We start from the raw sequence: 72,089 nt of genomic DNA, 5'->3' as shown, positions 1-72,089 counted from the left end.
TTGAATTCCTCAGCTGTTTTTCTTCTCTACACCCTTGAAGTTTTCAGATGCTAGGAAATGTAAAGACAATGAGAAAAATTAACCGAGATTGAAGGCACCGGGAGAGGGAACAAAACTCCTTGAATCACCAATGTATGCAGATTTGGGTGTGCCTAGAAGTTATTTGAAGCTTCAGTCTATTTAGACACTGGGGGAGTAAATGGATATTGTGTTTTTAATGGCTCATTACCTCGTTTTTTTCTTTTCCCTCCAGAGAACAAAACGCTTTTTTTCCAACACGATGGCCTATCGGGCGCTCATCAGTGTAATTAATCAGCCTGTATTGGGACGGGACCTTGAAGACACAGAAGGCTGGTAGAAATCCTGAGGGTTATTGCTGCCCAAGTAAAACTACCCGAATTCCACTCCCATACTGAGCGAGTCTTGCAAATAACCGCCAGCAAACAAACAATTGAAGACATAAATACATCACTTCATTCTCCTCAAAGAAATATTATTTTCAAAGCCAAGTTAAGACCGTTTAAATGCAAGTAACTCTCCAAGGAAGCTGCACAGGGACCAGTGGTACAGTCACACGTGAAGGCACTGCTGTATGCAAGCATCAGCCAAGATGCTGTGCATAACTCATTTTTCCACCAACAGCAATGGAAGCAGGCTTATTTTCTCATTCAGACCCCAGTGCTAAACACGGGGAAAGGTTTAGAGGAATAAATACTCCCTCTTATTTTTCTAGTCTGAAAGGCAAATCCCCAACTCAGTGTAAGGTAAAGCTGCTGCCACTGTTTTCCACGTGTTCTACACCACTTTTGATTGTAGCCAAATGCCAACCTCTCCACCCAAAGATTTTTATCTCTCTGGCAAATTCAGGGCCCCACCTGAAGTCCACAGAAGGTTCTGATTAACTTCAGTTGCAGACTATAGAGAATCAACTTTTGGCCTTATTTTATTTATGCAATCAATTTTAGCTGTTAAGCTATTTGTCATAGAATTTGCCATCAATCAAAACACAAAGTACAAATCTGGTGTATGGCTAGCCCTTGCAAGGAAATAAATGCTTTGATGTTAGACATCAATTTTGTTCAGTATTAGAAAAAAGATTTACTTGTGTACTTTGCCCAGACAGTGTGTAGATGTCAGACCATGGAAAATGTTAAGGGTGTCTCCCAGAATAATTGTTCTCTTTAGATATTCTATTGTTTGTGTGGGTTTCTTTATTGCATGCTTTTAAAATTAATTAATGAATTGATGGACCTAAAGAAAGCAGCTGAGTACAAAAAAATAAAAAAAAGAAAAAAAGTGGACCACAAAAACCCCAAAACTAAAAAATTAAGTGCTGTCCCTAGAAAGAAAGAAAAGGATTTATTTAGACCACTGAAGATCTCAGTGCAAGCAAGAAACTTGTCAAGTAACAGGCTTCCCTGTGTTCTTCAGAAATTGCTCTTGGAGAAAGTTTTACTGAACCCTCTGTACCCATACATGGTGCAACTGAAGTCACCAAGACTACACATAACTCTTTGTCAGATGCAGATAATTCAGTGAACTATTTTCCTAGTGAACTCTCTTATCTGACCCAAATTTTAGATTGATCTCTTTAGTCATCCACTCTACAAACCCAAACCAAACAACAGTACTGGAGTAAAATCCTTCAGAAGGGCTTCCAGGAGAGTTGAAGTACTGGTTCATTCCTGAAAGCAGCATAATTAATTTTCAGGCTTTGGTGAAAATACTATTACTAATAACCAGAACTGCACAATTATTTGTATAGATTTGGTACTAATAGAATTGTACTATGCCCGACTTGCTGGACAGAAAGTGGAAAGATTGGGTTTATTCTCTATTTGCCAGCAGATATATCTAATGTAAGTGTGAAAAATGGAAGAAATAACTGATGCAATGTAGACAGTTCTACAATTGCTAATCACAATTACATATCTTTGGTTGAAAGGAGAGGGTATTTCAAAAGCATTTGCCTCCCTAATTTTCATACTTGATAGGAATGTTAATTTGCCAGGCTGCAAACAGAGCCCTGCCAAGAAAAAGAGCCTGAACACAAGAGTGCCAGTCAGAGAGTGACCATTTCAAATCCACCTTTCCAAAGGATAACTTCCAGTGAGAGCTAGTGAAGGCATCTGGGTGAGTAACCCCTTGAGGGACTGTGATTTGCTGGAGGGAGTGGGAAAATGGGGTGCTGTTGTCTGTTCTTGGCAATACCTCCTGGGCCCCAAGTGCCATGGCTCCCCAGGATTCTGTGCACCACAATTCCCTCTGCTGCCAGGCACTACCTCAGGGCTTCAGTCCCAGTTGCTGCTAGCAGCAGTTGTTCCAGAAAAATGATTTTCTGGAGAAAGTGTGTGCAGTTATGGATGTGCTGCACCTGAATTGTGAGGTTTAACAGGCCATTATGAGGACAATATCCATCTTCTTGCATCTAGACTTCCTCCTTGTGGTTTGTTTCCCACACCTCTAATGCAAAGAAAAACCCATCAAAAACCCTAAATAGCCATCTCTCAACCCAGGTAACCCAAGAAGACTCCACAAGCTGAGACTTGAGAAAATCAAAAGAAAGAAAACTTCCTTCAACTATACTGATGATTTTTTCCTCCCTAAATTTGCAAAGCATGGAAGAAATATGGTTTTTATTGTTTCTTTCAGTGTGACAAAATATCCCCTCATTTTCTTCCCCATTACTGGGAGAAAATGAGTAATTAGCTCATTACAGTGTCACCAGAGACAGTATTTTGGGTCTACTGTTTTAGAACTTCGTCCTTTCTTATTTACAGATAGATATTTGCTTCTAAAAATGTCCAGCTATGGCTGTAGCTACAGCCCTTTGCATCACACATCTAGCTGGGGGAGTGTGAGACACGTGTTCACAGCTATCAGGCCTAAGACCTGAAGCAAAACTGTACCTGTTCCTATTCCCACTCACCTGTATATCCACTGGTTGAGGATGTTCTGTCAGGAGGGATTTGCCTATCTGAGGAAGACTTGTATTTTAATGCCTTTATGGAAGTCAGTGTGGATGCTGTCAGAAGAGGCAGAGGCAGTGAGTAATTTTCACTCTGACAAAAAGCCCAAAATTGAGTTGTCAACTACTCAGTCACCACCAAAGGGAGTTGCTGGGGGTTGCTGGTGAGGCAAAGAGGGAGAACGTGGGAGTTTGTTCAGTTTTGACAAAGGTGGGCTAGAATTACCCCGGAAATCGTGACTCAGATGTTTTCATGGCCCCAGCTTGCATTACTCCCAGGAAACTCTCTGATGCCAAAGTCACAGTTTAGTTACATCAATGACTCACAAGTGTGAAGGTTCATATTTTAGCACTTGACAATCATAGGCAACATTAAACAATTTAAAAATGAGTGCTGATGAAAATTAAGGACTTGGGCTCTTCTGACCATGGGTGTGCATTAGGATCCTAAATTGAGATGAATGGTTTAATTGTTCTCTGTCACTTATTTTGGTTAACAGTTCAGGGATAAAATGAGCTTATTGCTATAAGTTTAAACCTGTCAGGAGAACCTACATTAATTTTCACTTTGCCTTATGTGCAAAGTATAAAAAGTGTATAAAATCTAAAAAGAGAAATCTTATCTGCTAACACTTCTGTACACTGGACTGCCTTTCTTGAGCTAATAGAGAGCTCCTTAAATGATGCCAAAAATAACTTCTTCTACCTCTTTTAGAAGAATCTTTTAAATTGTCAGCAGCATTCTTTTATTTTTTAATAGCATCCAACAAAAATGAGGTCTGCCCTCTGGTAACCTTTCAGAATTAAAATGTAAAACTTATTTGTATTATCATTTTTGCCAAACCTTGCAATTTTTATCTCTGGTATAATCGAGGAGTTTAGAAATCTGTTAGTAGTGATTTTTCAAGTCGTGTGATTAAGTGGCAATTTTGGTCCTCTTTACATCTTCTCAGTGAAATAACTTTTCTGACTTCTACAAAGATAGCTAGAAAAGGTGAAAGGCTTTAAAAAAACAAGGGAAACACTCCTCTGAGGTTTATAAATATGCATGGAACATATCTGTTTATGCATTTGCAAAATGTTGTGATTTTTAATTTACTATCCTCCTTTCTTATGCATTTTAAGGCAGCAGCTGAAGGCATTGAACAGCCATGAAAAAAATTGTAACTCTTTCTTCAGTATCTCTTTAGTGTGAACTAAGTTAAAGGAATCATCATTAATGCAGAACTATCAGTTTACCTGGTGTCTTGAAATAGATAAAGCATGACCCATTAGACTCATCCTTGTGCCCCAAGGCATTAAGATCTATCACATTTTATTAACTGAGAGAGTGTAGCACAAAGTGGCATATGGCCTTTTGGCTGGGATGATTTGTGGTGACACACTCCAAAGGAGCTAACAGAGCTTCAGATTTCTCTGTGACTCTTGTAGCTTTTCTGAATCTAGCATAGGAAGCTGAATGGAATAAACCTGCCTCTAATTTACAGTGACAGAATTGAGATGAATACTCAATAAAGATGGTGACATTAAATGAGAGCAGCAGTCCCTGTTGTTCCACTGGTGAACACTGCTAGAGTGAACAATGAAAAAAATCCCAAAAATGCCTTTAAACTCAGAGACATTCATATTAGCCCTTCCTGATGCTGCACATCCCATTAGAGATTAAAATCAGCATTGAGAGAGATTAAACTCAGCATTGTGTTTTGCTTTAGTTTTGGCAAGATGCACTAAGATCAATGGAGAAGCAAGTTCAATGTGCAAGATCCTGCTTCACTACCTTTACTTACTGCACTCAGCTTGTTTTCTAGTTTTTACTGTGCTGCATGGTGAGTGACAAGTGATGAGACAAACCAGCAGTGTTAAAATAAGCTGCAGTCACATTGTCAAGGATGTATAGTGTCTTTTCCTTCTGGAGTTGCCTGCCTGATGCTCAGGGAGGTCTGGATGGCCCTTTCTTGGGACACAGGTCAGAGAGGGCATGCCTGCTGCCCGGTACTTGGCTACCAGGGCAGTAAAGTCACCAAGTGAGCACCCAAGGGTTGGGAGGGTGAGCAAACAAAGGACCCTTCATCAAAAGGGTTGTTGGGGGGAGCAAGGGCTGAGGCTGTATCACATGTGTTTGCTCAGTGGCACTGGTGGAACAGCCTGATCCTGATGTCTCCCTGCCCCTCTGCACTGGCTGGGGCATGTGGGATAAGTGACTGAGACTTGAACAAGACCTTTGCCCAAGAATTGTCACTCCCTCTGGTGTTGCATCACACCAGAGATACTCTCTGCCTCCTGTCCAAACCTCCCTGGAGCACAGGAAGATGATGGGTCATATGCCTCAGTGAATGGGGCACAGATTCTTGTTCTGGTCACTGCAAGAGACACGAGCCCTGGCCACAGGCTGGTCCACTCCTACAGTGCATGAGTGTTTACCTCAAATCCCATGCAGATCCTCTGTTTTCTGTGAGGCTCTGTGACCTCTGTAAGTTCAGTGCAGGCAATGCCCAAAGCTGGGCTGCAACCATTCAAGGCAGGGATAACCTGCCCTTAGCAGGAGTGCCATGGCTTCCATTGGAGGTGATGCTGTGAGCCCAACAGAAGCAGGAGCTATACTGGGAAGGGCCTGGCAGCCCATGGGTCCTTGAATTCACAGAAAGAGCATAAAAAACCAATGGATCCAAGGTCCATTTTTTCATAACAGGAAAGCCTTTGATGTCAGCTGTTATTGGCAATAATGAGTGCTCTGTGCCAGACCTGCACGTGCCACTTCAGAAATGTATGCCTAAGAAGGGAAGTTCTTAATTTGATTATTCAAGCAGGCTTGAGACTGGTTTGCAGTCTCTTGCATCAAGATTCCAAACATCTCCTGTCAGATTATATATCTTCACTTATACCCTGTAGCTACTGCCAACAGGATCAGAAATTCTGTTTTTAATTAAAAATGTTACTTCTAAATACAGTTTGCAGTGTATATTTTTGGTGAGAAGTGCTCCTCACCTTGTGAATTTTCAGATTGCTGTACTGCAATCAAAATACTGCAAGCCTTACTCTGATGTCTTATCTACACAGGCTAAGAAAATGTTTGGGTTCCTTTGAAAGGCTTTCCTGGTGTAGCTGTGCTGGCTCAGAGTTGAAAAACCCATGCTGGCAAAAAGCTAGAAAATAAAAGGGCAGAACTTCCAAACATTAGTGATAACTTTTGCTATCATAGTTTATTTAATTTAATGTGGGCATCTGCAGTCTCAAAAGAAATCTCTTGCAAACATTATTTACACTTCACTTATCTTCTGTACCAGAAAACTGTCAGTCATACTTTGCACTTCCAACCCCTAAAAAGCTTATAGGAGAAACCTACTAGCAGATTAATTAATGGCCTTGGATGATTTTACTTGATCAGGATGAGCCAGCTCTTCAGGTGCCCAAAACAAACTTATTCTTACTTTTTTTATGTGTAAAACTGAATTTTGCAAAAGTGTGTTTTGTAATGGAACTCTTTAGTTTATACAAGCTGAGTTTCCACTGAGGCTTTATTGTACACTTCTAGCAGTTAATGTTTCGAGGGGAGACAAGCTCAGAGCCTTGACAGGGGTTGTAGCTTTGGCTTAATAACAGTAAACCTGATTTTCTCTGATCCTGCATCTTGTACAGTCACTTTTACCTGTCACACCTGTGGATGTGAAATGCTACCACATAAGAGCAGTCCTGTCTTACACCCTCTTTTTTTTTTTTTTTTATTTGTCAAAGGAGTAAAAAACTGTTTTTGTTTCAGGACAATGAAGTCCTGAACATGCTCTGGACTAAAACACACAGGTGAAGGTACTTTGATATACAGCCAGGTTCAAAGTACTCAAGTCCAACCAACCAAGGTATTTCCCTATGAATTTCTCACCATTCTGCTACTAATACAGTAATTCCCCACCAGAGAAGCCACATAAATAAAGTGTAAAATATGGTCACCACCACTTTTTCACAGGTGCACATATTAGCTGCAGAATTAACTCACACTCTCTAACTTTGCATGTTCCCTTGCCAAGAAAGCTACTACCAGATTTCACCTGGGGTAATTCAGGGTAATGAACTCTCTGGCCAGCCTTAGGGGGTGAACTCCCAAGTAAAACCTTCAGGAAGGGGTCTCTTAACTCTCTCACTTTGCAATGAACACAAAACCATTCCTTGTAGTCAGCAGTCCCCAACATTTTCTGCAGCACTCTGTGATGAGATGGGAAGAGAAACCCTTTCACAACAGACCAGGAAAGGATCACAGAGCTCTTCAGTTTACCACACTCATAAATTTCAGGGGACAAATCCTCATACGCCCTCGCAGTGCTTGTAACTGGTTTTGCACTGTGACTGCTCACCCTCTACAACAGCTTAAGCTCAGATGTTCATCCACATTAATAGTGCAGTGAATCTATTCCCATATTGACAGGCAGTAAGGCAAGAGAGGCAACACTAGCTAACGATGCCTGAGAAGTCCAGCTGTCCTCTTTGGGTCAGAGAAAAGCTGGTACGACAGGGGAAGGCAGGGTTTATATACACAAGCCTTAGAGAGCAAGCAAAAGAGAAGTGCAAAAGTGTTCTTATCCATAAGAAGCCAAATCATCATAATAAAAATTGGTTCACTGTTTGTGACTTTACTGCAACACTTGTCACATTTGATCATTTTCTTAAAGGCCACACTCTCAATTTTCTTCTTGAAGAAGCTGAAGGAACAGCTTTCATCTAAAGAATACAAAAAGTATCCCTGTGGTTGCAGGGCAAACCGTGAGAACACAACCCACAGCAGTTAAAAAACCAGAAAGCATATCAAAACAGCACATAATTGCCTGAAAAAGTCATGCAATATTATAATACTCTCATGACCCTGTGAGACAGAATTTAGTGTCTTTTTGAGTGTTTGGCACTGGCATTACATTGGTTCCACTGCAATTTTGTTTATTGCTGAGAGTTTGCCTATGAGCCTTAACTCTGAGTGTGTGTCCACCAGCAACACAGAATTCCTGATATTGTTAAACACCTTTTCACTTTTCCACAATGCTGCTTTTCTTAGCTTATCCAGTCAGCTTGTAACTTCAAGCAGACAATAGGATGCTCACAACCACTGTAGATCTTTCCCAAGAGCAGGCTATCAATTTGCATGAAAGCAAAAAAAGCAGAAGGACTCATCAAATTGTCACTGCATCTGTACAGAGCTTTAAAAAAAAGTGGGTTTTTTTTTCATTTTTCTTCCCTTTCCTTTTATTTTTCATGGAAGTTTTCCCTGAAGCTCAGCTCTCATGCTCTGTTCAGCTGTTCAGCTGTTGCTGTGTTTCTGAAAAGGACCCTATGGATTCCCTTTCTAGCTGAGCCTTTCCAATACTGCTAAAGAGAGAGAAAGGTTCCAAATGTAACTGCATGCTGCATTATTTCTCTTTTTCTCATCTCTCATGTGTTTTTAGTTATATGTGCATGTTGTTGTTTTTTTTTTTTTTGAGACTGTTCTGAAAGCTTTTAACTTCTCAAGCTTTCAGTCAAGCGCAGAGCTGAACACTGTACAGACGCTCATTCTGACAGATCCTGAAGAAAAGGGACAGAGCCATTTGTAGCAAATGGGAACCCACATGCATGGGCATAGACACAGGCACACACAGGGCTATGGGAAGCCTTGCAGGAGGAAACACTGCAGGATAGACCCAAACAGGCCTAAATTTTTTTTTTTTTTTTTGCAAACACACAATGCCTTTCCTGCAACTTCAGTTTCACAGCTTGCGCCTTCTAATATTAGTAAGTGACTAGAAGCAAACAGAATGGCAACCAACATGTTTGAGAAGAGAATATTTGGATTTCTATGCACATTTCAAGAGGAACTAATCCACATGAATCCCAGCCCTTTTCCATGGGAATCGGCACTGCTGTCCATCAAATGGAATGTGGTGTGTGCTTATTGTAGTAGTATTGCACTTTTCTGCCAGCAGTCTGTCGTTTCTTTTTCTTCCTGCTTCACAAAGAGCTAGTACAGAAATCTGCAATTCAGAAACTGTCCTAGATTCTTCCACTGCTGCACTGTTAAATCACACATTTGATGGAAAAAGACAGTCTAAACATTCAGCTCAGTTATGAAGACTCAAACATGAGATCCAGCTGTTTTCATGAAGCACGTTTTGATGGATGATAAAGGCTTCAGACAAAAAAACACTCCAGCTCCCAATGCCACACTGTATTTGATCAGAAACAATTTTAAAAACATAACTTTTTAATTAATGAAGTGACCCAGAATTTTAAAATATTAAACTTGAAAGATCTAGGAAGTGTCTGCCTCTTTTCTGCAGTCCAAGGATGAACCACATGTATATGCATCTTCATTTGCTGCTAGCAGTAGTATATGGTCTCATGCAAACACCAGCTTTAATGGAGCACTCACACTCCCCACCCTCTCAGGGAGATCTGGGCCACACTGTCTATCTCTTGGGAAATAAAGAAACATAATAAAAATTAACAGTTCTTTAACTGTTAATTTTTAAATTTTCTTTAACTTTTTTCCCCAAGTCACTAATGACTGTTTATGCTTTTCTCCTATTGTAATCAGCCACTATTCCTCCTAAGTTACAGAAATATCACAGTTGTAGGGGGAAAAAGTGTCGATGCAGGCCATGCCACTACAACTCTTCTTTCACTGGAACAAAAGACAGCACAACAAATTTCCAAATCAGAGCCTTAGTTAACCAGATATGTGTTTGATGTGAATGATGAATCCAAATGATTCAGAGGGGGCATCCAATTAGTAGTTTAGAAATAGCAAAAAATCTTTAATACTAAATAGCTTTTTCCCCACTCTGAGCCAGTTTGGTAAGCCTCTGGATAGAAAAGTTGCTGAAATTCTTTTACAAGCCCAAACTGGCAAGAAAGGTCCAAATAGATGACACTGATTTGATCAATTCAGTCATTAAGAGTGTTACTGCCAGCAGGGATATTGCAACCTTGCCTGCCCTGAAAGAATTGATAGCCAAAACAGCTCAGAGGGAGACACCAATTAATCTACTTATCTTCCTGCAGAGTCAGAAACCCCAGGTCCTTACTTCTTCTTTGATTCCCAGTTTCTCCACTGAGTAGCTTTTAAGTTCCCATTTGCAGCACTGGCTGCAGGACCAGTCTGCTCAATAAACTGGCTGATGAATCAGTCTTCCAACACTGCAGCAGCAGAGGTGAGCCCAAAGGAGTCTGACCCTGCCTGACAGCAAACCCCAGGAGCACTCAGTGCCTTAATAAATAATGCAGGGCAAGTATAGAGAAGGCATGAGACGTGGGAAATGTGATATCTCAGTTCTGAAACCCAGGTGGACCAAGTCGGCAGCCTTGGATAGAAAGAGAATAAGTGTGAGAAATCACTCATCCTTAATAAATACTAGTTTCATAGGCCTTGCTGGTTGTGAGAAGCATTCAGCTTCAGCAAGTCATTGAAAACAAAATGTGCATTTTTTCACTTCAGAGGATTTAGGATTTGATTAAGTATAAAAAGAGGGAGCTCAGTGAGTAAAAGGACGAGACTCTCACTTCAGGGAATTCAGGTCAAGCCCCCTGTGAAATGAGTTCACATCTCAGCTCAGCATCTCCAGCAGATACCAACTCACATCACAAAACCATAGTAAAGGATTTGGCACAGTATGGTACATCTGAGAATTTCTGCTCAGAAAGGGTGGAGGAAGAGATGAGGCTTAGCCTGCACTAGTGCAGGACTATCACCCCTTAGCTGCAGAAAGCAAGCCTGGAGAGGACTGGACAGGAAGTTTTGGATTATCTTTAACCTGGAATCAGATATGTCAAATGGAGAAATTTGATCAGGTCTCTCAAGTGGAGACCATTGGAGTTTTATTGTAGAGCTGAAATAAAATTCTTTTTTTTTCTCTCTGGAAATGGCAGTATTGAAGAGAAGGACTGAGGTACCTTGTGCTGGGATCTCTTTGAGAGAGGAGGAGAGAAAGTCTACATGCAAAGGAAAACAACTGACCATGGGTGAATCAATAGCCACACTGATGTGCTGTGGGTTGTGTCTGACCAACCTCCAGCCAGCTTTGTGCAGGTCTTCCTGCTGCAGTGTGGCTCAGAGCCTGCTCTGCAGCTACCACATGAGCTCCCCAGGGCTCATAAAACCCAAGTGTACCATGGTGAAGCCACAGCCTCATGCAATACTTAGAAAAGCAAAGCAATCAACCAAACCCATGAAGTGAGCACACCTAAATTAAAATTTATAAATATACGTAATTCTTTAGTTCTCAGGAAGAATTAAAGCATAGCAAAAAAAGGCCATTGTATTAGATAGTGAGAACATTCTTTTGACTTCTTCCAGCATGCCTACAAGGATTAATTCCAATTAATTCAGTGTATTCATAGGGGCACTAGTCAAACTGAGTTCCTCCCTCTTTCTCTCAGAGCCTATTTGCTCTCTCTGAACCTGCAGAAAAATAAGCAAAGATCTATTTCTGTTCATTCAGGATGATCTTTGTCAAACTTTGGTTACCTGCAGAGCTTGATATACCATCTTAAACTTTGCTTATTAAGGCATTTCAGTGTATTCTTCTTTTGAGGACACAAATCACAAGGATGTGCTCATTACAAAAAAAAAAAAATATGCGGGAGGCTCTGAGCTCCAGGACCTTATACCTTTAGCTGCAAATACTGCACTGACATTCTGCAGCTGTGAACAGGATTCCATTCCAGCTGTGAGCACCGGCAGATGCCCTCTAGTGGTGCATTTACTTCAAATATCTGCTGCTGTGCTCAGAAGGTGCTTCCACATGTGCCTTTCTCTACAGTGCTCTGCAGAAGGAAGCCAAAGCACAAAGCAGCCAGAAAAGAGAGAAGATAGCATGCATAACCTCAATTCTGTGTAAAGCCAGGTTGTGGCATGACATCGAATCAGACAGTCTCTTCCAGACTTGCTGACCTTTCCAATCAGTAGGCCTCCTGATAAAAAAAAAGCACTTCCAATTTGATCAAATGTGAAATCATCTCCAGGTTTCAGAAAACAATGTATTTTTTCTGTCAATCTCTGTCTTCCTTGACAAGCATTTGCCCTCTTTGTTTACCCATTCCCTTCCAACACTGACCTCTACCCCCAGAGAGGGGAGCTCCATGAGAAGCACTCTCCAACAATTAGCTGACAATATGTGCTGACCTTGCCAAGAATTGTGAACAAGCCTTTCTGCTCTGTGAAAAAGACAGTTTTTGAGAGATCTTCAGACAATACCAATAAGCCAAAACACCTTTAATGAAAAACTTGGGAACTTGATGGAAAATTTTCAACAGGTCCTTGTTACAGATCAGCCCCTGGCGGGGGGATTGTCTGTCCCTGGAACATGGTACAGCCAAAGCAATGCATTTATCCACTCCAAGCAGTATACAGAGCAGACTGCAGTTTAAAGTATTTTCAGTTCTAGCTGCAAAGGCATATATAGACCAGCCTGACACATTCATCCAGTGTTTAACTTGCTACCACTTCATGATAGTAGACAAAATGTCAAAAATTCCACCTTTGTTCACCTACTGTAGGCACTGCCATTTACCAGGACATGTCCAGCGAGCAGCTCTTCCCTCTCTTAAAGGGAAACCACTTTAGATTCTTGGAACATCTTAATTACTAATTTTAGAAACCAACATCCTATTTACTAGTTTTAGGAGCCATGGTCAAAAGCCAAGAAAAAACAACCAGTCATTTTGTGGCTGTTTCTGATCTTGTCTATCCCAGCCATAGTGAGATGTTCTCTTACAAGTATAGATGAAGGAATTCAAGAAATTACTGAGGACAGAGGCTCTTCAAAATAACTTGGTTCTGCTGGCACTGTGAAACAGGAGTGCTGGTGCAGATGCTTGTCCAAATTCATTATTTTAATGAAGAGATTGGGTGGTGATGCTTAAACTACTTTGGGTAGTCTTGCAAGAAGACCTTTCACTGTGATGTTAGACTATAAACCTTATCAGGCCTTGGAAGAGACAGCCAGGTTGGCAGTTTAGATTACATTTTTAGCTGAGATTGTTGTTCCCAATATATTTGAAAGAGGTAGACACTGCACTTTTTTTTTTTTTTTTCCTTTCCCTAGAGCACAAACATTTCTAGAGCATTTACGGTAAATGTAAAGAGAGACAATAACATTTGAGTCCTGGAATGAGGATCAATGGTCTGTCCAGCCTAGTATATTGTTACACTATCAGTCAATCAGCCAAGCCATTTAAACTAGGAATGTAAAATATTTTTTAGATAAACCCTAAGGATTTGTGCAGCACTTTGCACAATGATTTGGGCCACTAGAGTTACCAAACTACAAATAAGAATTATGGCAGAAAGGAGCAGTCACTAGACTGTGAGTGAGGTAACATCAATGCCCAGAGTGCACCTCTGAGGAGGTTTTTGACAGGATGGGGCTGTAGGATCAAAAGAGACATTACATTGCCAATGATATTTCAATGGAAAACAGTGTATGAGTTATAGGGAGACCTGAAGAAATGTTGTGTTCCTTATACTTTCAAGTCTTAAATTCCATGTCCTTAGCAGTTTGCTTGGAGCATACCAAAAGAAGATGGACAACATGGGGAGGGAGACAGACATAAATGGATTTAAGATTTGCTCCATGCTTTTCAGGGAATGAATCATTACTGATGACCAACACATGGAGGGGGGTGGCCAAGGGTCCCTGAGGTCGTCTGACACTCAAGGAACAGCGTTATGAAAGCAGACATCTTATAAATAATTATAAAAAAAATCTGTTCCATTCTGTTGTACTGACCCCAGATGGGCAATCCTTAAATATGGTCTTTCTTCACTCAGTCAAAAATTGTATGAAAATGAAGCTTTTGACAAAGAAGCTGTGAGTTTTTGCAAAATACATTTTTTAAGCCTACCCAAGAGTAGCTGCCTGAAAAAGTCTTTTGTGGCTTCAAGCCACTTGTCAGCAATTATTATCATACAGATACCATTAGCTCTTCTTTTATATTTTGACCTTTATGACTACTTCTGAAATAACTGATTTTTTGGAAAGGAACAAAACGGAAAATCATACAGTGCTAATTAGAGCAGGGCAGGAAGCTTTGCTATTAACTTAAGACTTTTACCAAACAGGCTGTGCTGGTCTACACCTAATTGGAAGATCCAGCTTTTAGTGTTTTGAGTACAATTTCTAGAAAATGTTCAGTACATCTCTGTTGCACTGCCAAAAAGAGACATCAAGGCTAAGTATTTTGAGAAGATAGGTATTCCGTCAAGGAAAATAGGTGCCCTCTTAGTTTATGTACTTCTTCTTTAAGGTACTTACTACACTATTTTATTTTGGTACTTTGCTTATTTTCATGAAGGTGCTTTTGCCTGTAAACCTCTTTTCTCTTCTGCATCCCTAGCCTTTCTCCAGCTGCCTCTTGCACACCTTTTGTGTCCTCTGCAAGTACTAGTCTCGCTGCATGGAACTGAATCCAGGCCAAGAAATTCTTGTCTCCTCCTGAGTCCCATGCTACTACTCATGGGGCAGTGCTGCATGGCCTCTAGCAATTAAAAACACAGGATTTGCAACCACAGCATGCCCCATCTCAAAGCACAAATGCAGCACTCTTCAGCTCTAGCTCCAGGGAAGTAGTCTGCAGAAAAGTGGCCTTGGAGACTCAAGCCAGGGCTGGTTAAATACACACAGGATTTTCGCTTGCTTCAGAATAGTCTCGAGCTTTTAGATGAGACAAAACTCTAAACTTGCAGAAAGGCAGACCAGATATTGTAAGCAATTCCTATTCTTTGGTCCCCACTGGATTTAGTTACAAGCAAAATGCAGCAATATGTAGAGATAGCTGTGCTGCATTTAGACATGTTAACTCAGTAGCTGTGTAAGCACAGCAGCATGCAGCTCAGTGCAGGGCTAATTTGCCCTGCTGCTTGTTTAATGCCAGCTTGTATAATTCCACAGTGATTTGCAGTATCCATACTCAATTTCCACATCAGTTGCAGCTGGGTATAGTTTTCTCTCCTGTAATTGAGTTACATACCCTCCTTGTGCACTTGCAGCTTTAATGGCTCTGATCTAGAAAATTGGCTCAGGCTGGATTTGTAAGGGAATTAAAATTTTTGTTCTTGGACCTGTTCTTGTGTCTAGGACCTGTCTGTAAGTGAAAGACAGGTCATGACATGGATCTAATTAGCATGTAAAAGAGTTGTACATCGGTTACCAAAGGGAAGGATTGTGTTTAATTCTGTGCCAGTGTGGATGTATGTGCAGTATCCAGCCCTGAGACCAGAGGTGCTCAGTTCTACACAGTGCTGTGTACCACTCCCACACCTGACCAGGAGAAGTCATGGCACACAGTGCACACCAAGTGTTTTCTTCCTCTGGCCTTGCTAGCAATTAAAGTCTCTTCCGGAGTCAAATCCTTAAATCCTCCTTGCATTATCCCCCATCTTCATGCCTTCAACATCCATATCCTTACTCTTGTGTGTAGTTTCTCAAAATTCCTTAGAAGGAGCCATAAGTATTGTGCTTGAAGTTGCAAAGAGAAGGCAAAACAAAGTAATTCTATCAGATGTAGCACTGGGAGAGGCTGTGCCCCCCAGCAGGCTGAGGATGCTGTTTACAGCATTGCTTGCTGCACCCAGCTGTAGGAATAGAAAAGGCTGGGAGAGAAGGGCAATGCCTCCTAAAGGGAATGGTCACTACAAAAATAATTAAGAAGTGCAAACTGACTCAGATGAGAAAGTCAAAACAAGGCAGCATTCGGCAGGGCAGAGCCACCACTGAGCCCCATCAAGCGACTCACACAAGCACATGTCAGAGCCAGAGGCAAGTCCATGGCCCCCAACACAGCCGGCTGCCTCAGGACTCACACAAGGAGCCAGATGCTCTGTCTGGGAATCACTCTTCCACAGGTCGGCATCAAGATCCCAGAACTGTCATTTTGAGAAGAGGAAGAGCAAGTACAACACAGTGACATAAAACAAAGCTTGAACTGGACTGTATTTGGGGTTGTTTGGTTGGTTTTTAGTGCACTGAGTTATAAATAAAATACTTATTTCTGACTTAACTTTTGCTTTGCTGCGTGACCAGTTTCGGTTATAAAAAGAAAAGTTCTATGTTATAAATATTAAGGATGGGCCCCAATTACATTTTTCCCAGCACTACTGCCTCAGGCTTGGGAACCCAAGGACACCAGCCTCACATGCTCCTTTGCAAAACAAACCCTCAGATCACGGGCTGATTAGGCAAACAAACCCCTCCCTGTCCCGACATGGAGATAGGCCAAGGGAAGAAACATTTACCTGGCTCTCCACCCTGCTCTTCTTAGATAAGAGTCTGAGCCATTCTTAATTTCAGTAATCAAGGATGCAGCCAATGACAATTGCGAAATCTAATTCAAAGGCAACGTCCATCCTTGGAGGCACATCCAGCTGGGAAAAACAAACTTTGAACAGTTAAGTCACACATACCAACTTGTTTACCACCAAACAGAAAGGTAACAGAATGATCAAATCCAATTCCTTTGCCCTGATATTTTAACAGGATCACAATTTAAAGGAGAATGCCTAAAGCTTAGCCTTACAAATTGCTAATTTTTGAAGTGGCATGTTCCCACAACTTTTTCTGCTGATGTAAAGTGCACAACTAATGTAGTCCCAGGGATGAAGTCTGCATTAAAAATTAGGAAACTTAGACACTGTCAATTTAATCCATAGATACCTAAGTTCTGATATTGGGCAGCAGCTGTGGCATGTTAACTTCAGCTTTGCTGGGTCATTTTTGCCTTGGTAGCTTCATGCTGCTGCTGTTGCTGTTGTTCAGCATTCCAATACAATGGGAAGAAATGCAGGATATCTTGAAAGAATGTAGGAAGCATCATGTGTCTGGCATTTGGGAAAAATTTATTCATGTGTTGCACCTGGGTTAAAAAGAGTGCTTCCTCTGTAATGGAAGGAACCTTCTTTGCACAAAGTAAAGTATTGCTTTTTTGTAATTATTTTGTTGTTGTGTGAGAATACATCTGGTGTATATATCTATACCAGAGTGTAAGTAGAACTGCATAAAAGGGGATTTGGGGAGATGACACCCTCCAGCAGCTCCATCCAGCAGGTGGTACAACTGCCAGTGGTCTTTGCTCCAAATCCCAAAGAGAGATCCTTATGTCCAAAATAGAAATATGCATCCTAGAAGCAAAAAGTGTTTTTGCTTTGGTATCCCCATGAGGATCCCCTCAAGTGACTGAGTAGCAGCAGGCTGAATCACACTAGATCAGAGCTGATGTGGCAGCAGTGACAGCGCTGCCTGCTCAGGGCCAGCCACCGCGGGATGCGCACTGCCAACTGTGCGGCTGCACGCTGAAGTGGGGGCTGGCATCCTTCAGTGTTTTGCACCAGAGCAGACAGACAGAGGGGAAACATCCCTGACCAGCACCAAATTCAACTGGATCTGTGTGTGTGTGTTGGGAGCAGGGACTGGAGGCTTTTCTGCAGCATTGCAATGACTGGACTTACAGGCTGATCTGTATGGGAGAAAACTCAGCTACAGCAGAAAAGCTGGAAAACGGTGAAATAGAAGCAATTAATGGCAAGTGTTATGTGTCAATCCATCCTAACATGGAATAAATGTTATGACTATAATCACAATAAGAATGACCAGTGTAATGATTATGTCTTCTGTTTATATCCCTTGTAATGCCCTTCAAACTAATAGATCATCCATAATTCTTGCTATTGCAAAACCAAACAATTTATATTTTAATACAAAGGAAAAGCAGGATAGTTGTGAGGTTGATCTTAATGTGGACTTCCAATGAACCACCTACACAAACTCCTTTTAACATTCTGTGTCCTCATTCTTAAAAATGAAACTCCAGCACCAATTCTGGTTTAAATGTCAAATACAGCTTCAGAAACTCCAGACAGGTGCTGTGACATTTTAGGGTTTTTTTCATTGTTTCACTCAACACTTTGCTCCACTAAACCTCCATGAAAACTGCATCTTTCATTGCAATCACATCCCACTCATTTATGTGAGTGATGCCTTCAAAATATTCATATATGCTGTCAAATACATAGGAAACACCACAGGACCTAAATAGATGTTCTAGACATACTTTTCACTTAAAGACATTTTAAGAAGGTACTTCTCTCTCATCCTGAATTTACCTATCAGGCACACATAAGAATAAATGCTTGTGTATTTCAAACCCATGATACTTTCCATACTGTTTTACACAGCACCAATCAGTTTTAAAAGGAGCACGAAGACTGAGAAGAAATCACAGTAATAAAATATCAATCCTGGAGTGTGGGAAGTGTCAACACACAGACAGTGGAGGGTTGATACTAGAAAATAACTGCTTCATCTGTTCTATGTTCACTGTGTTAAATAGTCATATCTGTTGACTCAAATCAGCTTGAACTTGTCTGTGTAGGTGTCACACACAGGACAATTTGAATATACCAATCCATAGATGCAAAGAGTTTGCCTGCAATAACAGCATCTTGCCTTGTTATAGATGTGTTAAATGATCTGTGTTTGCTGAGTGTAGGAGGGGAGAGTGTGCTCCAGCTAAAAGGCAGAGACCCAAAGGGTTTTGCCTCCATCTCTGGGGAACCATCTCCAGCAGTTACTGCAGCCCACTGCCCCACATGTCAGAGGTCACAGCCCTCTTCCCATGGATGTCAGTGATTTGAACCTTACAAAGATTTGTCACACTTGTCAGTTATTACAGCACCTTAGGAACAGTTGCTGCAGTATTTATGTAATGCACCCTTAGTTTTGCTTTAGGTTAATTACTAGGCTCTGAATTTGGCTGAGGAGCAAGCCCTGTTGTACTATTCCTGCTCTAGGTCATCTCTCCAGCAGATAGGAAGGGAAAGGTAACAACATTTTCACCCATGACAACTGACTCAGGGCCTTTAGCACTATACAAAGGCCCATGTATACCACAAGAGTTTTACTGAAAATGACAGTATAATCAGGTAATTATCTCACCTGTAGGAGTAAGAGTTGATAAACTGCTTCTTCTGGCCTTGATTATCTGTTGTGTACAAAGATCAACTAACTGCTGGTGATTCCCTTGCCTCTACACAGTTCAGACAAGTGGCCAAAAAGCAATACATGGGATTTCAGGGCACCAGAATTAAGTCCTGCATGCCCATGAATGGCTCAAAGTCCATATCTTGCACTACAGTCAATTCAGCCCAAGAGTAAGAATGCCTGGTTCAGCACTGTCAGATGATTGTTCAGTGTTGATGAACACACACCTAAACTCCTTGTACCAATTCTGGTACTTTGCCAAATTTAATTCCACTGTTTTAGCAATGCTAATTTTTGCTACCTGTTAGGGTTTTAATAAAAATCTCACTGTACCTGGTGTTCTGTCTACGTACTCAATTACTAGTGTCAAATGACTAGCTCAGTGTTCTTTAATCTAGGGGAAGAAATAAAAGGAAGAGAACATTTCCACCCTTTGACACTGTGATGAAAAATTCAGAAATTGAAACCAATTTTTACCATTGCCCTAAAAAGTAGGCAAGATTTACTGTTTAAATCTAGTTATTTGGGGACCTTCAGTCATTCTCTTTTGAATGCTGGGAACCATAAAAATGTACATTACTGTTTTTATCTTTTTAGATAGCCTGAAATAACTGATCCATGTCAATCAATGATGTAGATTTTCTTCTGCCTCTAGCATCATTCATGTAAGATTCACAACTTCCTCCTTGTGTTTTCTATACAGTTATTGTGTCTCTATTCTTGTCTCCAAGGTCAAGAAGATTACTTGTCTAGGGCTCCCAGTTAGCCTAATGAAGTTGGTGAAGCTGGCCTTTGGAGAAAGAAGTCTTTAGAGATTTCTTTTTTTATACAGATGGTTAATTTTAAGAAAAAAATATTTGTTAAAGTCTTTTAGATATATTGAAAGCCAAATTAGATTCAAAGCAGATCGAACTGTATAAGTGAAGTGTTCAAAGGTAGGCTACATGCTTTTTTCCCCCCTAAAATTTTATCCGAGGTTTGTACCTAGACAGGGCATGAAACCAGCCCCATTAAAATCAGTAGGAGCCTCTAGACTTCAATGGAACCAGAATTCAATCCAGAAAGTTTTACTTCTGCAACTTTACAGCATTAGAGCATTGAATTAGAACACATCCTGTATGCAGAAAGATGTTAGTATAATAAAATCAGGGGAGGCTATCCTATAGGACTGCACCAGGCCACCTTTAATACCCACTAAAATTGCTCTAGCCCCCAGTGGCTGATTATTTTCCATTTACTTCTATTGATCAGAATCACAGTGCAAAAAGTCCAAGTAATTCCTTTAAAGACTCAGAAGTGAATGAGACACATAGCTATTCATTATCTGAGCTAGTGTTCCTAATTGTCTCCCATTCCCATCCATCTTTTTAAAAGGATGCTGAAGCCACATCACTTCAGTGTTCAAACACTGAAAACACACTTGAATACTCTTATCTTTTAACAATGAAAATTGGAAAATTTGCCTGTAATCACTGGGCTTAAGTATGTCATTGATGGGCTGCATCTCTGACTTTGCCAGAATGTAGCATAGCTCTCAAATCCAGGCAAACAGAATTTAATTACACATTGGAGGTGAGCAGACTGGAGTTTAGAAAGCAGGTTGTGGTGAATAAAAAGTATAATAAAGGACAAAGAGGAGACAAGTATTTTGTGCAGGAGATGAACTGCCTGCAGACCACAGATTGGTGTTAAATCTTGAACTTTAGTGAGTGGGTGATGAGCTGGGTTCATCTAACACCAACAAACATGACATAGCTACAGGGTATTTCACCCTGGTTAAATACCAGATGAATTAAGGGCTGTTGCCAGCAGCTGTGATGAATGTCACTGGGATGCTGTCTGATTGCTCTCTGGGTCTTATGAGTGAAGTATGTCGGCTCCCTCTTTGTTAAGGTCAGCATGTATTTCTAATGGTTCATCTGCAGGGCTTTGCTGAAGGCACCAGTGAGAACACAGGTGCTGGAAAATGTCTCTTTCATGCAGCACAGACTGAAACAAGCGGGACTGAATAGTGTCAGGAGGAACTTTTGCATCAACATGTTTGCAGTGTAGAAACAAGACTCACAGATCAGGACATAAAGTGACAGGCATTTGTGGACAGGATGAACTTACTGCCAAAGAAGAGGGTATTTTATTTAACTTATATAAGCAAATAATTTGCTTTGAGTTACCTGCTCAGAGAGACTTGTACCATTTTAATATAAAGGTGTCATCTCTATGACATCCTTATCAAAGGACCAGAAGGAAAACTGAAGGAGCCCAGGGCAAAGATGCCTGAGTTACATATCACAGCTCCAAAGGTCTCCATGCCACACGTTGATCTGACTCTAAGTGGCATCAAAGGTGCCAAAGGGTGATATGAATGCTTCTGTTCCCACCATATGAACTAATTTGAAGGGTTTTGAGCTAAACCTCAAAGGTTTTTTATTTCACTGTATAAAAATCCTACTATTTTAAGAAAAAAAATTTGCCTCAAATCCTGTGTTCAGTTCTGGGCCCCTCACTAAAAAAAGGACATTAAGAGTCTGGAGTGTATCCAGAGAAGGGTAACAAAGCTGGTGAAGGGTCTGGAGAACAAATTTGATGAGGAGCAGCTGAGGGAGCTGGGGGTGTTCAGCCAGGAGGAAAGGAGGCTCAGGAATGTTCTTATTGCTCTCTACAGCTGCCTGAAAGGAGGACACAGCCAGGTGGGGGCTGGCCTCTTCTCCCTGGCAGCAAGTGATAAGACAAGAGGAAATGTCCTCAAATTGTGGCAGGGGAAGTTTAGTTTGGATATTAGGAAAAATTTCTTCACTGAAAGTTTTGCTAAGCATTGGAACAGGCTGTCCAGGAAATGGTGGAGTTGCCATCCCTGGGGGTATTTAAGAGATGTGCAGATGTGGCACTTGGGAACATGGTTTAGTGGTGGTCTTGGCAGTGTTGAGTTGGCAGTTGAAGTTCATGATCTTTTCCAATCTAAATAATTATATGACTTTATGATTATCATCAAAAGAAAAAAAAGTAGTGGTAGCCCTGTAACCCACTTAAGTTTGAAAAAGTTAAAGGGAGGAAGTTTGGCTTGATCTTAGATGTCTTTTCCAACCTTATAATTCTATCATACTATGTTTAAAAAAAATCTCAAAATGAGAAAGAATCAATGTTTGCTTGTTTTCAAGGCTTGCAAAATCTCAAGTACTGGGTTGTGAGACAGTGATTCAGAGAATGGGTTATGAGCTTTTTAACACTCCTCATCCTCTCTGGATGATTACCTAAATTAAGTGCTTCTATTCCTCTGTCTTCTTTTGTACAGAATAAAGTGAAAGTTGGCTTTCACACTAATGTGAAATTTCAAGTCACTCACTTTCCCATCCATTCTCAGATCTTCCTCCTTTAGTTTGTCTCTACATAATACTAATCAGAGGAAAATACTAATCTACATAATAATAATCAGAGGAAAAATTCCTGACTTTTTGTCGTGATCAACAGTTGCTTAACAAAATAGACATCCTACTGCATCTTATTATTTTTCAATGAACAAATAGCTAGATGTGCTCCTGCCCTGGGAAACTCTGTGCACTTCTTTTAAAAAAAAAAAATATTAAAGAATATTTGATCATTACTACCAAGAAGCCAAATTATCCAGCTGTTCTAATGGCAGGAAAACACATTCTAGTTAATTCTCACCTTGCTCGCTAGCAATCTCCTGAAGAGGATAACTGAGACTTTGTCTACACCCCAGAGTAACCCTAATCCTGAATGTTGATAATGGTACAGGTAACTATAGTCAAACTGGAGCTTGCATTGACTGAATGAACTCACCCAACATCTCTCATAAACAGAGTGATGAGAATCTGACCACATGCAGCAGATGCCTACTAGGCAAGCTCTGTTGACTAGCTCAGTAGGACTAACACAATTCTCAATTTACTTGTCTTTCCATGAATCAGCTTTGCTGCATGCATGCACAGATTCATTCTCACACGTGCTCTCCATGCTTGATCCCACTGTTCCACATGTGCCATGAATCCCTGGTGTCTGAGACATGTTGAAAAGCCACAGATGCTTCTCTGCATGTATGCAGGGATCACTTGTCTGGCCAACTGGCAATCGATTACTGCCAAAAGTGGGCACAAGGCTCTGTACAAGATGGTTAATGTTGCCATTTGGGCATTAGAAACATCAGTATAAGTCCCTTTGCCTTCCTTTTTCTTAGCACAAAGTCTCTCTAATGTCAGGAGATCTCAGGAGGTAGAATGAGTGTTTATTTGGAGCCTCTTGAGATGTGGGTAGAAGGTTGACATGATATAATTAGGGATAACCCTAAGACATTTGGAAAAAACAAAACACCCCATCATTTAAAATAGTGCACAAAATTTCATTAATATCTGTAGGAGGCACACTCTTAGGACCTTGATTTGCAACACAGGTATGGCTTTGTACCACACATCAGATCCAGTCTGTTATGTGCCAGTCTAATTCACTAAAAAAGGAGGAAAAATAGGAAAACCCATGACAGTTTTCTATTGTTACAGTGAATTAAATTGGCTCGTGGGAAAGCCCAATGACTGCTACAGCTGAAATAAGGGAAGAGGAATGGAAGTAGAGGGGGAAGAGCAGAGGATAGTTACTCTATCATGGCAGTTGTCTGTCACTTCAGTATCATACTGAAAGCTAACATAAAATCATATGTAGCCAGTTCAAAAACAATCAGCATATTTTGAAGTAACAACACAGAAGGTGGTGGCAAAATCTGTCTTGCAATCTTCCTACCAAAGATTTACTGGTAAAAAAACCCCAAACAAATACATAACTTAGTACAAGTACTTACCAATACAATGTCCCTTGCCACAGGCGCCCCCTTTGTCTCCTTCTCTGTTATTCTCTCCCGCCACAAAATCAAGGTGAAAGCTTCACAGCCCTGCCACTTCATCATGGCTTGCAGTAAAAACAGAACTCCAAGTAAAGAAAGACAAGTCTCAGTTTAAAAAAATTACTGTCATTAATTCTGCGAGTTTCCCATGTGACAGATGTCATCAGGGTCAATTAAAGCATATTGGGATTTTTCCAATGGTGTGAAGTTGGATGTGTTCCTCAAACCACAAGATGCCATTTTCCACCATCCCAGCTCCAGTAAAACTTTCACCAAAACTCAGTGAACATATAGGGAACCATATGCTTCAGGAGGACATAAAGCTCATGACACTTGACTTAGTTTTGGGCACTGCTCATGCTAAATGTTTTTTGAGACAATTTACAGTCCTGATGAGATTCTTGCTGGGCTTCTACAGCCATACAAGCCAGGACTGGGGCTGGCAGTCACTGCAGCACCTGCCCTGATTCCCAATCACACCAGCTTCTCCTTGCTGAAAGGCTGGCAGTGACTGAATGCAACAGAACCCATCAAGCTGGTTCCTTACCAGTAAAGGTTGGTACAATTCCAGTAGATCTGTGTCAAATAGACTCAGCTACATTTACAACCAGTTTGTAGTGAAGTGAAAGAATAATGCTGTGTTACAGGCCTTTCATTTCATTCTCTCCATTAAACTGCTCATTTACACTTTGAAGCATATTGACCCTGAATGCTGAAAGAAAATTACTAAGTACACATTTTTCTTCATCTTCACAGCACATAATTTCTTTTTGACAGAAGTAGAGCAGTACTGACTTCAATTACTTTCCTTCATACCTCTCACCTATTTCTCAATTATCCCCTATTCTTTCCCATTTACTCTCTTACCAGAAGTGGTGGGCTCACACTCATAAACTGAAATGAGATCCATGGAAGCTGATATCCAAGGAAGGACTTCTATCTGTCACTTACAAATGAAGATATAAACTCCAGCCAAAGAGTAGAATAGTTGTTTGGTTCAATAGTGTCTTAAAACACTGAAAATAAATCCATTAGACCCTACATCTTAAAAAGTCTCAAACTTTTGCCATATCTTCTCTTTTCTTAACAGCTTAATTGCCTTCAAGTTATGCTACTTTCAATTTTTGTTTCATACACTAACAGGAAATGAAAACAATTTTTACTTTAAATGATGGTTGGGCTATGATGAACAAATCCCTTTCTGTGAGTTTGGAAACATCTGATTTCTTTTTCAGTATGTAAAATGTGTTTTTCTAGTGGGATCTGACAGCACACTGAAAACCACAGCATTGACAAGGTTCATGATTTCACAAGTGAGCGCTAATTTTTGATGACTAAATTTTTGCTTGGAAATGGAGATTGGTTTCTCAAAGCTGTTCATGCACTGTAGCTCCAAGAAGAACTGTGAGCTACACAAATCCTGTAGTCTGCCATGTCTCACTTTCAGAGCAGACATCTACCTAGAATGGACCCCTCAGCCTATTCATTTATAGCAAGTATGTTATTAACACACATGATTGAGGACAAGGCTACTTGGGTCAGGAGCAGCATTCATTGCTTTGCAGAATCAAACTCCTTCTGTCCCAAGCTGAGCACATGCACAGACATTTTGCACTGTAGTGTTCTCAAAGCATCATTGTGAAGTGTCTGGCTTTTTGGTGCCTAAACTGAGGGGACACTGAGCTGAACAAACCAAAGAATAGCTCAGGAGGCTAACTATGGGGTACTAACAAGTACCTGAAATGATTTGGAAAGTGGGTATATATGGGATTTGGGATACCAGAGACTTCTCATAAAATTAAAATATAAGATATTCCAGGCTTGTCCTCCACCTGTTAGATTTATTTTGTACAAAAGTATTCTTGCATGAAAAGAAAGCCAATGTTGCAGTGTGAAGTTTGCAACAGATTTCCATCATGCTAGCTTTTCATGAAAATGTATCATTGAAGGAAAAAGAGAAAGGGAAATGAGAGAAAAAACTAATTCCTGTGCTATGTAAATATCTACAAGTGTAAAAGCTTTGAATTGGATGACACCACAGTTAAACTAAAGTTAAACTATGTCAGAACTCCTAAGTAAGCTACAGAGACTTTTGCTTTCACACAAGATTACTCACTGGACTCTTTGGAACCAAACAGTAGAAGATTAAGCTTTTCTGAGCCAGGAATCTACAGGAGTTATTTTGCCACGTGTTCCATTATGCCATGCCATAGATAGAAGCTAAAGCACATGAAAAGAGTAATTAAACATGGAAGAGTAATTAAAAAATAGTGGCACTGCAAAGCACCGTAGTGCTGATCAAAAGACTCAAAAACCTTTGAAATGGTGAAAGCAAATAGAGGGAAATTTTCTGACTTGAACACTCCCCTCATACTTTAACATGATTTCACTGTCTGATGGTCGTTTCTTCCTGAAAGCAGTCTGCAAAAATGGGGATGGGATGTGAGACACATGAAAACAGCAGTGAAAATACAAAAGAGGTAGGACTGTGCACTGTATCCATTGTTGGTTTTGTTTTATCCCACTGAAGTATTATAAAGCCTTCAATAATTCAGCAGAGCAAAACTGTAACAGGACTGTGCCCTCCCAAAAATTTGATTCTTAAATGAAATGTATCTTAAAGACTTCAAGGACAGTAGGAGACCCCAATCAAAAAGCAAGGAAAAATAACCTCTTTCCTTATTTCCAGTGAGGTACTTTAATTTTCTTACTTCTGAAGAGGAACTAGCTCTCTGAAGTGAATCAGCACCCTTGCCAGACAAGGCAAAAAAAGAGGACCTTCTCCTTTGCTGTCGGACTCTCTAAATTCTTGAGACAATTACTGCAGTTTGCTGTTTGTATAGAGAAAGTGTGGCCAGGAAGGAAAAAGACTTCCTCTCCTGAGGACACCTGCTCTAAGAAGCTCTGATAAATTGAATATGCATAGCACAGAAGAGCCACTTGCAAAGTGTTAAGTAAATCACCTAACAAGTAACAAGGGAGGTGGGAAGAGGAAGAACGGAAGGATACAAGACAGACAGACTGTAGGATCAATTAAAGCATACACAGAATGCCACAATGAATATCTACAGCAATATTTAAGAAATTTGATTTTTTCCCATTAGAGGAATGCATTTCTTTCACAGTTTTCACAGGCAAGAAGTGATTTCCCATAATTTTTTCCACCTTTCCAACTCAGTAGATTGAAATGAGAAAATGCTCCATGTTAGCCTTACAATTATTTTTTTTAACATAACTTCATTTCAAATCCAAATTTTTTACATTTTCCACTTAGTCAAATGTCTGGCTTTTCAGAATTTGTTCCTTAACACTATATCTTTCTGATTATCTTATGTCCATGTAGAAATCATTCTAGAATGGCAATATTTTTAGCATGATAAAAATTCAACTTGCTGAACAACTCAAGTATCTTTCCTGTGGCAGCTGCATTTGGTGCCCAAGACCTGTGAAAAACATAACATAGCCTAGATTTATTGCATTATCATAAAATTTTAAGCATATCTTCCTGAGCTTGTGGCTGCTAAGATTGCATGAAATAAGAAATAAGAATGCTGAAATAAGAATTGAGCAGAATTAAATACAAGATTGCTGAAAATATGGGCAAATCTCATGTCTGAGATGCTCTCAGCTGAAAGGAGAGATCTTCTTCCCTCTTGCTCTACTCCTACCAGTACATTCCAATGCCATATCACTTCTGCCAGCCTTAGACTTCCACTCTACAGCTGCAGCTCTGGAGCAAATTTAACATTAAATTGTTCACACTTTTGTTGCATAATCATCTATTGGTTCAGCAAGTACAACCACTGCAGTATAGGATCAAGAGAGAACCAGAGCTGGTGCAGGATGGAAAGGGTGCCAACAGATCAGCTTCAGTGTTATAACAGAATTAAAAAATTTGGTGTCCTTTTCAGGCTCTTACTATATTTAACATATATTTTTGCTATTTTAATTGCTCAGAGAGAACTCAGCCCTAGAGCTATTATTCTTTTGTCCAATGTACTCAACACCATCTCCCACTAGTCTCAGTGGGAGCAGAGGGAAGTCAGTCCTGGTGAGTTCCATGCACAAAATTTCTGTCCTGATAGCTAACAAGGAAGCCACTGACAGAATTTCACTGCTCAGTGCCTTCTAAGCCCATCTACACACTATTTGTCCTGCACTTTTGTATGTGTCACATTTACTTGTTTAAAAAAATAATACCTGTGGTCATCTCAAGCATAGATATGATGGCTTTTTGTTGGCAACATTTGCACTTTGCTAGAGGAATCTCTGCCCAACCAGGGCTGATTGTTGACTTCTCTTAAGAACAGCAGGTAGGCCAAAATTTTCACACATAACACCTATATTTAGCACCAAATTGACATGGAGGGCTACATGACAGCAGGATGGCATTAGAAACTTTTGCTGGTAAAGCAGTGTGTAGCACAGAGTTGGTTAGAGGTGTGATTTTCGTGCAGCATCGCTAATGTCAGCAAGAGTGCTAGCACAGACAGTTAAAAAAGTACTTGCCTGCAAAAGCTTGCTTCATTCAGGGAACTGGCATGAGATGTAGCAAAAAGAGGTGTTTTGCTGATAGAAGTCGGGGTGAACATCAATATTGATCTAAACCAAGTGGGTGCACAGCTGTGATCACATTGTATCACACAAGTACCTACCGCAAGGAAAATGAGAGGGGCGACCAAGCATCGTTACTGGCAAAGCTGCTCCCAGGCAAAGCTGCATTTTCCTCAGAAGAAGGCAACAGTAGGACTACACCAGAACCAGCATTATGCAGGAAGGTGTGCATCAGGTTTGGTGTCTTGCCTTTACCAGGACTGCACAGAGCTCAGGTAGTGGAGTGTTTGTGAAAATTTTTTATGCTAAAGTTGGAACATTTTGTGTCAAGTTTTAGGCACCCGTTCTTAATACATATGTTCTGAATAGCTGGGTTCCTAAGTGTGTCCACACAAAGACAGTCTGAGACACTTGAAGTATCATCATGACACCTCAAGAAATAGGATGAATAGGGGGAAGGCTGAACCCTGCTCTGTGTGTGTGTATGTCAGAGAGAGAGGGGGCAGGGAGGGAGGGAGAGAGAGGGGAGGAGAGAGAGATCCTTTTCCTCATAAGTGTGAAGGAAAGCTACCAACATACCACTTCACATAAACATCAAGTTAAGCCCTAGTGCTGTCAGGGCTAATTGAAATTTACAGGATTGGTATTTGCAGTATTAACTTAGGAACTGTCAAACTTCATTATTTCCAGTAGGGTCTGACAGACTTGTCTTAACATTATGAAGTGTCAGTCTATTGTCCCTTGATGACAGGGAAATAACATCTGCATTTCCCCACCCAGAAAGGCTAAAAGGGTATGAAAACTAGTGTTATGGTCTGTATTTCAGTGTTCTTAAGATTATGATGGTCCAGTCACATCTCTTGTCACAAATACAAAAGAAAAAAAAAAAAGTAATTCTGTTTACTTTGTATTTTTACCTTTGTCATTCACTTTTGAGTCAAATAAATACTACAATTTCCTCTTAGCAGAAAGAGTGCTATAGTTAACTTGATTAAATTAATATCTAGAAAAGTCCTTTCTTCCTTTATTTACAACTGACAGAAAGGACTGAGCACAGCAAAAGGCAGACAGAGAAAATCAGCTTTTTGTCTTCAGAAATCTGTCTTCAGCTAAAAGCTTGGGCATGATGCAGAGGCTGTATCCAGTACAAGCCTCCTTTATGGTATCAGGTTTTAAAGTACAGTCCACAGGGATGAATTTAATGTCTTTAAAAGAAGAATAAAGCCCCTATATTAACATGAGCTGAAGCCTATTAGAGTGTTCCACACACAGATCTTTAACCACACTCTATTAAAGTCACTACTGATCTTTTCACCAGAATCATTGAGATCCCTGCCTTACTGAGATGTTTATAGGGACAGATGTTCCTTGGTAAAAAAGAGTGGATATATATGTAAGCAAAAACTAAAATAAAACAAAAAACACCCACAAATCAAAATTAAAATAACTTCCCCTACCAAAAATCACAAACAAACAAACAAAACCACAAACATCCCCCTCTGAAAGAAAACCAACACCATCCCCTCCTACCATGCCCATCCTCCCCTCTTCAACTACTCAAATTCAAGAACTTGTAAGCTAACTTTCTGACATCTCACTTAAAATCACCCTGGCAGTGAGCAGTTCCAGGGGGATTGAGAGGGTATCTGGGGCCAGCACAGATGGGCAAATCCATTTTTCCAGAAAGAAATAATTGGAGAAAACATATATACAACTACCTATGTAATAGTTACCCCAACATCTTTCTACAGGAGTGAAGAAAATTTATCTACAATGAAAGAAGTAGCAACTGTATTTTTTCAGTTCAAATCCAAGTGCTAAGCTGTTGCATCTAAAAGCCTGTGCACAGATTTAATCCACAGGACAGCCCTTTGAAAAAAGTAAGATTCCACTTCTCACCAGCAGTGCAGGCAACATAGAAAGCCAGAGAATGCAGCAATATTCATAGCAACAGTGCAGTCAGTTCAGCCGAACAAAGTAAAATGTACCAAAACTGAGCAAATTTCCCTCCACAAACAGTCTGAGATGACCAGTTCCATCACAGAAGTTTCCTTCTCTCACTTTCTCTCCTGTAGTTGCTTATATCCTCTTTTCCCTCATGTCAAGCTGCAGTGTGTGAACCCAAAAACAGTGGAGGATTTGGCTTAGCCCAACGGAGTCAGGGCCCATTCCAGCAAGTAATGCTCATCTGTAACTGGGCCATGACATGGCACCCACAAAAGAAGAGGCAACCAAAAGACTAACGGCTATTGTTTTGCACAAAACTTACAGAATGAATATTACCATCTACAAGTTTAAGAAACACAGATATTTCCAATGTATCTGTCTATACATGTGTAGAAAACACCAAAAATCAGTGGATCAACTTGCAACAACTCCATCAGATTACCTGAGGTAATTGCTGGATGTGATTTACTAATTTTTATTGTTAGTATGTTCAGTGCTCCCAAGTTCATTAAGGTATTAACTTGAATGCACATAGGATAGCATTTGTTCTCACATTCAATTGGCTAAAAGAATTAAAATAATTTTGTGATCATAAGTACAACAGATCTCACATCTCATAAATATTGAGAACTGTCATGTTTTCAAATACTCAAAAATTTTTCTGAAGAAAAAAATGGATAGAGGTTCAATAAGGACAAAAGATCATAAGTAGTTTGATGAAGCTGAGAGGAAGAACATATTTCTTGCTCCTCTTCCATCTCAGTTTTTCAGATCCAATAAAAACACAAAAGGAAAGGCCAATCATCATCATTCTAGCTCCTGTTGACATAAACTCTCTATAACTATGAGAATAATTGACAAAATCCGAACTAAATTCAGTGATTAGAATCACAGAAATAACTATGACACACTCGCCTAATTAATTTATCCTGCTTACCTGCAGGGAGGCAATATTCAGAAGTACAGGAAACTACCTATTTGGCATTCAGGTCCTTGTTTCCTTCAGGAAAAGAGAGAATTAAAATGGGACTGTATTTAAAAAATGCACAGTACAGGAGAGTTCCACTCTACAAGGATAAGTTGAATATTCATTTACATCGGAAGATACTAAAAAAATTTGAGGAATTTTTTTCCACAAAAGTTCTAGCTGGACTATAGAACTGTCATGGGAAGCCAAGAAACCAAGAACACAAGATGATGAAATTGTGGATTGGACTTCATTATAGAGATATCAAGAGAATCCATATATGTATCATAACCAACCATAAAATTCCTGAAGAAATTCTAAACCTGGTTCACTAGAACTTAATTATTAGAGAATAATACACACCTTAGTGTCATTCACTGTCAGGCACTGGATGTTGTGCTCTAACTGTAGGTCTGATCTAGTAAAGCACTTTCCATATTTCTGATTTGGCTGAAAAACTCAAGCTCTGTACAAATTCACACATTTTCTCATATGTGTATCCTTTTGATAATCAGAAAATAATTTACAGCATTTGAAAACCATTCATAAGTGAGGCTTTACTAGCATGTACCTAATTCCATATTTGGCATCTGTTACAATATTTTCCAGGGCATGAACAATAATGGTATAATTACAGCTTTCATACTGGCTAATAGCTTTAATTCTGGGCAGTCATTTATATTATAGATTTAGCAGCATTTAGCAGTATTTAGCCTTGAAACAGAGTCCAGAGTTATAAATATTCACTAATAATTAATAGCTGTTTTGTCTGTTGCAAACTATAATAAACAAAAGCAACAAAAAAAAAAAGTAAAAAGAGTGATCAAACTGCATTTCCTGAGTGTCTTCCAGGAGCTCTGTAATGCTTACCTAGCATCATCTTCTCATGCTTATATAAATTATATCAATGCATATACCATTGTAAACATCAAGAAATTATGGAAAAAAAACCCAAACAACAACAACAAAAACACCTCCCACATGTTTAGGCTGGTAAATTCATTTTGTGAAAAACAAGAAGTCCAGGCAGAGGATGAAGACTATTCTCACTTGAAACAACAGAACAATTGGTTTGGAAAACAGAGCTTAATGTGTGAGTTGGCAGCTATCCAAGTATCCCAGAAAGATGTTCATTTTATTTGCTCAGATGCTTCTCAGTCTCTTCCTGAACTCCTGGTTTATTGTGACAGTCAAAAGCTGCACAATCTAACCTCTCACCAGGTTTGGTGGTCCTTTGAAGGAAACAATTTTCACCTGAGGATCTAGAAACAAGAGAATGTGGGTTTGATTCCACAAACCATAATTCTTAATTGTATGGATAAATTGTCTGTTAGATATATCTTGATGAACTGGGGATTTTTTGTGTACTTTCTTTCAACTGCCCATTATAATTTTGCTTTCATCCTCTTTCCACATAATTTTGCTTCCATTCTGTAACACTCAGTATGAATTCAAGTCAAACACTGTCGATATCTTTCCTTAGCAGAGAACTTGATGGATTTCCTAATGGCTATTCCTATTATTTATATTATTTATATTTATATATTATATGTATATTATTTACATTCTAAAATATTGCTGTTTGTCATACACAAACTCATTTCCTGTTCACACTTCAACCTCCAATACTACATTGATTTTTGTCCTCTCCTGAAAGCCATTCATTAAGTTGAAAAATTAACAGACGTCTTCATTCTTGTGCAGCTAAACTCACAGGGAATCAGTTGCCAATAAAAGTAGAAAAATAACTGCTTAGAAGTGTCAAAGATGCTAATTGAATTCCAGTTAACTTGGCCTGGCTGAAAGCCAGCATATCTGTAAGGCACTGACAGGGAGCAAAGATCTATCTGCTGCTTGTACATGGTGTATGTTTTTCCTAAAGACAAAAAAAAAATCGTTTGGAAGAGGAGCAATTTTTTCTCCTCTTATATCATTTTGCCTAATGTATTATTGTCTTGCAGTTAAATCATTATTATCATTCAATGACATGATTTAAAAGGAAAGAATGAGTAGAGAATGATGCACATGATAAGCAAAAATTTATTTAAGTACTATGTGCCTAAAAAAATGACAGAACAAAGCTAAGAAAGTATGGAGAACAGCAAGCAAAATCATTAAGGAGAGAGAGTTTCTCCTTTGTGAGAGACTAAACTGGATGGAACTCCAAGTTGGACAGCAGATGACTGAGAGGACAGGTTTAGAAACTGACAATAGCAATGGACAAGGTGAGTGGTTACACAGCAAGTTCCAAACTATTCGAACGAGGGGTTGCACAACAAATAGGTGACCCACCTAGAAATTATTTTTTAAGTAGTTAGTTTGGTTTTAACCCATGGGAATGAACCTCTGGCAGTCGTAGATGCAGAAGGTATCATCAGGTTAAAAGAGGTCTGAAAAAGTACGTGGACAACAGATCCATAAGCAGACACTAACATTGATAGGCATGATGCATTCTCTAACATCCCTTATCCAGCAGCTGTGGATGGTGGGAAAATGCAGGAGGAAAGGACTACAAAGTAGCTAGGGTTGCATGCTGTTCCCAAATAGAGCCTGCTGTTGTCACTTTTGGAGAAAAGGAAAGCTGTCACTGGATAGGAAAAAGAAATCAAAAATTGCCCTATTGGATTAGACCATTGCTAACAGCAGCAGCATCACATCCTCTATGCTCATTGTCCTGTATCCTGATTTCCATATGCTTGCACCATTTCCAGCACAACAGGGACCTTTCTGTGCCAAAGGCTGAAGGAATCAAAATAAATTTTAAGAAGGTACACCCAAGTCTACAGAAACTACCTAACATGCATGCTGAAGGCCTGATGCAGTTCCTAATTATTTGACCACATAATTTGTTCCAATTTTCCCTCCTCTTTTAAAAAATAACAACATTGCCTCTAGAACTTTCAATAATGCATGTATTCTACCAATGAGGCATGTCTAGTTAGATGTGATTAGAGGTAATAATGCCCTATTAACCTCAGGTTAGACTTAAAAAGGTAAAGCAAATACACCCCAGCATCCCAGCAGAAAGACAGCATTCATTTAATAACTTCCCTTTATTTTTCCCTGCTGGAAATCAATACATTGCTATGGTAATTCACCTATTTTATCCTCAAACCATAATAACATATGGATCCAAGGAAAGAAAATTAGCCTCTACATAAAAGTATAAAATTAGCAGCACGTGTCCTTACTATGATAATCAGAAATACTTAAAGTTGACCTCAAAGCAAAAGTAATTGGGTTTCTGCTCTTTTGTTTCTCTTAATTATCTCTGGAGGGGATACAAAAAAGTGTCTTTTGTTTTTTTTCTGCATTAGAAATGCAGATGTTTTCTGCCTTGGAAGGCTTGAGATCTAAGACTTCACATAAACCTGGAAGTGACTTGTATAGAAGGGAAGGATTCTTATGGTTTGTTGGCCTTGAATGTCACATAAAAACAAATGTACTGATCACTAGAATAAAAGGTCCTGGAAGAAAGCATTATACATGTTTATCACTGAAAATCAGATGAATCCACATGCTTAATACCTATAGAAAACAGATGCAGTTTGGATTCTTTAACTGGGAAATTATTTATATACATTTATTTTCAGGTAAGCCATGGACTTAGACTCACTCATGCACTCAACAGAGCCCATACAGTTCTTCCACATTATTTCAGCAGACCTAGCTCCTCCATCTATTCTGCTAACAGTGCAAGTTTATTTATTAGCCCTTGCCACCAGATTATAGTGTTAGGATTGTTGCTTGGTATACACTCATGAGCACATGTTTTTCTAATGAACACATAACAGTGTTCAAGGAAGAGAGAAAATGAAAGAAAACTGTCAAACCCTTTTGAGCAGAGTTGTGTTTTCTGAAAGGATTTACAATTAATCTAGGTTTTAATTCATATCCCCTATATTTTTTGTCTATCTAACAAATTTTGCAGTAGACATTATTATTCTTGCATTTTTTGATTGGTTGTTAGCTAAAAATTGTGTCATTTTCTACTTTTTAACATAGGGAAAAAAAGCTGTGCTCGAGTATTTCCAATTATCTTGCAAATGATTGCAACATGATCTCTAGATTCTTAACACCAGCGTACATAACACCACCTTAATGCCATTCTTCCATCAGTGACTATTTCTTGATAAAGACCTGTGGTCTGCAACAACATCTATTGAGAAACCTAAGCCTAGATTACCAAATAAATAGTAGCTAATTTCTGCAGATAGATCTTTCCTAGGAAAAAAAAAAAAATCCTTTCTTCGCTTCTCAAACCCAAGGGAAGAATTAGAACTTTACCCATTAAAGCATTGTCAACACAAGTTTAACCATAAATATGACTAACATCTTTTAAAACAAATCTTTTTAACCAAGAACTGAGAAATGCAGATGTGCTGCTGTTGTAGACTCACATTTCTAAAAAAAATTTGTTCCTCTCCCACCCTGCTTATGTGTCATTTTCCCATTCTTATTTTAACCTCCAATGGAATAATCAGATTACACAAAGACCAGTAACACCTCTGTGCCGAATCCCTCTCTGGCAGGAGATTGTTAAAACATTCCCTGAAAGATGCACTGACGTGATGTCCCCTGACTGTCCGAAGGTAACACAGTGCCGGCAGTGCATCCTTGTGCTGGGGAAAGCTCCCTGGGAACAATACCTCGGTGCTGGCAGGCAGGAGGCTCTGGGTGACCGTTGAGTGCACTCGGATTTTACAAACTGTCATATGGCGAGATAGTGGTGGGTTTCAATGCCGGCACCTATTCAGTCAGCGCAGATGAACTAGAATCACCATTTCAGTTATATCATAGCTCGGGGCGAGAACATGTCACCCTCTTTATTTCCAGCTCGGAACAAGCTGCTTAGGCAGATGCTAACTGTGGTCCTCCCTGCCATGTTCTGTAGAGTGGCCTTTGTCTGGGTTAATTGAGCCCCCACTCCATTTAATAGGCTGTTGAAGTCTTATTGAAACAGAGCTAGTGCCGCAGGTTAAATACATTGCAGTGCTCTTGTTAATCCCCTCATTAACGGTGCTGTAAAGCTTGTTGAGAGCTGTGAGTTTGCATATATTATCAGAGAGTTCTTCACTCAAGTGCTATCAATAAAATGACAAAGCCAGTTTGCAAATAGTGAAATCAACAGTGACACAAAGCTAGATACCTTAAAAAAATAAACAAGTTAATAACTGATAAATCTAATTTTCACACTTTGGGGATGAAAAAAAACCAGGTTGAAGAATCTCCTTTTTTTATTGGATGAATTTGAAACATGAATTATACAAACTCAATTACTTTCCTTGAGCAAGAGAACAAGCAAGAAAAACACCACTTCTTCAGCAGGGTCTTCTGGCAGTGGTTTGGCTGTGGCTGTTTATAAGTAATGTAATGAGCCATGCACAGACTAGCTGCACTTAGCAGACTCAAAGAAAACAAATGAACTCATAATACAAAATCAGAAGTGAACTTAGATATAAAATACAATGGAGCATATTGAAAAAACCTCATATGGTCTCCAAAGGAAAAGGAAGCCAAGTAGGCCCTGGAAAAAAGAAATTAAGAGGAGTATTTAGCATGTCAGGGCTCTCTCACACCTTCCAGGAGGGGGAGCAGGAGAAAGGACTCCCCCAACACATGCACAGAAGGATATGTCTGACTGATGAACAACAAAGAAATAGGACTGTGTGGATGATGTTCACTAGGAAATAGGAGAAGAACTCTGAGTAGGAGAGCAGTTGGCAAAAGCAGGTGAGAGCAGAGCCAAGCTATGGTGCTGATGTTGGTATGAAGCAACAATACTCCTAGCTCTGAGGAAGACAGAACTACATGAAAATATGTTTTCATGTCTATCCATCTTTTATCTGCATTTTGGGCATGATCCTTGGCAGATCAGAATTCCATAGAAAAGCCCAAAGTAAAAGCAATGACTAACATAATTGAAACTGAACTATAGTAGTAACAATGTTGTTTTAGTGCTGTTCAACTTTCTCTTTCTGTCTTTGATCAATGAATGCATATATTTTAGAAAAGCCCAGTAGGGCAATTTCAGAAACTTGATAGCAACAGCCAAAGTCTTCACAGATACTTTCAGAAATTATTGTTCTAAAACATAACATGAGTTGCCCCTGATTTTCCACTTCTTGCTCTGCCTCACTGGCCTATGACAAAGCCTGATTTGCATTCTTAACAGTCAGACCTGTACAAATAGCTGTAATTCTGACCAGGATCTTCTTTAAAACTCTGTAAAACTCTGGAATAAAGCATAGGCATGATTTGCCCATGCATGCTAAGAGTATACCCTCTCCATACACACCAGTGACTGGACTACATGATGGAACTGCATTTTCTTAGAGACTTTCAAGACTTTCACAACTTAATCCTGAGTGCTTTGTTCTGGGAGTGAATATTATGCCATTTCTTTTCTAGTGTGGCTTGATGTTCTTCTCCCTCTTTTTTTTTTTTTTTTTTTTTAAGAGTTTGGAGTTTTTAAGGAGTTTGGGGTAATTTTCAGGTTTTTGTTTTTTTTTCTCTTTTTTTGCCCACATGCATTATGTCTATAAACTGTATACAACCTGATGTAGATGCAGAATATATCTTTTCCAAATCACCAGGATGCTACATTTGCACAACAAAAAATTCTGAGAAAAACTGGACATGAGATGATAATGTGTGCCTACAGCCCAGAAAGCCAATTGCATCCTGAGCTACATCTGAAGGTGGCCAAGAACTCTAGGGAGTGGTTCTCCCTCTGTGCTCTGCTCCCATGAGATCTCACCAGCATCCAGCTCTGGGGTCCCCAGCACAGGAATGGCAGCAACCTGTGGGAGAGAGTCCCAGAGCATGGCCATGGAAATGGCCAGAGGGCTGTGACAAAAGGCTCAGAGTTTAGTTTGTTCCACCTCGAGAAGAGGTGGCTCTGGAGAGACCTTATCGTGGTCTTTGAATATATAAAGAGGGCTTGTAAGAAAGATGGACAGGGAATCTTTACCAAGGCATGTAGTGCTAGGTCAAGGGGCAGTAGTTTAACAAACATAGACTCAGATAAGGAAGAAATATTTTACAATGAGGGTGATAAGACACTGTAGCAGAATAGAAACTATGGATCCTCCATGCTTGCAAGCATTCAGCCAGGCTGAACTGGGCTTTATAGCATTTGATCTAGTGAAAGATGTCCCTTGCCCATGGCACAGAGTTGGATTAGATGATCTTTAAAGATTTCTTCCAACTCAACCATTCTTCAGCTCTAGAGAAATAATATAAAATTGGCAAAAGTTGGTCCTTTCGTTTTATCTCAGTACTTAAAACTTTTTTTTAGTAGTATTTATACTTAAATTGTAGTAACAGAAACGATAATTTTGTCCAGTTCAATTTGCTTTGTGTTCAAGTTTAATTGCTGTCATCATGATTTTTTGATCATATCTTAAAATTTAATCAACCTGAAGAAATTATGACTATTTTAAAAGCAATAATGGATAACATAAATACCTTGTTATGTCCCCTGTTACCAAGGGCTCATAAGCCAGTTTTTAACACCAAATATGTAAAAGCCATGTTGAGAGAAAAGGTGGCCAAAGCCAGGAAGCTAAACACAGTGCTTGAGAGTTGGAAAGTCTGCAAGTCTTACAACAAATAATGTTAGGTTTTGTGAGCCTATCCACTCTTCAACACAAAGGGTGGTATATTTAACATCCATGCCACAATGATTGTTTCTTACTGGTTGAATCACTAGTCAGCTAACTGCAGGTAGTGCTAATAACAGCTTCAGCTGGCTTAGTCCAAGAACTTACTGCTTGCCTTGTCATGCTGGAGACTTACTGACATTTATGTGGAGATGCCTTTACTAAGCTTAAGCAGCATAAAATGTCTGTATGCCCATGCTCCTGCATCAACTACAGAACAAGTAGCAGGCTGTTATTAAAAACTACATTAGTCCCTTAGGCATTTCTGTGAGTCTGCAATCAAGAGGATCACATGCACAGAAGACTCAGAGTAACCCACAGAATCTCTGCAGTGTTTTCCACAGCAAAAGGTATTCCTCTTTGGTGCAAGTCAGCCCAACAAATTGTTTTTCACTAGACATAGCAAAATGCATTTTTAAAGTTTCTTTCCTGTATTTCTTCATTATTCATAATAATGAAAATATTCATATACCCTTCTCTCCATTCTCAAGGTCATCCATAAAATTAAAAAACAAGAGGAGGGGATGGCATAAGTGGAGAAAAAGATCCTTCATTACCTGGCATAGTAGTTGTGATTTGCCAGCCATTTCAATTTATGCAATTGCTGGCAACAGAAGGAACTCCCTTCCTTTCTACAAAAGGTATACTGTTTAATAGTATTTCTATTAATAATTAAAGCCTTTGGGTTGCAGCAAGTGATTCCAGAACACTCGCCAGAACTTGCATTTCTTGATCAAAATGAGACTGTTGGTGAGTGTAAGCCAACAATTTTTAATGGAATTTCCTTTACTTCCTCCTCCTATTTCCCTCTCAGGAAAATATTCCACCAGAAATATTTTTCACTGGCTCTTTCAAATATTGAGCTTGTAGGCAGGCAGTGGCTAAATAAATATAATACTGCTAGCATGGGTCCAATGAATAACTGTCCATCTGTACAAAGCTTGCTTTGCTCCCCACGGATCTAAAATGGCACCTGTTAAACAACACACAGATGGGTTTTATGTTTGCCAGTTCATCTAAATAGGGATAGTAGTCTTATTGATGGTGATCCTTGGCTGGCCATAATGCTCAAAAAACAAGGAAAATTTTGGCATAGGAACACTACTAATGTACTTAAAAATATCTGTTTAAATAGATTTGAGAAAAATGGCTTTTTATTTAATTTTTCCTTACTACTAGGCAAAAACTCTGTGCTTTTGAAGAGGTGAATATCTAGCATTAATCAATAACTCAGCTTGTGAGTATTTAAAAAAAAACTCTTCAACTGGCATCTTCCCTTGGAGGTTACAACAAGCAAAAAAACATTGTCTGTTTGACTTTATCTAACCTATGTTGTCTTTCTGGTCTAGAGAAGCCCATGTGATATGATATCACTTTGGTGTTGTGTTCTACTGTCATACATCAGTGCTTTAGTGCTCAGAGTCTACTCACTCACCCAGCTAACATCCAGCCTTCCACTGCACACAGTTTCTATAATCTTACAACACACAAACATTGTCCTCTCAACTCAGTGCTGTACTCAGCTAAGCAATAGGGATTTGGAGACCATGGTAACATGTTCCCTTTTTCTCTCAGTCAGTCAAGAGGAACATTTACTGAGGAGAACCTGATTAGCAGAAGAATAAATTATGTTCTTATTTATTCCACAGATTTTTAGTGTAATCCTTTAGGAGTCTCTGCTGAATTTCTTGTCTAGGTTGCTATGAGTAAACTTTCACAGTAATAGTGTAGGACATCAGTTTCATGTAATATCCTTGCCTCTCAGTACCAACCCTTATCTCTCAGTACCAAAATCTCTCATAAACACTAACATCCTTGCTTGCTGACAAGGGGGGAAGTTGCCCTCCACACTTGGGTTAAGCATATGCTGAATTGTGCTAATAATATTTTTAATAAGTTTGATAAGTTAGTTGGTTTGTTTGTTTTTGAGATTACTGTAGCTTTTGTTTCTACACACAGTTGAAGAAGGAGACTTGTTTAGGGCGCATTCAAACATATAATCAAGAGAGTTAGGACCACTTTTCTGTGTAGCCTGGAGTTTCATTTGTGGATTCTGACCATTTTCGAAGATCACATGGTCAGAAGAGTGCTCCAAATTATTTTTGTATGCTCTTCAGGAACACTATCTAAGCTGAGGCATGTTTTAACAAGTTGAAAACAGTTGCATTTGCACATTAGAAAGAGAAGAATTTCCAGGTTGTATAGAAGTTTTATATACCATGAGGAAGGAAGGGAAGGAAGGGAAGGAAAGGAAGGAAAGGAAGGGAGGGAGGGAGGGAGGGAGTGAGAGAGGGAGGGAGGGAGGGAGGAAGGAAGGAAGGAAGGAAGAAAGAAAGAAAGAAAGAAAGAAAGAAAGAAAGAAAGAAAGAAAGAAAGAAAGAAAGAAAGAAAAGGGTAAACAGCAATATTTATGTTCAAATGAACTTGAAAACACAGAGGTAAAATTAAATTTATTTCAGCACCTTTGCCCCTACAGAGGGGAAATAACTCAGTGAACTTTTCAGAACATTAGAACACCAGTCTCTCTGCGAAGCTGTTTCCCTCAAGGAAAAAACGTTCTGATGACATTGACTGTGTGGAGACTGCAGTTTTTAAGAACAGTTACTTCCCCCTGCTTGGGTGTTGTATACCCCATGGCCACTTTGAAATTCCCATGCATGATGATGGATTAATTCAGCTAGACAGTCCTCTGGATTGTTTTCCTTCTAAAAGCTTTTGAATTATCTCAGACAACTCAACTGAGAAATCAACTATTGCCTCCTGTGTGATATGAAAATGTTTCTAAAACTACAAATTTATTTTAATTTTTTTTCCCCTAAAAAGCTTAAATAAGGCAATCCACAAGTTAGGCTTAATAATCCACAATTTTGATTTTTCTGGTATAAACTCCTCAAGATCATTCACAAATGGAGAGGGGAGTTTCACAAGGACAGTCATCCAGACAGAAGATGAGCTATCTGCTAATATACTGAGCACTCAGACCTCATTAGTTATCTCTCCACAAAATCAGCAAAGAGATTTTTTGACTAAACATTGATAAAAGAACAGTCAGAAAAAAAAAACAAACAAACCCATGAAGGAAAGTGAATTCATGAAGTACCAGGTCTTCACTTTTGATATGCTAGTTGTTTGCTCTGTAATGAAATGTGTGTTGATCACTTGTACAGGAGGAGCTCACTGCAAATAATATGTCTTGTCATATACTGTGGAAGCCACAAAATGATGCATATTAGCTATAGTGCATGAAACAGACAACAAAGTTTTAACTGTTCCTAGCCAGGTATTGCTTCAGACCTGAGCACTCCAGCAGAGCTTGTTGCATCAACTCAGCACAGATGACAAGGCCTTGACTCCTCATCTCTCTGTTTCACTTGGCCAAACATGTTAATAGAGCTAATGCCATCTCATTTTCTCACTTTGGTTCTAAAGAAGGTGACCAGAAAACGAGTGTGAGGTCATTTTGGAAAAAGGAGGACTGCTGAGGTAAGGGTCATTGAAGAGGCAAGGTGCAAGAGTTCAGGATCTTGCCTCCTGGGAAAACTGAAGTTTGCACTCTTATTTCTACATTTTTACAAATTCCTTGTCATAAATTATATCTCCACCTTTTTAGCCCATTTATCTTCTTTGCTAGAGTTCATCTCTCCCTAGTTCAGTGGGTAGGGAGAAATGTTCAACATTTACAAAAGAACATGCAGTTGTGATTAGAGAACCATACTTAGAACACATCACCATTATGGCCCATAATTGTCACAAATAATTGCAGTGTCCTCTTCAGAGCTAAGATCACTTTCTTCTGTGGAATAGAGATGCCCAAAGTTGCTGTAACCTGCTGCTGTAACTGCTAACAGCTACAAAGCAAAGAGCTGCTGCTGCAGCTGGACAGCCGTAGGGAAGAATGTCATGAGCTGCTCTTCTATGTTCCTAGACAGAAGCTGCAATTAGAGTTCTGTGGGAGCTGTCATAGGAGTGGCCACTCCAACAGGATCTTCAGGAGGATAAATCTACTTATTCTAGAATCACTTTTCAACAGCAGATTTGTCTCTTCTCATAATTAACTATCAGACCAAATCCCACAAAGCTCAATGATCCCCAGCTGTCTGCAACAAACTATTCCTAGTTTTACTCCTTGTTTTGCTAACTGCACATTCCTAACACCTTTGCTTTTTCTGAGCTCCAGTATATCTAGGTATGTGTCCCGAGAGAAAAGAAAGCTCTACGCGCTTGTTTCCAGATGTCGTGGAAAAGTCAAGTTAGAGTCTTCCACTGTTATAAGAAGCATAATTGTTTTATCTAAAAGGTGCAGACTGGGTCAGGATATGCTACCTGAGCAACCAGGGGTCTCTGCTCTAAATCCAAAACAATCTAGCAGAGAAGGGAAGACTTCTGAATGCAGCCGTCATCCCCCATGTGCAAATACTCACCATCCCAGGAGCAGAAGAGTAAGACTGGCCATTTTGTGAGAGTGCCAAAAAGACAGAAGGCCATCTGGTGCTATAGACTAATCTAAAAGCAATGAAGTCAATACAGCCTGGTTGGTATACAGTACATAAGGCTCCCTTACAGACAGATTAGACCCGTCCCCATAGTCAAGAGAGACTGGACATTACCTTACTGCACTAGAGCTGTAAGAGACGAGCTGGCAGCAGGGCCTTCAGAAAGAGCAGAGAGTAGGAAGCAAATCACAGAGAGATTTGTTTGGGATTAGAAATTTTAGGAAAGAAAGTGGCTGAATGTATTGGACCCAGCTGCTAATCAGCACATGTAAATTCCTGCCTGTCATAACTTATGACATGTTACCATTTGTACAGGTAGTTCAGAAAAGCATAAAGTTGTTATGATGATATGGGAAGAAATGGAGTAAACTGAGATTCAAATCAAGAAAGTAAAAGGTGAGTGCTAACACATGCAATCACACCAGCATATCCCAATGTCTCTGGTCAGTTGTGTTCATTGCATTAAATGTGATAGTACTATGTGCTTATGCAAACATTCAATACTGAAAGACAGGACATTTTTACACACAGTTTTTACTGTCCTGAGTGGGAGAACAGGATTGACTGCCAGGATTGATCGAGGGCTGAGGGACAGTCAGTGTTGCACAAACAATTAGATGAAAGAGTGGGCAGTCATCCAGTGACTTCCAGAACAAAAGTTTGGTTTCAATAACTGGTAAATTATTTGCATTGCTGCCTTTAAAATACTTAGAATAAAATGAGATTTATAGATTGTGAGCTCTGCAAAGGAGCTAATTTGTAAAATTTCTTTAAATGAGTCAGTAGTAAAGCAGGTAAAAGGAGAGGGTTGACGTAAATTATGTCATTTGAAGTTCTCTGGTCCTTTGTCCAAAACTGTTAAGGAGAAGCTACAGAAGCTAAGTGGGCAAAGTGGAGAAGGCAGATGAGACAGAGTAGTCACACAGATCAAAAATGGTGAAGTAATAAGAAAAAAAAGGTTTGCTATGGCATGAGGTTATCTGTGGTGTGCCACAAGGGCACTGATCCCAGGGCATCTGTTGTTTATCAACTATCTGGAAAGTGTTTTGCTGACATTCCAAAACTATTCAAGTAGATGCAGACCAGAGAAACTGTGAAAAACTTTGAATGTCTTAAGCAAGTTGAGTGAATAGAAAACACGATGGCAGATGAAACCAAATGCTGGCAAGTCTCTTTGGAACTCTTTAAAGAAAATAACTGGAACTGCTCATTTTACTGGGTTCTAAACTGACTGTACCTCAGAAAAAAGACTCAAAAACTCTCTACTAGATCAAAAAAGACCATTATTCATGAAGAAACAGTACTGGAAAAATCAAGCACTTAGTGGGCTATGCACAAAGTACAATGGTAATAGAAAAGAAATAAAATTATGTATGTCTATGTATTGCAACCTAGTTAACTAAAAATCTCTTGTCATCCGGAACACTGCACAATTTTAATTACCCCTATCAAAAAGGTGACAGAAGAATTAACTGAGATAAAAAAATAGTAGAAACACACTGACAGACTCTCCTATGTTTGCCTTAGACAGAAGGCAATTAAGTGGGAGCACACAAAAAGAATCACAATAACAAATAACACGCTCTCAGTACAAGAACAAGGGAGCATCCACTGAAATGGAAATGTAATGGCAATTTCAGAGCAGCAATAGGAAAATGTTTCACACAAAGCAAAATTATATATAATTATAATTATAATTATAATGTTAAATATTACACAACAGATAATTTCAACAACCAGCAATTACAGCTTTTGGAAGCATACCCTTCTACACAGCCAACCAAATCCCTGGCAATATACTTCCAGACTTCCTGCAGTTTCTTTGACATATCTAGTACTAGCTACTGCTCAGGGTAGGATGATACACCTTAGATCTGATTTACTCTGGACACTACTATGAGTAATTACTGGGATAAAAATTATTAGTACTTTATATAGTCCATATTAACACTGAAGCTATCTGTTGAATGACTTTATTTCAAAAATTTGCTGCTTGATCTGTTTCCACGGTTGTGGTTTTAACCCCAGCTAGCAACTAAGTGCTATGCAGTTGCTCACTCACAAGTCCCACCTCAGTGGAAAAATTCAAGGGTTAAGAATAGTTTAATAATGTCATAAAGTAAAATATATAAAGAAAAACAAGTTCTGCAGACTACAATTGGTCACCATCTATTGATCAATGTCCAGCTTGTCCCCAGGCAGAAACGGAAACCTCCTGGCCTTTTCCCTGCAGTTTATATACAGGGTGTGGTGTTCTGTATCATGGGATATCCCTTTGTCCACTGCAGGTCACCTGTCCTGGCTATGCTTTTTCCCAGTTTGCTGTGCAGATCCTTGCTAACAGAGCATGGAAAACTTAAAAGCCCTTGAATTAGGGTAAACACTACTTAGCAACAACTTACACATCAGTGTGCTATCAACATTATTCTCATGCTAAATCCAAAACACAACGATGTACCAGCTACCAGGAAGAAAATTAACCCCATCCTATCTGAAACTAAGGTACCACCTATTTTAAACTGTAAATAAAAAGCAAGGAAACCAGCAGCATTGAACCCTTCTCTGTCGCATTACATTTCTAATTTGTTGTAGAAGAAGTGTTGTAAATTCCCTTTTCCCTCTTAGGGATTTGAGTGGGGGAGATGCAAGATATTTCTTTGATCATTAACTTGCTCCTATTGATAGCAGATAGCTATTTATGTTACACACTCACTTACTCATTCTTTCACTCACAGTTACCAGTCAGAACAATAGTAGAGACAACAACTCCACTGTATACTTGGAAGTTTAGGACCAATGCTAAAGCATCAATGGCTTCCTTGTAGTAATTCAGAGAGTCCTTCTGTTTCATGAGGTGGGCACACAATTCTGTATTCTTTTCATCCAGCTGCCAATGCCTCCCAGGATTGGTACAAGTTATACAACCCACTGTTAATACCATCATGGTCAATTAGCCTTGTATCAATTCAGCAGACTCGAGGTGCCCTGAGCTTACTGGTTGTTGCAAATTCAACAAGACTACTTGTCTCCAGATCTTATCCTGAGCAAACTTTCACTAACTGCCTTCTCAGCACCTTCTTTTCCCCTCTTTGGCTTGTAGATAGTTAGCTATCAGAGTTAACACAGACTTATGAGAAAGTATTGATTCAATCAATCCTGCCTTGAGTTTTATGACAAGGCTTATGAGTAGAAGCAGCGCCAAGACATTTCTGCCCACTAAACCTAATTCTTTTACAAGGGAACTTGCTGCTTCCACATGTATTATTTAAGTGTGGATATAAGCCAGAGTAGAAAAGGAGCAGCTGAAATGGCAGGAGGGAGTGGATCTATCATAATCTTTTTTTTGCAGAAGTGTCCAAATTTTTTCCTGAAAGTTGTGTTCATGTCATGTCTTTAAGGTCTGTGGTATTAACACTCAGTCAAAACAGCGTGCTGTATGGCATATCCTATATATATATAAATATATATATATATATCCCTCTTCCTGTAGTCACACCTCCAGGAGACTCCTCTGTGAAACTAATTATAAATGGGTATTGTTCATATCATACATGCCAATGCAGTACATTCAACAGCTGTGGTTCTTGCTCCACAAATGCCATGCAAAGTAATAATAATAACAGAGATGTCAAAATATGTTCATGCTACTAATCTTTGCCAGCAACTTGGACTTCATGTTGTGTTTTGCTTTAAATATCTCTGTATTCATTAAGACCTTCCTACAAAGAGCAGGAAGTCTTGCTTAAATTTTACACAACAAATTCCATCAGAATAATTTAAGTTTCTGAAGGGCCAACGTAAAAGTTACCTAAAAGATCAGCACTGAGATCTGACTTCTAAGTTAGACCAAGTTGCTTTGATGAATCATGTTCTGTATGTCACTGAATATGGAGATTCCATGATTGGTCTGAGCCCTGTTTCCTCTGTTCCTTCATCCTCACTATGTTCTTTTCAACAGCCTTCTACAACAGAGGCTTCTTTAATCGTCTTTCTGACTCTTCAATAGATTTGCTCCTGCATGTCACAGAATCACAGCATGTCTGAGTTAGGAAGTGATGTCTGAAGGCCACCTTGTCCACTGCTCAAGCAGAGCCACCTAGAGTTTGTTGCCCAGGGCTGTGTCCAGATGACTTTTGAATATCTTCAAGAATGGAGACACCACAACCTCTGAGAAGCAGAAGCCTATGTCAGTGCTCAGTTCCCCTCTCAGTGAAAAACTTATTCTTTATGTTTAAAGGGACCTTCCTGTGTTTCAGTGGGTGTCCAATGCCTCTTGTGCTGTCTCAGGGCACCACTGGCCCCTATCTCTCTGCACCTTGCTTTCAGATTTTTGTATCCATCAGCAAGATCCCCCATATACATGGGTAACATGCATACTACAGCAAAGTATAGACCCCAATATGTCCATATTTTTCTTGCACTCACTGCCTCAAAATGGAAACTGGCTTCCATAAGGAATTTTAGAGGTACCAAGTACTGGGGGACAGTCACTTCCCTCAGCCTTCTGCCCTGTTTTACTAATGTGATATGGGGCTTGCCTTCATCAGCACTGTTGATGGTTAAGGATCTGAATGCCATATCAACATTTCTATATACAGCCACTTAGATGCTCATAACTTAAACACCAAAATCTTCCCATTAACCCACACATGTCTACTGGGAAAATCCATGGAGCTATTAAAAAATAACTGTAGCACATGGGCAAAATTCAGACACATTACACATTCTGATGTTTGCAGTGATGACCTGCAACAATTACAATCACAACTCAAAACAAACTTAGAGAAAATTCCCCAACTTTGAAAACAACAGAGCTTTACAATGTACTAGGATGTATTAGGGAAAAAAATAACCAAACAAATTGTCTATGGATTAACAGACTAACAAGTGGTATCTTCTTTCATCACTCTGTCATGTTCTATGTGCATCCACGTGAAGTTTTCTCCTTCTGGATAAGACCCAGGCAGTATCACTTCCTGAGAGACATGCAGGGATTCAGTGTAGCATCTGCCTTGGTATATAAAGAAGTAAGAAGTCAGTTCTGCTGATGGTGCCTTTTAGGAAATTGAGTAGGAGAATCAGACCTGTAAATTCTCAGCTGTGAGAAGGATGCTGAAGTTGCAGAAGAAGAGAGACTGAAGCTAAGCCTGCAAGGAAGAGAGATGATTCCTGTGTGGACATGCAGAAGAAGGTGTTAAGAATTGTTGATGATGCAGGAGAAGAGGATGTAAAGAGAAGAACATCTACAAATATTCCAAATATTTGGGTTCCAGAGCAGGGACTGGCAAAAAACTGATATTCCTTCTCTGATGTATTTATGAATTATTTATGCAAATCTACTCCAGGAGGAAGATACAAGATGAAAATGGAGGCAAAATCAGGACTGTGGTATGAAGTGAGGAGAAATTATGTGGCAAAAAAGAAGACATTATTAAAACAAATGTATACTGAATAAATATATCCTATGCTATGCACAAGTTCAAAGAGGTATGCAAATCAGACAAAATTCCAAATTGTGCATCACCTTTAACATAAACATGAGCCCAGATGTATAAAGGAATTTCATCCCTGATAATTTGCTACATTCTTTTAGCTATTAAGTCAACAGATAAGTAACATTTTCCTCCATCATGTGTATATGCACTGGTTCCTAGTTATTTTAATTCTTATTAAGAAACTTCAAGTGTGTACTTCGTCATACTGATGATGACATTAATCAGTGGATGACTGTGCATCTGACTTAAGTAATAGGAACACATAAAAAAGAAAGAGCAGAAAATGTAGCAACTTAGTCAAAATGCTTATCCATGCCTTTGAGAGTAAATTTTTTCCTGTAACTGTTAACAAACAATGGTCAGCAAGATGATATCCTCAAGGGTTTATAAATTTGGTTGAAATTAATCTCACTGTATGTATTTTCAATTCTATCTTATATGTTTTTTAATGGATTTGCAGAAAATAAAAGTGTAAGCATCTGTGTGTTTTTTTCCTTCATAGATTTAAAACACTACCTATGCAGGTCACTTCAGAGATTGGCAAAATCCAAGGAGTGAAAAAATGTCACATTTAATTAGAACCATGAAGATAGCAGTGAAGTACACTCCTCCAAAGCTGTTGAGACAAAATTATATGCATTTCATACTACTTTAAGAAAGGCTGTATTCTGAGGTAGACTGGTAAGAATCCAGAGCTGTCCACTAAAGTTATGTTGGTGTAAACCTGGAGAAACTAAAACTGAGGACTGCCCCAAAGCACTTTCATTCTGTAATTTTTGGGGAGTAGGTTCCCAAATAATATACACTGGAATAAAAAAGAAAATAACTCTAACTCCAGCAACAGAGTTATTTGTGATATATAACTACAGGAATGAAACCAGAATCCTGTCCTCAAAACTGCAAATATTCCTGCTGAGTCTCTTTTCTTGTGATGGAAACAGATGGTTGGATACATCAAGGCCAGATTTTAATCTCAGCTGTAATCATGTAAGTCTAAAGCTGTTATGCTGAAGTCTTTGCAGGGGCTTGTTTTCACAATAGAAAGTGGTCAGTGGCTTAAGGTATTCCCAAACCCTGGCTTGTTTTCATTGGCATACACTCCCCTTGGGGATTTGGGTAAAAATAAAACAATTAATAAAACATGACTTTTTCAACTTGGATCAACTCCCTGATTTAATCCACAAAACTGACTCACAACCACTTGCACCAGGACAACTTGGAGGGTGATGTCCTATGACAAACACCAGAGCAATTGGGACAGGAATACTATTTAGCCAACAAACATGAAGCTGCAGCCTCAGGAGGTCAGCAATGACCAGAGGGCTAACACAGTGGTGTAAAGCAAGAACTCAGGCTAGGGAAGGAAGAGAACAAGTCAGAGGTTACTTTGATAAGTTAGAGGTTACTAAATTGCATGTATCTGGTGAAATTGGCCTGGAGCTCATAGGGAACTGGATAAAGTAATTTAACCTCATTAGCTATTATTTTTTACAACCTTGAGTATACAAGGGGTGCTAAAATAAGAAACCAGCATGCTGGCTTGCACAGGCAGAAAGTAGAGCTGAAAATCATTTTAACCCAATATAAGTGTATGCAGTCAATGGACAGGGCAGGCATACTTTGTCCCACACATCTGTCTACCTCCCTAGTGTTAGTACTGTTATTTTTACTATTTTCATCTGTGTGGTAAGCCAAGTTAGGGAACCAGTTTTCTGAAAATTCTTCCCACTCCCTCTTTACTCCACTCCTCAAAGCTGTGTTAGTTCTGCTGGAACAAATACTTAATTTTACTTAGCATGCTGCTGTGTAGACACCAACACCATGCAAGAAAAAAAGAACAAGCAAATGATGTGCAAGGAAGAAAACAGGACAACCCAAGTTTATTTTGGTAACACAACCACACAATCATACCTAGCAACTGGCTAGCCTAACTCTGCACAATTAATAATCACATGCAAGTCCAGGATCTAATAAAGAGAAAAGCAATAGCTATGATACATTTGTTAAGATTAAATAACATCAGACAAACCTAATTTCCATCTATCACAAGCACCAGACAAGGATTGTAGCAGTATCTGTGCTATAATTGTCATTTATGTTCTGCTACTATTTCCTGCAATATTCTTGTAAATCAGGTAAGGCAACATGGCCTGGACAACTAACTGCTAGATGGGCATATTTTGTGATTAAAGATGGAACACAGAATTATGAATCTGCATGTGAAATATGAACAAAATTAATCGAAAATACCACCAATATAGCAGAGAGGTGTTTCAACATGCAATATTTTAGTATAGTCAGAGCTAGAAACAACAGACTTTATTTATATGACTTTCATTTGTAACAGAGACATAAAGACTAAAAACCTGTCAGAATTATACGATATGTATTTGGCCAGGTGACATTTCTTTTTTTTCTTGGCTTATAATTCAGTTGTCTTAGAACTGTGCCATTGCTGGTATTGCTTCCCAGTGGCTGAGATTATAACAATCCCATCCCAAGGTAATTCAGTAGGAATTAACCAAAAAGAGTCAACATAGAAGTAGGACTTCTGTTTCTTCCTCAATAACTTACTTAGAGTTCATGTTTTAAGCAATAACTGAACTGACATATGCACTGAAGTCTACTTCTATAGTGATATACTTGATTATATAGAAAAGTGCTTACACTTTATGGTTTATATAAGACTTTTGAACTGTTCTACTCTTTTAAATGATTTTAACACATTTTGCCTTTCATACAAATAGCCAGTTTTTTCTACTAGCATTTTAAATACTCATTGTCATTGCTGTATTGATCTGGATGATATATTTACCCACTTGGAGAATTAGCTCTTCCACTTAAACCTGGAGTGAACCCATAGAATTCTCTAATCACTACATAAGAAACCCTTGTATCTGAAATTCAGAATATCTTCTGGAATTGATATGTATGTTTCGAATGTGATATGTGATATGAGTTTGATTATCTCTGTTTTTTATATTTCTCAAAGGAATTTCAAATAATTTCTTTTCTTGTACCTCTTAATTTTCTTTCTGTATCAGGACAGTTAAAGCTCAGTTTATTTTTGTTTGTTTCCTTGTTAAGTTAATCACTTAAATCCTAATTTCCTTAACATGGGATGGATCAATCAGTCATTTTTGTATCCTGTCTGCTGATCTGTCTTGGCTAGTAGGTGGTTTATAGGCCACATTTGACTTCAGCACTATTTAAAGGTCTATAGATATTTCATCTGATTAAATTGTGAATCCACCTACATTTAAGCATTTTGCATATAAAAGACAGCTAAATTTGAGGGACTTTTTAAAACCATAAATATCTCTTCAGTGACAGTTAAATATTCTAAGCCCCACTGCACATTAGAAAAAGAGAGGAAGAATATTAAAAACTCCCCTGAATATCCCACTTCACTAAACCCATCAGCAATGCAGTGTTGAAGCTACCTTCCATGTTGATTCCTTTGATAAATGCAGTAATCTACAAATAAGAAATCACAAATTAGTAATATGTACCATTCCTTTCAAAATACAAAGTTTATTTTGCGCTGGTGCACAGTGTTCTGTGTGATATAAACCAAATTAATATAAGGCCTGACAATTCCATAGGGATTTTATAGTGTGAAATGATGCCCTCTCTCAATTATAACAGCTATATGAAAATAGCTTTTCTTCACGATTTCATTTTGCACTGGTGTGTGTAGATGAGGAATCAAATCTTTTCTGGGTATCATTTAATATAATCTCTTTCTGCCCTGCAGATATTCATTGGCTGAAAGAGAAAAACCCCTTTGGAGACCAGAGCAACTATGGTAGCAAAGCTCTGGGTCTGTCCATGTCCACAGCAAACAGAACCTGCAATAATTTCCTGTGGTACAGTGCTGAGTATGGTCTGCAAACTCCTTCCATTTCCATGGATCAGAATCCACTCAGGAGACCCATGGGAGAGCAAGCTCTGACTTTCTCAGAGCAGGTGAGCTCTGTTACAGCTGCAGAGCAGGGAAACTGAGAAACAGTTGGCAAAAAGATGGGCATTGATGCCAGGTAAACAGCACAACTCCATGTTGATCAAATGTTGCCCAGCCACAACTAAGTGTGATTCTTACAAGATGCCTAAGTGCACTCATGGTGTCTCCTTTACTAAGGGCAAAAAAAAATGGATAAAACCCAGCCCCCATTGAAGTCAGCCAGAGCTTTGGCACTGACTTAACTGAATCAGCATTTGACCCCAGAACATCTCTGCCACAGCTTAGCAAGGAGATTCAGGAGCTTTAAGCCTCTGTCATGTCTCTAGTCTTCATTTGGCAAGTTAGACTCAGCCTCACAAAGAACTGCACCTTCAGCATGTGGCTGGCACCATAATTTCCCATCCTGTTCCACTAACAACTCTAAAGAGACCAATTCAGTAAAATATTATTCACCAATTACATCAGTTTCTAAGGGATTTACTTGGAAAATGAACGACATGCACCACCTCTTAGTCAAGGAACTGATGCTTCTGCTCTCAAAGCTCTTTTTCCTTTTACCAGTGTTGCATCATTTTGTGTTGCATTAGGAAAGGAAAAACAATTTTCTGAATGGTTTTCTACCCATCAACCCGCCTTGCATTCTTTAACTAATGCCAGCAGGACTGCTACTGCCAATTTGCAAGGCAATATGAAGTTTACTGATGAGCATTCTAACCTAAAGTATCACTTAAATCTCCCATAAAACACTGCTTTAGCAGAGTCATGTTTCAGAGTCCCAAGATTTCTCCCCTACACCTTTTTTTTCCTTGTTAACTGGCCTATACAATACAGAATTATTTTAATCTTGTGATTTCTGGTGTCTCCTACAGATGAAGAGTGTGAGCACACTGCTATTTTTATGTTGCCTGAAGCCAAATAATTAACAATTATGTTGCACTCAGCAATTATACTGCACTGTAAACCTTCCAAGAGTTGTGCAAACATTAGTTGGGCTTCGTAAGTGTCAGCTTTTAAAATTTAAATCAGGTCATGCTTGGTTACTGCTTTGAATACAGCCCTTCCCTCCTGCCTCCCCAAATCCCAGAAATTCAGACAGGAAATATTTGAAACATCCAGTTGAGTGCAATCCAGAAAAGATGAAACAATTTCAGAATGCAAATTTTCAGAATAATAAAAATACCTTCATTTTCATGGAGTTGTACTGAGCCTGGTTTTGCCAATGTAATTTTTAAAAGCTTTTTGGAACAGCTTTTTGGGAAACCAACATCATCAAAGCAAAATGCAAAAACAACTTAGATTAAAAATGGGTTAAACCCCACCCCCCTACCCCGCCCAAAAATACCAGCATCAAGAAGAGAAGGCAATTCACTTCACTGATTGTTTTTCAATCTACAGTTGTTCTTGTAACAATTCACTTGGCATCACTTTCTGAGCACCAATGACAAGGTGGAGATATGCTAATGCCAGCACAACCAGGTGGCCTCTTTGATGTGAAGTACAAAACCAGCATCTGACCCCCTAACAAGTTTCCCCAACATTTTGGATAATGGTATCAGTGAAATATTAATTACTAGTAAGGTTTCAGGGTTTTTTTGCACTTGAGTTCTTTACACTTCAAAATTATACAAACACATGGATAGAAAAAATGCAGTAATATTCCTAAAAGTCCACCCACAAACCCAGCTATTTTAAAATAAACACATTTTTTAGAGCTATCACAGGACATTTTAGATTTTGCCTTAATTAGCAATTCAGACTGATGGCAACTTATCTCTCCAGTTACTCATGTTTACTGCATGAAGCAACCTGTGCCATTCTCTGTACACCTAATGCCATACACTTCAATAAACAATGAAATGGTTAATGAAGCTGACAGTTAAGTTAATGGTATTAGATCTCCAGGCTGATAATGCAATGAGATTATTGTGGCATTTCTGATTTCTCAGAGATACAACTGCAAGGCTGCAGAAGAGTAAAAGCTTTATTACAGTCCTTGGTATTTGGTTTCTGGTTTTGCTTCCTGAAGACTCCATATAATTCTAGCACTGCCAGATTTTAAACTGATGAGGATCACATATAAACTGGAAAAGAAGAGGATGGAATTACAGTTTTTCTTTGTAACTATATGATCAAGTCCTCAGTTGTTCCAAGGGGTTTTAATGTGAATAAGACTGAAATCCTTACAGCTGATTTTTGTTTTAATGAAAACCTAAATTCTGGAGCACAGATGGCATTTGAAAAAAAAAAAAAAAAGAAAAAGAAACAGCATGACAACCTACTGCAAGGCAACTCACTCCAGTCCTTGCATAAGGGTAATTTCAAAGTGTTTTCCAATACTGCTATATATTACTATACTACATTCTACCAGGAAGTATGATGAGACTAACAAATAGCCTTTACATGAATGGAACCATTTTCAAACCCTTTAAACGAAAATTTCTATGCAGCTGCAATTTTTGATGGTTTCTGGGGTCTGTTATAGAGCTCATTTAATTCCATCCATATAGTTATTCTATTTTTATTTTTATTTTATTTTATTTTATTTTATTTTATTTTATTTTATTTTATACAAAGCTGAGTTAAAATACCAAGAACATTATTTTGCCTTTTTGAAAATCTGAACTAAGAGGTGTGAAATTCTGCCATTCTTACTCAGTTGTTACACTTTCAAACTTATAAAATTCAGCTTTAGCTTTGCTTCAAAAGCCAGACTTGTCCAAACCACTTGCAATCATAAAGTTTTCCAGACACACAGGTTGGAAAACTAAAGTGCTTTTAACAGCTGTGTCCCAAGTTCAGAATACAGGTCTCTGAATGCCTTTTTAGCCCTGAGGAGGGAAGCAGGGACTTCAATATTTTGGCTCCATCTTCCACTGTTTGCCTTTTGCTGTCACAGTGGCTGCTGCTGCTGTTGCTGTGGATGACATCTGATGTTGACATCAGACTTTTGGGAGATAGAACAGACTTTCAATATCTGCGCTCAGTCAGTGGGAGAAAAAGCCTTCACAAGAGGCATCACAAAAGGAGAAAAGTTGCTCCTCCTCCTCTTCAACCTTCCATCACCCTCTCCTGCAAGCACTGAAAAGCTTCAGAGAGAGGAAAGCAGGCTAATGAGTCACCCCTGAGCCCCACTTCTAGTTAATTTATGCTCTGTCTTAAAGGAGTGTCTCTGCAAGCACAACTGATAATGTAAATAAATCATTTGTATTTTGCACCAAAGCCATATTTATTGAAGTAATTCTAAATATTGTAAGCAACCAGCTACATACTGACACTTCTTGTTTTGCGAACAGAGAAGGACTTGTAGGTGACATGATGGTTGGGGGCTGGCTTGAGCATAGGTATCACAAAATGGTGGTTTTCAATTCTCTGAGAAGTTAGGAAGGGGGTCAGCAAAACTGCTGACTTGGACTTCCAGAGAACAGACTGTATCCTGTTTAGGAGCCTGGTTTACAGAGCCCCTTAGGAGACACTCCTGAAGGACAAAGGAGTCCAGGAAAGCAGGACAGTCTTCATGAAGGAAATCCCAAAAGAGGAGGTTGTGCCCCTGTCAAAAGATGAGCCAGCAGTGGAGAAGACTGGCCTGGCTGAACAAAGAGTTGGTAATTAGGAGAAAAAAGGAGAGCATATGACCTTTGGAAGGAGAGGCAGACAGCTCAGGAGGATTACAAGTATGTTTTGAGGTTATGCAGGGAAAAAATCAGAAGGGCCAAAACCTAACTGCTGGCTGTTTCCAAAGCTATGTCAGCAAGAAAATCAGGGCTAAAGAGAATCTCCATTCTTTACTGGATAGTGACAAAGGATGAGGCAAAGGTTGACATACTTAATGCCTTCTTTGTCTCAGCTGTTAATAGCAAGATCAGCTGTTGTCTTCGTACCCAGCCCCCTGAGGTGGAAGATGGGGATGGGGAGTAGAGGGAAATGGTTGGTGACCTGCTACAGTCCTTAGACACATGCAAGTTATGGGGCCAGATTGTATCCACCCAAGGATAGTAGTGGAGCTCATGGAAATGCTCATCAAGCCACTCGTTTCCCAGCAGTCCTGGCTAACCAGGGTGGTCCTGGTTGACTGGAAGTTAGCAAATGCAAGACCCATCTACAAGATGCTCTGGATGAGGGATATGGGGAACTACAGGCCTGTCAGCCTGACCTCAGTGATGGGGAACCTCACTGGTTCATGACACAGCTGTCATATTTACAGGATAATCAGGAGATCAGATGCAGTCAGGATGGATTTATGAAAGGCAGGTCCTGCTTAATAAACCTGATCCCTTTTTGTGACATAGTGACCCATCTAATGGCTGAGCAAAAAGCTGTTGTCCAGGATGTTGTCCTCCTGGACTTTAGTAATGCCTTTGACACTTTACCACAGCATTCTCCTGGAGAAACTGGATGCTCATGGCTTGGACCGGTGCATGCTTTGCTGGGGAGAAAAACTGTCTGGATGGCCATGCCCAGGGAAAGGTAGTGGATGGAGTTGCATCTGGTTGGCAGCTGGTGAAGAGTGGTGCTCCCCAGGGATCAGTGTTGGGAGCAGGACAGTTTAATTCCTTTATCAATGATCTGGAAGAGGCGTCAAGTGCACCCTCAGTGAGTTTGCAGATGACACTAAGTTGGGCAGGAGTGTTCATCTGCTGGAGGGTAGGGAGGCTCTAGAGAGGGATCTGGACAGGCTGGAATGATGGGCAAGGCCAACTGTGTGAGGTTTAACAAGGTTTCACAACAACCCCATTGAACACTGTAGGCTTGGGAAAGAACATCTGGAAATCTGCCTGGGGGAGTGCTGCTTGACATGTAGTTAAATATGAGCCAGCATGTTCCCAGGTGGCCAAGCAGGCCCATGGCATCCTGGCTTTTATCAGCAATGGTGTGGCCAGCAGGACCAGGGCCATGACTGTCCCCCTGTACTCAGCACACACATGGTGAGGCCACACCTCAAATCTTGTGTTCAGTTCTGGGCCCCTCACTGCAAGAAAGACATTGAGGGACTGGAGTGGGTCCAGAGAGAGGCAACAGAGCTGGTTCTGAAGCACAAGTCCTACAAGGAGCAGCTGAGGGAGCTGGGGGTGTTCAGCCAGAAGGAAAGGAGGCTCAGGAATGTTCTTATTGCTCTCTACAGCTGCCTGAAAGGAGGACACAAACAGGTGTGGGTCAGACTCTTCTCCCAAGTAACAAGTGATAGGGCAAGAGGAAATGTCCTCAAATTGTGGCAGGGGAAGTTTAGATTGGATATTAGGAAAAATTTCTTCACTGAAAGTTTTGCCAAGCATTGGAACAGGCTGTCCAGGAAATGGTGGAGTTGCCATCCCTGGGGGTATTTAAGAGATGTGCAGATGTGGCACTTGGGAACATGGTTTAGTGGTGGGCTTGGCAGTGTTGAGTTGGCAGTTGAAGTTCATGATCTTTTCCAACCCAAATAATTCTATGACTTTATGATTCTCATTCTTTCCAACCAAAAAGCTGCCTACATCAAAGGAAGAAAACATTAACAGAAAAAAGTAGTGATAGCCCTGTAAACCTCCTATGTTTGAACAAGTTAAAGGGAGAACTATCAGAAGATTGTCTTTACTGTCCCACACTTACTATGTGAAAATGGGTTGAATACAGGACTTCCAGAGGAGCAGAAGTTTTCAGAGAGCTTAAGCCACAATCCTTATTTCTGTTACAAGATGCAATGAATCATGTAACTTGTATCTATGAATGTTGTTCAACATAAGAGCTGATAGAGTCTGATAAAGCTTTGATTTGTCAATCATTAAACAACTAAAAACTAAAAAGCAACTACTGTGAAGCAATTTTAACTAATTTTAACTCTTCTTTAGTCACATTCAGTGTTAATATGATACCAAGCCTCTCTCTGAGTTGGAGGGCTTCCTAATATTTCTGTAAAACATAAAATACACAACATAAATTCAGCAATATAAAAATGCTTGTTCTGATAAGAATGAGTTGAATTAGGCACAACAAGGAGTAAGAAAAAGGAGTTTTTGCAGCAATATGGTAAGCATATGTTCCATCCTTTCAAAAATGCCATTGTGCAAGCTATTTGGTGGGGTAGGCTGCTGGTTTGGTGTTGATGGCTGCAACAGATTTATTGTCTGTCAAACTTATGTCAGCTGCAGCAAAACAAAGATGTATGTCAGTATGTTAAATGACAAATCTTTTCCTATTTTTAAAAAATGTTTCAGCACTAGTCAAAGTTTGAAGTCCTCAGATATTTTATACTTTTCAATTCATCTGTTCCTCTTCAGTACTCACACACATATTTCCAGCTAGGACAGGTGCACAGTTCTGCCACATATCACTCAGTCAAAATATTCAACATTTGGAGACAAGCCAAAGAGATTTTTTTTTTTTTCTTTTATTCCAGAGGGAAGTCCATAGTTTCCTTTTGAGAGAGAATAGGAATGAAAGGGGAATCCCAGAAATTCTCCTCCTATTAGCTCTGTGCTTGAAATATTATTAACACTTTCATTTTCTCACTCCTACTCTCACCATTTGAATCTGGGTCATAACAGCATGCCTACCCTTCAGTACCCTGAGTGGGTGGTTGTTTTGGCTGGAACTAAGGCATACTTGCTTTGTGACACAGAGTGCCCTTATGGTGACACATACCTGTCCTTTTCAGTAAGTTTTTGTACATTGCCTTTTTTTTTTTTTTTTTAGTCATCTTGTTTATTTTAAAAATAGACAAGAGAGTAGAATTCATGTTATTCAGTATTCATATTGTTTTAACAATGTGTGAAATTAAAAACTATGAAATATTTTAGTCTGTTCTTTTCACAAAACTGGATTATTCCTACAACATCTTTTCTTTTCCCTTACCAAATGCCTTTTCCTTAGTAAAATACTTTGATACATGCTCTAACCTCAAATACTACAGCACATGACTGAAGTCTCAGATTCAGTCTCTAGTACCTGATTCTTAAGATCCAAAATGAAGAATCTGCAGAGCTAGAATTAAATTACAGTAGATATTAAATTAACTTACTGCCAGGCTGCTTATGTAAATAGAGTGTCAGATCTGTAAGAACTCTTGCATGAAAAGACAAGAGGGACCAAAAGAGATATGTGAAAGAAGCCCAGTCTTCAACAAAACCAAGAGTTTGTATATAAAAAGCTTAAATGATGTGCAGCAGAATGGGATTGACACCTATAGATTTATGCCTTTCCAAGAAAGTGAGGTCTCCTATTGACTTTGCACGTGTCTTGTTGCAATGCTTCTTTCTATTCTGTTTGAGGGGTGGAAAGGCACTGTGAGCAAATAATTCTGGACTTCTAGAAAAGGTGCAGAGAGGTGATATACTGCTTTTCTGAGCTAAAACATGTACCATTCTGAGTGTGATTCCAATGAAGATAAGGAAGAGAGATCATTCTGCATGGTTTTGTTTTTCACAGTTATTAAATGATCTTTAAATAATTGGCAAATACTCTAAACAGTCGCTATTTTAAAAGTTCTATAAAATCAGTACCAACAACCTGTTCAAAGTGGTTCATACCTATTTGTTTTTAAGTAAGATACTGAGTAGAGGTAAATTACTTGTGTAGTTATATACAGTATTAAAACAATCCTAAAATGTATATAAATATAAGTATACTGTTTGATTTTTCCTATTACTGCCACAAAGCAGATGCAGGATTTGCAGCCTGGGTAATCTGCAAGAATTTGCAAGCTGTAGAAAGAAATAATGCAGTGTTAGTTTTGTAATTTAGTGTACAGAACACATTCATGCTAAAGCACTGTAAACTGGGCCCGTGGTCAAAAGGAGCAATTAGCACTTTGTTAGTATGCAATGATGTACTAATCTACACAGTCCCCAAAAGCAATCATCTATTCCTTTTGCCCTCATGTACAAATTTTCTATGGTGTGTATTGCTCTGCCCCTAACATAACCCATTACAACACACTGGCTGAAAACAAAACAAAACAAAACAAAACCAAAAAACAAAAAACCCAAAAAAACCAAACCAAAACAAAAAAAAAACAAAAAACGAAGCGGGTTTCCTGTGATTACAGCCTCTGTATCAATTAGAATTTGTTTATTGGAAAAAAATCTCATGTTGTTCCATTAACCCCTTTTGCTATGAGATAGCTGCATGGTTCTCTGAAAGTGTTAAACAGCTGTAACTGTTGTATTAAAGAGCAAAAGGGAGTTAATTTAGGTGACAGAATTTTTCCATCTGAACCCCCTCTAAAGGTTTCTCCTAACTAAAATAACTGTTGCAAGCAAAGTCCAGAAAAATAAGCCTGGTGTTAAAAGTGGATGGCTGGTAGAAATCAGAGAAACTATGGATAATACTGACAACTGTGAGAGGACTAAACCCTAATATCCTGTGAGTGTTCCACATCCCCCTCTTGTGGCTGCTATGTAAAAGATGTGAATCTATCACGAGTACTACTTAAATTAACATTCAATATAGATGGTCTTTGTGATAGTCACCAGAGATGGTCCACAGTGAGGGCTACAAAAACCAAGGAGGAAAACAAGACAGCACACTGCCAGAAATCTGAGTGTTAGAGCCTTGCTGTTAAAGGCCTAGTTTCAAAGGCTATTTTCCAAAAATCAGGCTCATTATAAGCTATCTCAGCTGTGGCACCCACCAGCCAAAACACCTTCAGCCACTAAACATTTTGGAAAATCTTGGCACTGCAATTTATTTACCGATTAAGGGGGTACAGGCACCCTCTCCTCCCTATTTCAGTTGCCTAGAAGCAACATAATACCTCAGTCCCATATTTACACAGCAAAATTCACAAGGTATCTACCACAGGGTTACAGTTTCTGAAAAGGGTATGAATACTGAGATGCTAGTTCCTTCAGACCAATATTGAAATTTAATCCTCAAATTAAAGGAGAAAATAGAAATAGAAAGTTCTGTGAACTGACAGCACAACCAGTTACTTGAATGGACATTCATGGGGACCTCTAAATAAAAATACATCTTTCAGAGTTACTGCCCACATAGCTGTCTTGATATTATGCATGAAAAGCTCTTTGGCTCTTCAGACCTTAAGAACAATGGACACACTCTGGGATTTGTCAGGAAGAAGGGAAGAACAGTGAAAATATATGTATAAATAAATACCATTACCTAAACTACTTGCAACACTGCATAAACTAACAATATCCTGCTAAACTTCCGAAAGAAATAAATCTGAAATTATGTTGGGATGAGACGACTTAGATCAATTTTAACATATAGAACGCCCTAACATTACAAAATTTATTAATGGATCTGTTACACAGCAAAATAGTTCTACTAAGGTCATACCAACAACTTGTCCACCTCATTCAATTCCTTTTGTAAGCAGCAGTACCTGATTCATTTGATTTCCTCCATCTGTCTTTCTGTTTCTCCAGTTCAGCACTCCAGGACACCACCTTTTGCAAAGAATGCTTTAAATTTGCTCTGGAAAGAAAATATAGTAGCTTGGATATTATCCAACAGGGCTAGGCATAGAGAAGATTTCTTTGCTTGTTTGCTCCTAAGCTGCAGAAAGCTATCTGAAATATTTGTAACAGTACTGAATTAGTTTTCATTTACTTCATTTAGCTTTCATTGTCAATGAGTTTTGTAACAGAGCAGTGGTAGGCGAGGAGTAGATAATATGTTAACAAGAAGGCTGTTCCTGTCTCTACTTAGTGTCCGCACCTGCCATTTGGGATTCTCTCCAAAATTTGTGTTCCATGTGTGAGAATACTGAAAAACAATGAAGAGACTTACTGAGAATTCTAGTTCTGCTTGTCTACACTTACTTGGCAAATTAATAAAGAAAAAGAAATGAACATACAGAACTGTAAGTTTTCAGATATGTTATCTGCAGTAGATGGTAATAAGAATCTGCCAAAGATTCAGCATTTGAACATATTGTTTAATATTCATGCAGCAAAATTTAAACTGATTATGTTCCAAAAATATTATTTTTAGATTTGACTTTGCTGAAAATAGTGAATTGCTCATCTGCTTAATAAGTTTTTATTTAAATAAAATAACATATTTTAATATATATTGCTATCATGCTGTTATAAATATTGGAAATGATTAACACTGGGAGAGTATTAAAAATTTAAACTGTTTCACCATCTGTGCTGTTTGTTTATTTTTCACATTTCATTCAACTTGGAAAGTGAAAATAGATTAATTTTTTTTTCTCTTTCACTCTTGTGCCTTAGCATGATGATTCAGTGTCTCTCCTGCAAACATTGCAAGGGTATATTTAACTCTGGAATGCCAAATCAAAAAATGCTGTTCTCATACATTTATAAATAAATAAATAAAACCCCAAACACAAATAACTTGACTTAGTTAAAACAGTTACATGATTGGCTCATTGTTTCATATTTTTATGTTCATAACTTTTCCCAATATACTACAGGCAAGGTTTACACAGCTGGTGTATATCTTATGTACTTGACAAAAGCCTTTTGCAAAAAGTTTGTCAGCTAACCAGGACAAAGGATGCCTGAAGAGTGATAAAGTCTTGTCTTTGGTAAAGCACTCTATGTCACTTTTATGTGATGAATGGAAGACCAATGTGAATATTTTTTATAGGCCCAACTTAATACACTGCTCACTTGATTGTTGTAATTTAAAAGCACTAAACTCTTTAGCTGCAAAATCACTGAAGATGGAAAGAAGTTTCAAGGTCCAGATTTACTGCAGAAAAAGTGATTCCAGCTCTGCTATCCTGTTACAATTTTGCTTTTCAGTTGGAATATCTCAGACCCATTCTTCTTCCATATGAAAATGAAGAAAAATCTGAAAAACTGAATCCTGAATTGATGTTCTGCCTCACAAAGAGAGGTCATGTCCCAAGGCCATTTAATCCCTCAAAATCTGAGCAATTCCCCATTGAATCATTTAAATTATAGCATGAAAAAAAAAAAAATCTGCTTGATTAGCAGCAACAAACACTTTCTTTGTTCCATGTTGTCAGGCACAATGGCTAGGGATCAATGTCATCTCTAAACTGGAGTAAATTCCATGCATTCCTCATAAAATATTTCCAGAATCATGTCGCAATCATTCCACATTTACTGATTCCAAGTTTGGCTTCAGTAGCAAAGATCTAGACCTGAGATCTTTGTTTTTTTTTTTTTCTCAAAGCAAAACAAAACCAATTTCATATAATGAAAAAATTCAGATTCTTAGCACTCTCTACTTACCTCTTGATTATGCATCTCCTGGACAATTTCCAGCAGCCATTCCACTGTAATTCACTCATTAGCTGCAGTGTTCTGAATTTCAACTGAACTTTTTAAGGCTATAGTAAAAGAGATGGATAAAAGAGGAAAGTTAAGGTTCAAACCTCTTCTAAATTATTAATTTTTTTCTTGGAAATTTACTTTATGTGGTTTACACAGTGACCAGAGCAAGAAAAACACCACTCCACCCATGCTCCCTCCAGTTACAGCACAGTGAACCAGAACAACAAGAAAGACCAAGGAATTTAAAAAAAAAAAAAAATTTAAAAAAAAAATTGTGATTTAGAAGCAGCATTTGAAAACCTTTAAAAATGACAGTTTTGAATGTGATATAGAAATGAAGAAGAGGTATAAACAAATTAGATTTGCCTTACATATGAATGTGATGACATAGATTTGTTTTATCCTTTCATTTGCCCTTGAATTTTGATAAGTATTCTCTTGCATGCTAATTGCCTGGGATTTGATTGGTCTGACACACAACATTCATGGTAGTCAGTTCCACTAATAGTTGTCCACTATTCATTTTCAAGTAAAAAATCACACTTTTCAGAGATATAATTCTCTTACTCATTTTCTCAGGGGGGATTAAACTGTTAAGTTCTTTATTCCTTAGCTTTGATGAGTCTGGAATGGACTGTGAACATGATATTGCAAACTGGCAGAAAGATGTTATTTTGTCTGAATTTTTGAATCAGCCTCTCTCAAAGAGTCTAATCAAACCTGTCACTCTTATGAAGACTGACACGGCCAACAAGTGTGCTGCTGAAATGCAACCTGCCAGACTTAGCAACTCCTGCCACAGACACAGTTGAAAACCTGGATTTTCTATCGATCCCAACTTGGTTTTGCTATCAGGCCACTTCTGTAGCTAGACCTCGTCGATATTTCTGTCAGAGAGGTTACTGCATGTGTTGTTCATGTGTTGTTCATGTTCAATTTACAAAATCTTGAAGTGAAAATGATGAGGTTATTTGAACATTTATTGTTGAACAGTGAGAAACAATGTATTTGGTGATGTCAAGGAAGAGTCTATATGTTCTCAGACACCAGCAAGTGCAAAAGTAATTTATCTATCTTTCCACAAGCCCTTGAAAAACCCTTTTTTCATTTGTAGCTCAAAAGAGCCTTAGGCTCAAAAATAAATTGTCAAATACTCTCCTATTCAGAACTTCAGTGTGCTTTACAGAAATTCATACTACAAAATGAGTGATTTTCATTTTCTTCCTCTCCATGGGTATGGCTTGCAAACACATATTCCCTTATTCCCTCTCTCCTCTCTATGAATGTTGCACTTTTCCTGCTGCATTTAGCAGCATAGCTTACACTCAGATCACAGCTGATCATTTCAGGGCACTGGGAAAATCCTGAATCCTTCAAACAAAACTAATGGTTAGATTTTTAAAAGAAATATGAGAATTAGGCAAGCAGGGGTTACTGAGTTTAGGGGGGATGACCAGCTAACTCACTCCACCTCCAGTAGAATCCTGGAATTTGGGAAATTTTTCTCAGACAGGGCCCAGTAGGGAGTTTGTCTGAATAGGGATGTCAGGACTGTATCTTTACAATACCATCCTTTACTAAATCTGAAATGTATCAGACCAATTTCAAGGGCTTTGCTACATTATCTTTTCTTAATGTAAGTAAGAAAGAACAAAGGAATCTATATAAAGTGGACAGAATAAGTTCAAAAAGAACAGTATCTCAGCAAGTATCTGTGGGTATGAAGGCTATAATAACAGTAATAATAATATTAAATAGCTAAATATTTCCTAATCAATCCAGTCAAGTACCTTCTAAAAGAAAAAAATTAAAAAGGAAAAAGGAAAAAGAAAAAAAAAAAAATCTCTTTTTTTTTTTTTCCTCAGCTATGGTGGTGCAGCACCTGCCATTAGCTGTGGTGGTTCCTATTTTCATATTGTCTGACAGTAGCAGTTGGACTGAGCCAGAGCCAGTGAGGCCGAGAGGCAGACTCCCTGCCTCCACAAAGCTGAATTTAATAAGATGAGAACAGTATGCCAAGATGGTGAACTCCCTCCCTAGCACTTATCATGACACTAGTCACTCAGCAGGGCCCTTATTGCAGCAGTAATCTGGGTGAGCCTGGCAGAGCATCCTGCTTACAAGTTCAATATAATAGAACAGCAGGGCACTGGAGGCCTGGCAGAAAAGCTTAGCAAAGTTAAAGCCTATTACACTATGCTTGAAAAAAATGGTTCTCAAAATATTATATGCTGAGCAAAAATCTGGACATTCCAAATGCAGTGACACATTAAGCCTTCTCTATAATGGTGCACTCATTAGTCTATAGACACAAGCAACATGGATTTAAAAGTCCATAACCTGAATGGAAATGGATATGCAAATTCATCCTTTCCTTCTGCTTGGCTTGAATTTAATAGGCAGGACAAGAGCATAATATACAGATAGTGAAAACGGAACTTGAATCTGCTCTGAGCTGCCTAAAGTTGTTGAAGTTAAAAAACCCCTGCTCTGCATTTTATCTCCTTTATATTTTCATAAATAACAAAAATCATTTGGAAGTAATTACCCATCTCATTTGTATATACTGGGATGCAAACATGAAATCTCAACTTGGACAAGACCTGTGGCAAAGAAGCTGTATCAAACACATCTTTAATGTAGCAACATATGACCACATGCATTTAAATTAAAGAAGAATAAACATTTGCGCATGAGCTGCTCACAGACTATGTTTCCATTGGATTATTACTTATAGAATTGAACACTTAAAGAAAACTTCATCTATTTCCCAATATTGACTACCTGATTTGTAGCAGATTCCCACTATAGTGTTTGTTCCTTTTACCAGCCTCTCCTCTGATCATGACTCATAAATCCTCAATCAGACTATCTACTCTTCCACAAAAGAGCTCAATGCATCCAGGCCACTTGCTCACATAGATAGCACCCCTCTTCCTTGCCCTTGCTGCCTGCTGTTTCTAAAGAACTTGTGTGTTCCTTGCAGTGCAGAGATCCTGCCACATCTCAGTTGTTCTTCTGCTGCCTCAGTTCTGCACCTGCACACAGAGATCCACCTCCTCCAGTTTGCTTCCCAGACTGTGTGCACTTGTGCACAAACACTTGAGGCAAACCTTCTTTTAACCCGTCTTAATCTTCCTGAGGGCTCTCTTGCTCCTGTCAGCCTGTCCCATGTATTTATTGCCCCATATATTACTTTTCCCTCACTTAACTGCAAGCTGTCATCACCATCCTTTGATGTAGCTGGTTTAAAGCCTGTTGGCAAAGATCATATGTGTGGATATTTTGGATACTCTAGGGCACCTCAAATGGAAAGTACTTGCATTTAGACAGTTAAATCCTGCCTTTAGTGTCTTTAGAGTCCAAGACTTACAATTGCTTCTGTCTGGTCATGTCTATTTCTCATCTCATCCTTCCAGTCTGTACTATTTCAATGACTGTTTAAACAGAGGAACAGACCTAGGTGTCCCTTATAAACGCAGAGAAACAAAATTTTAGATGCACATTTTAGGGCTGTTTTTGAGAAAAGGCCTGTGTGAAAAAAATTGACTTCTTTTAATCACCCAACAGAATCTAGCCAAGAAGTACTCAAACTTCAGTGCAAACATAGCAAAGCCAAATAAAATATTCCTACCTTAGCAAAAGGATCAACAATATTTGTCAGATCTAATAAACACAGGAGGTAGCAGAATTTTAGGTAACAACCTGTAGTCAAGGTGCCTGAGTGCACCTAATAGCCAAAAAGCCCTTAGCCTGCCTCAGTTGGCATCTCCACAAATCCAGAAGATCTACTTAAGCTCAGCCCTGAGTGTTTGCCTGTTTCCTAAGCTTCTCTGGAGGAGTGTTGGTTTCCAGCTCAGCTGCCGCTGTGCCCCTGCCTGCCAATGCATCCAGACCCTATGAACTTCCTTCCCAGCTGGAACCTGGGGTCTGTCCAGCAGTTGCTGGACCTGACTCTGACCTGCAGATTGACTTCCTGGCTTGGCCTCAGACCTGCTTCATCATCATGAACTTGCCTGGTGATTTCAACTTTTGGTTGGGGCTGGCTACTACCTCTGGGCCTGCCCCACTCAGCGTGGTCCCTGGCTGACAAGATCCCTGCCCTTCTGACCCCTGACTTCATTCCCCTTAAGGGCTCTCTGGCTCCTGCTGGCCCCTGATGAAAACTGTAAAAATAGTTAATGCATGGTACTGGGAGTTAAGCATGGAGTCAAAGCATTATTGTGAAAAGAGCTGAAGAAGCACTTGGGATTTTACTTTCAACAACATCACTTGTTTCCTTTTTAAGTTTTCCCCTACAGTTCTAGGCTGCTGGCTAACTTTAATATTTATTGATCTCTTTACTACCTTTGAAAGCCTCTATTTAAGTACTATTTTTCTTGCCTCAGACCCTGTCTGCAGTCCCTTGTTATATTCTGCCATGTTGTTATGATAAGTGACAGTCTCCAATTTGAAGCACTTTAATTTAACTTGACTGTTTTCCACTTGGAAAGGGACACTTTTGTGAATTTTGTGGAAAATATGAATAGTTCACTTAAACCAGAGAGGACATTTTGTATTGTAAATTACAACCCATCATCATTCTTTATATCTGTGACACTTCTGTGTAGGCAACAGAACTGAGAGTAGTTTGACTTTTTTCTGCATCCTGTCCCTGCAGCAAATACACTGAGGAGCTGAAGATATGCATGGTGTCTTATGATCCCTGCACACTGTAAAGACCAATCGAACATGTAGTTTATCTGGAAGGATTCCTAGTTTAGCACAAGGTTAAAAAAATTACAAGCAGTTTATAAAACAAACAATCTTAACTCTCCCCTGCAGTACGTTTTGGGATAACCATTAAATGAAGTCCTTTTGGATATCTCTAGCTGTGAATTACATGTAATTTATTTGTAAACACACTGGCACTGGGAATTTGGATTACCTTTTCTCCATTGTCATTCTGAAGTATACTAACTTTTTTCCCTCACTAGTAAGGGAGCTTTCATTAACTGATAATCCACATCAGCAAAAAAACTCCTGGCTAAAATTAGACAACTTCATGCAAATAAGCCTAAGAGCCTTAGAGAACAGCAGTGTTCCAGAACACTTTTCAGGGCCTTTGGGCATGACTGGCATGGACTGAGGCAGCTAAACCTTTAATTTCAACAGAACCTCAGTGAAAAGGCACTGTAAGAAGCCCTTGCTTTGCTTTGTGGGAAAGCCTCTGGTGTTAGAAAGCCAGGATACCACTGATGTCCTCCTGTGCATATCCAGCATCCTGAGCAAGAAAAACAGATACAGAGCACTGCTGAATCTTACCAAAGAATAATTTTTTTTTCTCTTTTAAGTCTCATTTTGGGAAACTGGTTTTCATTTTGTAATTTATCATGTAAACAATGAAACATTCTCAGGCAAATGATATGTTCTGGATAGTATTAAATGGTCTTTGTAGATTTTGGATTATCTTGTTAATATTAGGTTGGTATTCAACCATTTCAGTGTCATATGAAGGATAGATAATATTTTCAAATTATTTTGTTGCTGAAGCCAAAATTAGTGAATAAATTTTCAAATAAGCTTTTTATATCACTGGACATCAGGAGTACTGTAGAACCATTAGCAATGCAGTTTTCATGAAAGAAATTCCTTTGGATATTCTAAGCAATGGAACCAGTGTACTTGTTGCAAGGAAGGGAAGAAATGAAAGCAACCCTGAAACAGAAAGCACCATGTAGATAGTGTTATATAAAGCTGAGTGTGCCACTTGGTTTGTGCTATAACAGCTGTTACTCAAAACCATATGGGAATTTCTGAAGACAACTTTTATTCTGAAGTTCCTCATCTGACTTAGCAGAGATGAATACATAGTAATGAGCATGTATACTCTTGATGAAATTTCAAGAAAAAGGAGTTTCAATATTCTGAAAGCAAAGTCTTAAGGCCTTTGCATATTGGATTCTCTTAACTAACATGCTTAAAACAAATCAAATAAATGTTTTATTTTGTGGGACCAGATGGCTAACACCTCACAGACTAAAACACCAGCTGCCAATTTGTTTGTTGGTGTTTGGCTTTAAGTTACTGCACGCACTGGGAGGCAAAGAATAAACTTTTAATTTATGTCAATTTTATTATTTCACAATTTGAATTTTAGTCAAGTTCACATTGAGTGGAGCAATAACCTGAGGCAAGTCCTTGAGCTGTTGTCTCAGAGAATATTTTCCTACATGTACTTATGCCACCATTTTGATGTGAAAGATGGACAGTCATGCTTTAAAAATCCAGTACTCCTTGACCAAAAATCAGTGCCAGAGGAGTAGCTGATCATGATTTGCTTTTTATTATGGCTTCAGGTTTTGTTCTGTTGATATCTATTGCCAGCAACTATTTCAGTTGTGTGTGCAGTACATTGTAACTATTCTTCCACATTTCTCAACTGTGTCCAATGACACAAAAGACCAAGATTCATCATTATTGATTTGCAATGCCATAGTCCAAAGATACTATGGCATAGTCTATGACAACATCACATAGGAAGAAATCTCAATTTAATTTTTGTGTTCAAGACAGAACAAGTGCATTCTACTTGAACAGAATTTTTAAGCAAGGCAATAATTGCAACTTATTCTAAACTCTTTTTTTACCAGACCTTGGCACTGAAAGTTCAAGCTATTATTATTATTTGTACTCAGAGGTAGTTTAGATAAGCTAGAAAAATTCATTCTGGTTTAAAAAATAATTGAAATGCCTTTTGCATGGCTTATGTAAAAATTAACTTGTTGGCATATCATACAATTTTTAAAAATTTTATAGTGTCTGATAATAGTAACTACAGTACTGCTTGAACAAATGCTGTTTATAGCATGATTCTAGTAGGCCACTGATAATGAAAACAGGATATCCACAAAACAGATTCTGTTAATCAGGAATAAACCAATTTGCTGAACTGCACTATTGGGTAAATCATGCAAGGAAGAAAAGCAGTTGTTTGACTTGAGTGCCAAATTTAGAAAACAAATGAAAGGGTTGGTATACTCAAAAAGGGATTATTTTTTAAAATCATTATTCTGTGTACATCGTATATTTAAATTCCTTTTAAAACATAACAATTAATCCAGGAAATAAATTAATTATTAATTGGAGCATTAACAGCCCCAGTTCTAAATAAAAATAATAAAAGAGATTAATGGAATTTATTTCATGACAAAGAGATCTTAATTTCTTCTTGCCCCAGAATGATTGTAGCTGAGATCTTTGTAGGACAAAACCAACTTGTAAAGTAGCTACACATCGGAAGTTGGTGGTTTGTTATTTTTTTTGGTTTTGGTTTTGTTTTGTTTTTTCTTAGGTTCAGTTGCTGTTTTTAGTTTATTCAGGAATGAAAGCTAAGTCACCAACATTAATTTATTTTTTCTCTCTATCTGTGGGATGTATAAAACTGAGTTCTTTCATTTATGAACATTATAATGATCGATAGAAGTCCTACACTCTTAGATTTCTGTAAACAAAAATCCATAAGTCCAGTGTTGCCTGCTGAAATGGGATCTGGTAATATGATTTGAGGAAGTTAAATCAGCACATTTTAGGCTTTATTTATCCTATATTTTAATATTCAGACCAACACTGAGTACAATTTCTCATTGTAGACTAGACACAATGCCTATTTTTCAGATTTTAGAATGTACAGAATGTACAATTTTACATTCTCCCTCCAGCCACATTTTCAACAAGATACTAGACCACTTCTAGCTCCATCTCCTGATTTTCCTCCTGTAAGCTGGCTGTTTTAAATCTCAGTTCTGTCTTAGGAGTTAAACTGGTCTCTCCAAATATGAAAAGGCTTTTTATTGGAAGAGCTACTTAATGCTTGTTTATTCTGAAAACAAAAGAATAGCACTAAATGAAAGTGTGCTTGTATATTTGATTGCAACGTTGCACAGAGCAGATGAGAAGTGAGAAAAGTGAGCAATGTCCAAACTTACGTACTCTGCTATCTGAGTGTAG

At 38.9% G+C, this 72,089-nt stretch overlaps 1 long non-coding RNA gene across 1 annotated transcript; it reads right to left on the bottom strand.

The window, feature by feature from the left end:
- Window positions 1-31,249: 31,249 nt before the first annotated feature.
- On the bottom strand, window positions 31,250-64,150 carry LOC130250116 (uncharacterized). Its single transcript, XR_008839915.1, has 3 exons — window positions 64,059-64,150; window positions 62,210-62,301; window positions 31,250-31,307 (listed from the first exon to the last, which is right to left on the bottom strand). It is a non-coding gene; the product is annotated as an uncharacterized LOC130250116 (long non-coding RNA).
- Window positions 64,151-72,089: the final 7,939 nt, after the last annotated feature.

The sequence above is a fragment of the Oenanthe melanoleuca genome, chromosome 2 (assembly GCF_029582105.1).
Source record: "Oenanthe melanoleuca isolate GR-GAL-2019-014 chromosome 2, OMel1.0, whole genome shotgun sequence".
NCBI classification, from domain to species: Eukaryota; Metazoa; Chordata; class Aves; order Passeriformes; family Muscicapidae; genus Oenanthe; species Oenanthe melanoleuca.
Note: the sequence above shows the minus strand (reverse complement) of the source record. Positions and strands in the feature narration are given on the sequence as shown.